Source organism: Varanus komodoensis, unplaced genomic scaffold (assembly GCF_004798865.1).
Source record: "Varanus komodoensis strain SLA01 unplaced genomic scaffold, ASM479886v1 scaffold96, whole genome shotgun sequence".
Taxonomy (NCBI): Eukaryota; Metazoa; Chordata; class Lepidosauria; order Squamata; family Varanidae; genus Varanus; species Varanus komodoensis.
This window is the reverse complement of record NW_025336664.1, coordinates 1,154,128-1,224,189: the sequence shown is the minus strand read 5'-3', so window position 1 is coordinate 1,224,189 and position 70,062 is coordinate 1,154,128. Positions and strand designations below refer to the sequence as shown.

Here is a 70,062-nt window from a genome sequence, read left to right as displayed (position 1 = left end):
AGAGGCTACACGGAACAAGGAGCACTTAACAGCATCGATTTCAATGTTGGTTTGTGACCTGTTCCTTGGAGGGAGGGAGCCATTCTTTGATGAGAGCAAAGTGACAGAAGGACGCAAGTACAAGGAGAAAACCATGACTTCTTCACATCCAATTGCATTATGAATTGGAAGTCTCTGAGATTCATGAAAGCAAAGATCCAAAGGAAATGTAAAAAGGTCCTGAGGGTGGGGGCTGGGTGGGATTAGTTCGAAATACTGCTGCCATCAAAGAAAGGACAACTAAGTGTACTAATTCTCAGAAATTGATATACATGTATATGGAAAATATTGACATGCTCTTATTTGTATAGATTAATGGCATGGTCACACCTCAAATGCTCTGGCCATTCCTCCTCAAGAACAGAGAATAGGTGCAGAGAGGGATTAAAATGTCATAACTACAAAAGTGAATAAAACAATGGTCTAGAAAAGAGACAGCTAAAAGAGATATGATAGAGACAGAATGTATTCCTCACAAATATTTGAGAAAATGTTGCCCAATTTGCTTGAAAGGCAGATGGAAAAGAATGACTTAGGTGGCATAACTGTATAGATCCCTACTCAGAAGTGAGGTCCAGGAATTTCAGAAGGACTTATTTCCTGGTAAGAGGGTATAGGATTGCAGTCATCATCTTTTATTATCAGCTCCAAGAAATGGTCTGTTGCAACCTTTCCCCAGCCCAGCTGGTTCCTTCCAGGTGTGTTGGACTGCATCTGCCATCATTCTCCACCAGCACAGCCAACGGGACTGATGGGAGCTGCAGGGCAGCCTATCGGAAGGACACCAGCTTAGGGAAGGTTGGTTTACCGCTTGCATACGCAGCCCGTGGGGCATTTGTTGTACATAAAACTTTGCATGGTTTGGAAAAAGTAATAGAAACATGTTTTCTGATTTGTACATGTGAACTTTTTAAAAACTGTAGAGGAAAGCTCATGAATGAAATACACACACACACACACTAATGACTACTAATTGGCATGTGTAAGCCCCACTGAGTTAGAGTCTCAAAACATTGTGGATTGACTTAAGATGCAGGTTTAATTGTAGTGCCTTGGGCTGGGGCAGCTGAACCACTATCTTTTCAGGAAATCCCTCTTCCCTTCCCTTTTACTTCTGTTAGCCTAAGCATTATGTCCGAATGAAATAACCTGTAAGGCTGATGTGGGGAATGTCAGGCTTGGGGGTCAAATCTTGGTCTAGGGATTCTGCACCCCTTTCCATCCTTTGGTGGCTTCCCAGCTTCTGTGTGGGGTTTCCCCATTCTAAAAGGCTAAAATAGCTTTCCCGAGGCTCAGTTGCTGGCAGGAAGAGCTTTAATCTGCAATCAGCTGGCATTTTGATATGTCTGGTCCCACCCATTTTGCCTTTGGTCTCACCCACAGGTGGAATGCAGCCCCTGAAACTTCTCTGAAATGAAATTCACCCTTTGGACTGAAAGAGACTTCCCACCTGTGATGTAAGGGGGGATGACAGGAAATAGGGACATGATGCCCCTCTCCACATTTGTCCAAGTGGTTAGAAGCACAATCAACATAGTTTGAGAACAATCCATGAATTGCCCCAAGAGGCCTCCTGTGTTTTTAAAGTTTTTGGTCTCTCCCAGAGTCAATCAGAAGTAATGAATTATTGCAATTTCATCCATCATAATGTCCTACCCAAAGGAAAAACCAAGAGGACTTGAAGAAGGTGTTTAGCAGAACAGTTATAGAAATGTGTTTTGATGCAGCAAGCAATGCACAATTGGTATGACAGCCCTTATTCCTTCTTTGTCCTGTGCTTGAATCCTAGATCCCCTCATTTCATCTTGGACCACTCTGAATCCATCAGCATGACAATTTTCTCTGTCTGAAACATAGTGTTTGCCTGGCAATCAGTGACAGCTGTTGCACCATGGGCCTGGAGAATGAGTTTCCCAACACCACAGCCTTCTGGTTCCCCTCACCCTCTCAGTTTGACAGCTTTTCCCCAGAGACTCCTGCCACCAATGCCTCCATCAACATCACAAGCCACCACTATGACTTGACTAGCAATGCGATCCTCACCTTCATCTACTTTGTGGTGTGCATCGTGGGCCTGTGTGGCAACACTCTGGTCATCTATGTCATTCTCCGCTACGCTAAGATGAAGACTATCACCAACATCTATATACTCAACTTGGCCATAGCTGACGAACTATTCATGTTGGGACTGCCTTTCCTGGCGATGCAGGTGGCTCTGGTTCACTGGCCCTTTGGGAAAGCCATCTGCCGCGTCGTCATGACAGTGGATGGGATCAACCAGTTCACCAGCATCTTCTGCCTCACAGTAATGAGTGTGGATAGGTACCTTGCTGTAGTGCACCCCATCAAATCTGCCAAGTGGAGACGGCCAAGAACAGCAAAGATGGTCAATGTAGCTGTCTGGGGCATCTCCCTTCTGGTCATCTTGCCCATCATGATATATGCAGGAGTGAGCCAGAACCACGGGAGCAGTAGTTGTACCATGATCTGGCCAGATGACTCTGGTGCTTGGTATGCTGCCTTCATCATCTACGCCTTCATCCTGGGCTTCTTAGTACCCCTTACCATCATCTGCCTTTGTTACCTGTTCATCATCATCAAGGTCAAATCCTCTGGCATCAGAGTGGGCTCCTCCAAAAGGAAAAAATCAGAGAAAAAGGTCACCAGGATGGTCTCCATTGTGGTTGCTGTTTTCATCTTTTGTTGGCTGCCCTTCTACATCTTCAACGTCTCATCGGTCTCAGTTTCAATTGTGCCAACACCGGTCCTCAAGGGCATGTTTGATTTTGTAGTGGTCCTCACCTATGCCAATAGCTGTGCCAACCCCATCCTTTACGCCTTCTTGTCTGATAACTTCAAGAAGAGCTTCCAGAATGTCCTCTGCCTGGTGAAAGTGAGTGGCATGGATGAAACGGACAGGAGTGACAGCAAGCAGGACAAGTCCAGGCTAAATGAGGCTACAGAAACCCAGAGGACATTGCTCAATGGTGACCTGCAGACAAGCATCTGAAAGAGCTCCGTGATTGTCCATTCATCTCCTTCCTGCTTCTTCAAGAAGGCAGCAGCCCCTACCAAGTCAGGTCAAGAGCCTTTGCCCCTTCTCTTGAGGGAATGGTGCATGCATGTGATGGATAGGTTCCAGGAACAGATTGGCTTCTCAGCCAAAGCAGGCTGGTTCTGAGGATATTTATCAAAAGGAGGTGCATACTGTGGGGGTGATAGACTAGAAATACACACTGGTGTATGTGCACTGATATATGCATGTTTGAATACATGGTGTGATCAAGCAGTGGGATGATCCCTGCATCAAATCCATTTGAGGTAATCTGAGCTTTGAAAGGGGGAAAAAAAAACCATCAGAATTTAGATTTTCTAGTGTGCACCAAGTCTGACTTTTAAATGCTCCATCTCTGATAGGTGAGTCAAACTGTTGTTTAAAAACAAACTTCGCTGACACTTAAATACCAGAAACAGATTTTTTTCCCAAGTGTCAAGTAGAAAAAACAAATTCAGATTTTGGAACATTTTAAAACCAAACTTTTGGACTCCCATTCCAGTACCAAATTGTGGATGCTTTGAAGGTTTAGCTCTGTGTTTTTTAAATAGGCAAAACATTAAATTCATACATTTTATATCAAAATGAAAATCAGAACAGTCATTTGTATTTGTGTGTGTCTGGTAGTGGAAGGAAGGGCAACAGAATAAAAATGTTATCTTGCCGTGGTTTACAGAGCAGCTGGTGAAATGGGACCTTCACAGTGTGCTTCTGAGGGAAGACAGAAGTGTTGCTGGACATAATCAGATGCCCTTGCTATGAATTTTCAGGGATAAAGTATCTTGCCCACCTCCAACTTTTGCCTCCCCTATAATGGGCTGCTCATGGAAAGACCTTCTGTTGGTAGGTTTCTGTTGACAGTGTATGAGAGCAGATCTCTAGCATTGGCTAGCAGTTCAAAACACGCAGTTAGGCAATACTTGCATTAGGACCAGCCAAACAGGCACAAAGCCAAGAGCAAGATTTGGGGTTCTCCAGAAATCTTAATCTGGCTGGATCTTGCTCACAACTCTTGACATGTTGACTAGTCTTAATAAGAGGCTACTGCAGGGTGGCTTTTGGGTGCCTTTTGAACAACCGATGTGGCTACCTACAACTTTTGTCAAATGAGTGAGTGTGCCTTTTTTCTTCTCTGTCATGCCCCATCCCTGATCGAGAGGCTGGATGACAAGAGCCATGATGCCATGTGCATTGCCCTCAAGATCTTAACTTCCATTGTGCAAGGAGAAAGAACAGAACTTTAATCCTACTTGAAAACAGGCAGGTCAAATCTAGCGAAAGCTCAGGGCAGAAAACAGAGAAGTGCAAAGGGATTCCAGCAAACCTTCTGGAGTGGGGCGGCATCATTTCCTTGAGTTTCCTGTCTCTCACATGATTCCTTATTTCCACAGTGTCCCATGGCTGTCATTCCTTCTTTTCTTTCTCCATCCAAATTCCTGCCAGAATTTCTACATTCTGCATAACTTTGCAAAGTGCTATATTCAGAACAAAGTATACAAATTAAGCAAACTCTTTTATCTTTGTTCAAGGTTTGGGGGCTGCAGCAGGAGCAATGTTAGGTATGAAAAAAATTCAGGGTTCATAAATATTTGCATATGCTGATTGATATATGCAAGTATGTCTGCATAATTAAAATTATTACTACCATTTCAATTGTATGGAAAGCAAGCTGATTACCCACTTGCTCACTGTCACGGGAAGACCATGCTATCTCCCCAGCTGTACTTACTTAAGACTTACCCTCCACACCCCACATTTTTTCTTGGTCTTTCACACCCAGATTTGGATGGGAAGATGGAATGCTTGGTACTGCAAGGGGCTGCACGGCATGCGAAAGAGCGAGCAAGTATGTGGGAATATACAGCAAACTGTCACAACCCATATTCTTACACAATTACTAAGGCGCCACCCCCATTAAACGTACTGGGACTTACTTCTGGGTAAATCTACACTCATTTTTATCCACTACCCACCCAGCACTAGCAAGCATAACAGTCAATAACCTCAGGAGTCAAGGATGTGGCTCTGCTCCACTTGTGTTCCAGGTGAGAACACAGACAGCCACTGTCAAAAGTGGCCATTTTATTTCAGATATTTTGTTTGAGCCATTTCTGGGATTCTATAACACTTTTTATAGTCTTTGGGTTCTAATTACTGGAAATTATAAAATCTACAATCTCTTCAAGTGCCAACATGCATAGCTGGATACCTTTATTAGAACCAATAAAAACTCCTAATAAAGGTATTAACTGATTCTGGATTTGGGACTACAATTCTTTATGGTTGTTTGTTTTTTAAATATACAAAGTTATCATTCCCCAGGGTTTCTCTCTAGATCCAGATAACTGGAATTGTCTTCAGGATAGACAAAGCAGGTTGCTGCTGTGATCATCTTTACTATGGAGTAAGGTTCCAATTCTGCATACACTTACCTGGAAGTAAATCCCACTGAGTAAACATGTTTAGGATTAGAGTGAGTTTGATACAACCTTGAACCAGGTTCTCCTTCCACACATCTCTCTGTAGCTCCAATTGTTTCCCTGCCCTAAATAATTTCCTGTTCTACCTTGGCTCCCTTTTCCTGTCCCGCGTGTCTCTGCAGCCATGTTCAGGCCTAGCAAGGTGCATAACAGAACTCAAACCCAATCAAGTTGTTTAGGCCTCTGAAGCAGAAAATCCTGCCATCACCTCTTGTCCCCTTTCCTGGCAGCAGAAATGCAATAATTAATTAAACAAACAAACAAACAAACAAATAAAAGAATTAGCTCATTTTCCTTGCTGTCCCAAATCAGCTATTTGCACCAGCTGCTTCATGCTGTGTGTGTGCATTTCAAGAACCCGCCTTCTAAGGACTCCAATATTTGTTAAGAGAGGTGACTAGATAGGGGAGCAAAGGGCATTTGCTTTGAGAACAAACCTCGGGCAAAAACATTCAAGTGAGGCAGCAGAAGGGGAAGAATAATTGGTAAACCACCCAGAGAGCTTTGGCTGTGCAGGGCCACAGAAATGAAATTAAGAAGAAGTGGATAAAAACCCAGATAATCCAGGGGATCAGATTTAACAGAGATCATCAGGGCTCTTGTACCTTAATTTCAGCAAGGGCTCTTTTTCTCCAGTTACATGAAAAGCTGAATCTTTCAAAATATCCTTCTGTACAGTAGACTTAGGTCTATAAAAGTTCATTATGCCTCACTAATTTTGTGAGTCTTTAAGGTGCCACAGGGCATTGGGGTTTTGAACAGAAAAGAGGAAGAAGCTCCTGTCCTCCACCTACATCTTTTCACCTTTCTCTAGCCTAATGAAAATTCCTGGTGCTAAGGACCACAATGCACCCCCCAGAATCTGATCACATGGATCATGCAAAAGCAGGTGCATTCCCAAAAGATGATCATAGAGCCAAGGGGCCCTAGCTATATCCCAGCAAGCCAGGGCAAGTTGTATGCTCTTACAGTACCATGCCCCAAGTTTAGACACCGCTCCCCATTGAATCCCTCTTTGCCTCAAAGCTTGGAGGAAGTGCCTCTGGCACCCCATTCAGATATGAGCAGCCAGTGCGCCTGCTCTTCCTCTTGCCTAGGTATCACTCCCTACAGAGACTCCAGGCACAAGTGAAATTGCTCATGAACAATCACCTGGGCAGGTCTCTGTACAGTCAGGCACACACTAAGAAATCCAGGTGAAAATGGTGCTGTCGGGCAGTTTTGGATTCTAGGCTTAATGAAAATAATGAGCAGACTATGGAAGGAGAGGGGGCCCCTCTAGTTTTAAAGGATGGTGCCTTCCTATCACTCTCGCCATTATTCTGGTAAGGGAGAGTGTTTTAAGGTCTCCCAGTAAGGGCAAGGCTGGTGAGTTGAAGCAGCAAGCTTGTATTAACGTGAATGGTGGTGGTTGGGATCAACTCTAAAGATGCAGGATCCTGCTCAAAAGATAAGGTTTAGGCAGGCCTTTTCTAACATTGCCCACGGGCTGCAGAATTTGGCTTGTTTAGACTTGTTGTTCTAGTCCTCTCTCGGTGACCTGGCTTGAACATCGAATGCACCCTTAATTTAAGTCATGGCATGTGCCAGGAGTAATTTCTGTAGTTGCCTGGGTGCAACTTGATGTGTTATCTGAACCCAGGTAGCATGGTCTGTTGTACTTGGGCTGTTGCATTGCAACACATGGCCTAGCAGAGAAATTGCAGCCTGTGTGAACATTATCATCACACAGCCTGTCCTTGGGGGGCTGGCTGACCTTGAAGACTATTTGCATGTATGTCAGTAAAGTCTTGGGGTGCTTAAGCACAGACAGCTTTGACCTTGGATATTTCAAAATGGCTCTGTTTAGTGAATGCATTATTATCGCCATTCCAGTCTTGCATTGTGATTAATTGTAGGCATGTAGAGCTATAAGTAAAAAAACCTGATGAATGCCATCTCAAGAGCTGACAATTCATTGCCATACTGTAGTATTTCATTTATTCCAGGTACCTGGATAATCAAAAATCCAAAGAGGTATGTGCTGACATAGGGAATACCAAGCAAATTCTTGGAACCATCACCTCTACCTAGATACTGTCATAACAAGTTCTTAGTTATTCAATATCCAGGCTGCAATGGTATGTTCACTTACCTGGAACTAGCCTGCTAAACCCAGGAGTATTTATTTCTGAGTAAAATTGTATAGGGACAGAGAATACTGGCAAATACCAAGTCAGAACCTCGCTCTGTCTAGCCCAATATTGCCCACACTGACTGGCCAGGGCTCTGCAGAGTTTGGGGCAGGATTATGTCATAACCATGCCTGGAGATGCCAAGGACTGAACCTGGAACTGTCTGCATGCAAATCATGTGGCCTACCACTAATTAGCAGCCCCTCCCAAGGAAGGAGGCTCACATTCCTGTACCCTGCAAAGGAATAATCTCCCTACTACTGCCTACCTGCCTTTGAAGCTCTTGTGTTCTCTGTGCATGTGTGACTGCAAGTTAATGCATGCAGGACAGACAAGAGAAAAGAGACTTTTAAAATCAAGTATGTATTTCAGCCATTTGTTTAGATTTTGCATTTGAATTATGAACAGCATGCAAAAATCTCTTTCGGTTCCCCCCACTATTATTTGTTTTAACAGTATGACTTGTGGCAAAAGACTGACTTTGAAAACATGTGAATTGTCTCTTAAAAGTAACAAGAGAAATAATAACCATCAGTTTCCCTTTTGTGACTGTGAAAAAGGAAAGCTTTAAAGCAGAACTTATCTTCCTGTGATAAAACAGGAAAAGAACCACAAACACCTTTGTTTAGAGCATTCATTCATTCATTTTACAGGTTCCTTTGCTTTGCTGCTTTTCTTTCCTACATCAGTGACAATCAGATATGGATAAATAGTGCAAAAATAGCTCAATGGTGATTTACGCCTCCCTAGTGAAAGCTCTCTCTGTTCTTATTATGGATAAAATGTTAATGAATTTTTAGGATTTCCAGTAAAGATATATGACTTGTGGTTCCATTAAAGCCCTCTGACAGCAATTAGATTTACCAGAAGGACAGGGCCCCATCCTTTGGCCCCTGACCAAATTGCCAACAAGCCCTCTCCTGCACCTCTTCCTCTTTCGGCACATATTCCTCGTCTCTAGGCCAGTCTTCCACCACTGCAGTGCCAGGCCCACTCTTGCCCTCTGCCCTCCGGATTAGCAGCAACAGCTGACTTCCAGCTAAGAACCTACAGTAGTCTTACCTGACCTGTGGGGAGCACAGTACGTCTCATGCCCAGCCAGCAGGTCCATTGTATTGACGGGGATGGTGGGATTCGTCATCCCGCACGTATGGAAGCTGCCAGGTTGGGGAGGCCTACTCTTGGTTCTTGGTTAGAAGCCTGCAGAGTTGGCTTGGCACCACAGGCTAAATGTTGCTGTGGTTATTTCTTACGGCTGCAATGCCAGCATGCCGAGTCTGTTTGTAAATGGAGAAAATAGGAATAAGAATTTACATCTATCCCCTGCAAAATCTCTGTGTAACATTTGGAGCCTCACAGGGTGGGGATATTTGATTACCCCTTTTGGACTCACAGGAGACGTGCATCTGTATGTCCGCGTTACAAAGGGAAGTAAATATTGACCAAGGCTGTGTGAGGACAGTTTAGGATATGCCACGGAGGACTGGATGGCAGAGCAGCATGTTACATTAAGATGAACATCATCTCATGGCTGCTAAGCACTGATAAAGGAGATGCTTTTGTTATTTGGTTAGGGTTTCATGTTGTGGTCACCATGTTGCATAATAAGGGGCTCAGTGGCTGGGAAGTGGGTGGCACAGGAGTTTATCTGCAGAGAAGGAGAGGTTTGACGAGTCTCTCACATGGTACTGAAGGTAGCCAGTGCTTACTCTGGCTTCTGTCTCACAGAATGAAGGACAGGTGGGGGGCTCCATGTTGGAGAGAGGTTCTGACAGGGCTTGCAAAGTGTACTCAGCAGCAGGAGCAAGAGATGGGTGATTTGTCCAGTGGGGCTGGATGAGTGAGCAACAGCAGCCTAGGTAGGGGGGACGGGGACTGAGTTCCCTGAAAGGCACAGAGAGTACCTGTGAGCAGCTGCAGAGAACCGGCAGGACAGCAAGGCCCATGCTGCACCTGCTTCAACTGCTGTTCCTTCGCCCTCCCTCATCTAGCAACAAGGAGCATCATGGCAAAGCATGTCTACCTCACATAGACATACTGAGTCGCAGCGATCAGCAAAAGACTGCTGATTTTTGCTGACGCATCCCAACCCCAAAAGGCAGTATCAGAGGGCTGCTTCTCATCACGTGTGTAAAGAAATAATGGGCAGGGAGGCCAGCTGCCTCAGTGCTTTGCCAGAAGAGCCAGCCAGGCCCTGTGAGAAAGAGGAGGAGCAACCACTGATTGCTCCATCTGGCAAAATAAAAATAGCAGGGAGGGAGCTTCTGGGCATGTGGAGAGCTTCTGTGGGTGGCTGCAGGCAAGTGGAGGACTTCTAAAAGAAGGTGGGGACTGCATGGAGGCAGTTGTTGGGGGCTTTGGCAGCCTGCAGGCTTTGGATGGGGGCAGCTGGGAGCTTCAGCTGGCAGGGTGGTGCCTTGTGCAGGCTGGCTGGAAACTTAAGCAAGTGGGCAGGGGGCTTCAGCAGAGCTTGAACCCATTGGCAGTCATCTGGTGAAGGCCCACTTCAATCTGAGATTAGCCATGAGAAGCACATATGGATAGTCAGCGTGTAGCCCAAGTGGGAAGAGAAAAGAGGTGTTGGCAAGAGAAGATGGATGGGAGCAAAGGAGCAATTAGGCTCAGATGTCAGGATGGGTCTGCCAGATAATGTTTTGCCTGAAGCACCTGCCAATATTTTCAGTGGGCGCTCACAGCTGTCCACTTTTGGTCTTCTATGCCACTTCTAAAGGTATCAGAGCTCCCTTAAAACATGCAGTTCTGTGTGGTCTGTTCACTTGGCCAGTCTCAATCTGTTTCCTAAATTAGTCCTTCCAGGCTGCTGTTCTTTGCTTGTGAGATAGTTATATCAGTGATGTGGGTCACTCATCACTATTAGCATATGTCTTTCCTAGATGATTTTTGTGGTTCTTTCTAGACTCTGTGGCTCTATGCTATTCTCTTTCAAGCTTACTTTCAACTCTTTTTTAACTATCAAACTCTTAAAGTTGAAATAAAGGTAATTACTTAGTTTATTTCCCCAAGCAAATGTTCTGTGCCAGTTTAGCATCACAATTTGATTCCCATTTTAGTGCAATCAATCATTAGCACTAAAGGGAACCAACATTATTAAAATGCTCCTAAATTTTATCTTTTTGCCCATGATTTTCAGAAATTAGTTTTAACAATGCAGCAGCTACGGACAGCCTTCTCCTCCAGGAATTTGTCCAATCCCCTTTTAAATCCATCCAAATTGGTGGCCATTGCAACATCTTGTGGTATTGAATTCAATAATCCAACTATGTACTGTGTAAAGAAGAACTTCCTTTTATTTATGCTGAATCTTCCACCAGTCAACTTGATCTGGCTTCCTAGGATACTAGGATGATCCTGGGTTCTAGTATTATGACAGAGGGAGAAAAATGTCTCTCTATCCACTTTCTCCAGGCCTGGCATAATTCTGGACATTTACTACATCTCCCCAGATTTTTCATAGGGGAGTTGCTCTACCACTTGATCATTTTAGTTGCTCTTTTCTATATCACACCCTGTAGTATAATCTCGTTTTACATGGGATGGGCAGGGGAGCGGTTCCATCCTTGTGTGAAGGAGCTGGCTTATACCAGACCAGGCGATTTGCCCATGTAGCCCAATCTTCTCTTTTCTGAGTGGCAGCAGCAATTCTCCCAGGTCTCCGGAGGTCTTGGCCATCAAATGCTACCTGATCCCATCCCCCTTTTTCTCACTGGAGATGCCAAGGATCAAAGGACCACACCTCACCTGCATGCGCTCATTTACTTCATGCAGGGTGTCCAGGTGGGCCATGAGAAGATAAAAAGGGCAGAAGCCTTGGGAGACACTCTTTTTAATCATAGCCAGCGCTCTTTCTTGCTGACCAACATGTCTGGACTTCACAGTTTTTGTAGTCTGACTTCATTTGCTAGTTTTGTGACAGTGCACCAGCCTTTTCTTTGCAGTACTTTGTATCCTACATAGCACAAGCTGGTAATCTGTGGAACACTGGTGGGTACATGGCTCTGTGTTTGGCCAGGGAGTAGGGCAAGATGACTCCCAGCTTTAAAATGCTCCCAAAACAGCCTCAACACACACACACACCCAGCCGGTCCACTCATTTTGTAGACTGAGGTGCAGGAATTCTCATCTCAAGAAATGTTGCTAGTTTCTTTCTTTCTTTCTTTTGCACGCTTCGCCACATGTCACACGTAAGGGGGTGTGTAAATATATGGCCTGATAGAGGCAGTGAAATGGAGTGTGTATCCATGGCAACACCAGGTTACTACTCAAAGATGCATACACATCTCACAGGGGTGGGAACAAGCTTTTTTCCCCTTTGTAATCTGCATCTGGCTGCAGGCATGTTGCAGGGTACAGGACAAGAAAGATAACATTTGATCTCTTGTGCTCAAAAGAGGCATCCTTCTCTACTGGGATGGTTTCCAAATGCTGCAAGTTTCTGCCGTCTCATGTTCTTCTCCCCTTCCCTTCTCCTCCACTGCTACCCACCTGACACCTACAACATCCCAGATTCCCATTTCCAGCCCCTGATGTCACCCATGTTTGTTTTGCCACTATTTCTAGACAGTGCCACACACACTGTTGGCAGCATGTAACAGGCCTCTTAACAGAGTTTTTGGCAAAGGTCTAAGCAAAGTCTCCTACAGCTTGGCAAGGAGCTTTGTCCTCTCATTTGCGCAGCACCAAACATAGCCTGGGCTTTCGGAATGAAGAGGGAGAGCCAGACACTCATGTATGCATGGAAATCAGGAAGGTGTAGAACGTTACGAAGCGCTGCCCGTGCAGGAAAGAAAGAGGCCACGTTTGGTTCTTACTGGTCTGTAGATGCTGCTTTCTAAGTCTTGGAAACATCCAGAAAGCAGTAAAAATTGCTTGGTAAAACTTTAACTAAAGCAACTAGTATGAAAGAGGGCCTCCCTAGGGAGAAATGAACAGTTGTCAAATGCTCCTGATGGGAGGTTCTGCTTTTGTGGAATGATCCAGGGGCACAGAACTGCCACTTTACCTCCATCCTGGTACACTGTTCTCTTCCCCACAGCTGCCCTTGCAACTCAAAGGAACAATATTATTGCCCCAGGAAATGCAAAACAGAGAATACCCTACATTTCCCCTTCTCATGCTCAGCATATCGATAAGCCTCTCTTATGTAATGCTCTGGGCTGGAACAAACATTTTGACAAATTCGAAATTTCAAAAGATTTGGCAGATTTCATACTTGAGTACTTTCTGTACTCAAGCAGACAACAGCAGCATCAACTTTCCCTGTCACGGATGGCAGCAACACTAGTGGGGGAGTCTTCCCAATTCATTAACTCCTCCTCCTCCTCCCTCCTCCTCTTCCTCCTCCAGGAGCATGTCACTTATTGTATGCATATATTGCCTATTGCATACAATATATTGTAGGGTATGCTGCCCTTAATCATGTGACTACTTAATGTCATCATGACATAGAAACAAAGTCATTCGGATTGGAAGCAAGCCTAGGAATTAGTACTGCAAATTGGAGTGCTTCATCCATTATAAAGTGTGGTGAAAGAAGGCACTGCTTAATGTAATATTATTTTCATGGAGGGAAGATGAAATTACATAATCCTAAGTAACAAGTAGGCAAGCATGGTTGATGGTTATGCCAGTGCAACCACTTACACTCTGAAACAGGATGGCAGGTATTTCATGAGGACACCAATCACATCTGACATGATAGTTTCTGACTGCAGCCCAGGAATTCCTGCTGGAGGACCAGGTCTAGCCAAGTATTTATTCAGTCTTTGGCATTCATTCAGTCACTGCTAAAAATGCCTTGTTTCAGTGAAGAGGTGGAGGGGAACGCAAGTATTTATTTGAGAGAGGGAGAGATGGTGTGTGTAGCTTACCCTATACTGAAATACTTATATGAATAAAAATGCATTTAAAATAAACACAACACAAAACTGGTCTTCATGCAATGTATTAACATATCCAGGTCAAGATTTTCACAGTACTTCCTTCTACAGGTTAGTACAGATGGGTTGATTTGAATGCCAGAAAGAAGTTGGCTCCACGAGAAACAGGTTATAGTGCACATCTTGATATCTTGTAACTGCACCCTTTGAGTAGAAGGGGTCTAAGCACGAGCCCTGTTGTAAGCCTCCGGCATAGTAACAAACTGGTTTTAGGGCTGGATGAGCAACAGACCCCCATCCAGAGGACACTGTAGCTTTGCAGCACCTTGACCTTTGTCTATCTTTGTTTCCTCCTACTCTTAGCAGACTATAATGTGAGTTGCTCATAAAAGAAATCAATTGAATTATAGTCTTACGTTTTTATCTGAACTGTGTCCAGTCATATTAATGCTTTATGTTGTCTTTTCAATCTCCTTCATGGTTGTCCACTTTCTGTATAGAGCTTGAATTTGCTGTCCTATACGTACCATGCATAGTAATAGCTTGCATAGCATGTGGTACTTAAAAAACCACACACATGTGCACATGCACACATACAAAATATCCCACTAGTTGAGGATTGTTCCATTTCTGCTGCCCTTTCTCTCTCTAGAAGGAGAAGAATGACAATCAAATTTAATCTACTGCAATAATTGTGCAATGTCCTGAAAGGAGAACTGAATAAATATATAGCACTCACCTAGAATGGGCTTTCTGTTGCTATGACATTTTGCTATGTCACGGAACACTATTATTTTGGAGGCTAACAACTTTGCCCTCACTTCAAATTTTGTGTGTAAGCATCAAACCCCACTGATGAGGTCCAAAATATCTTAAGCACCCTTTGATCTCCAATCCTACCAAGCTTCCATGGGGATTGTGTTCATATATCAAGTTCTTGGCTTGGAGCTTATATGTAATTCCTTCTAGACATAGCACTGATGCTATCATAGAATGGCATAATCTTCTAAATGACTGTGATACACTCATGTATCAATGTTTATGTAATGAAATGTTATGACAGCACGTCTTGAGAAAGTGCATTGGCATAGTTTGAGATCTTAACACTAACAAGGCTGAATGAAGGGAGCTAGAGGTTAGGTCATGCCAGTAACTCTAATCTAATGCATGTGTAGTTAGCTTATCAGAAATTTGGGTTTTGATTTAAACAATGGGATGCTAAGGGCCAATTTTTTGATGTGTGAATAAGCAAGCAAGACACATTGTGTTTGAAAGGAACAAATGAACTATATAGTCCAAATTCCTAGTTCCATAATCTCAGTTTGAAGCATCTCAACAGAATCTGTTCAGACATTTTTCTTCTGCACATCTTTGCTAACAGCTCATTCTGTAAGCTGAACTGCTTATAGTTGTCAGGTTTCCCTAACCCTTACGCTCCATCTGTCTTCTCGTCATGTAAATGCACTGCATTGTTTGAACATACATGGGGGCAAAATGAAGATACACCGGACAGGTGGTTGACTTGGCCTCAGAGATTTGCTGGGAAAGCTTAAGCACATTATTGTTATCTTGTCCTGTCTTTTCACGTCGAAAAGCTGCTTTGAGCTTCCCCAGACTGAGACAAGGACTAAATTCATGATGTCTGAAAGTGCACTTTCACAACTGAAATCAATGAGATGTTATATTTAGGATAAAGGCACCAGCCTCTGCTGTGTTCTAAACACTGGTTTTCTTGGTACAGAAGTTGTACCTAAATATTCTACATGACATGTAAAGATATGTGTGTTCCTTCTATGTAATGTATGCGTGTGTGCTAGCTGTATTATATGCTGTAACCCAGCATTCCCCACTCTGGTGCCCTTGGATGTCCCACCATCTCCTCATGTTGGCTGAGCATGCTAAGGCTTGTCGTTCAACACTTCTGAAGGGCACCAGGTTGGGGAGTGGAGCTTGTAACCACTCAAACTGTGACCCAAGAGTTACAAATTACTTTCCTGTACAGGCTTGATTTTCATATGTTCTCTTTGAATATGTACTTTTATAAGGTGTCCTAAGTGTAATTTTTATAAGGTCTCCTTCCTGCAATGGGATAGATGCTCCTTGTTGTAAAGTTATCTGTATACAGTGGAAGTGCAAAGCGGGTTGGGAAAAAGCTTGTGAATGGTCTACATCCATTTTGTCCAATAAAGTGGTGTGAATCAGAGTCATGTTTCTCCATTATTGCAAAGGGATATTGATATATCACCTGAATTTTATACTCAGAAAGTGAGTTATCACTAGGTACTGAAACAGTGTATTCCTAATGATTTTATTACATCTAGCAACATCAACAGGACATCACTCAGGGCCAGGTGAACCACTGAGGTAAGCTGAGGTATTGTGGATGTCCACCTGACTCAAAGTGAATTGGTATGGGAAAATATTTCAGAAGAGTACAATAAGGGTGCAATCCTATGTATGTTTAGACAGAGAAATGTCCCTCAGCTCCTAGCATTGGCCAGACCAGCTTGGGGTGGCTCAGGCATGCTGAGCGTTGTAGGTATTTCCTCTAACTAAACATGCATAGGCTTGCATCCTAAGTTTGCCATACCCTAAAGGAGTGTGGTCCTTTAGAGATAAACCAGTAATTGTGAAATGCAGGCTCATAGGCAACTACCCCTTTTATCATCTGCATCCTGCATCAGATGAAGTTTCCACTTCCTGATGAAGGCTGCTTTTCTTGTGAGCTATGCAACAAAAATATCAATAGTCTTTTCAAGTGTACAGTGGAGGAATGATTTCATAAAATTTTGGAGGCAAGGGTCATGGACAAAACATCTTGTGGAAAGTCATCCAAAACTCGCCATTTTGGGACTGTTCACAGGTTAATGTTTTGCAGAAAAGTGAAAGCTTGATGATTTTGTCTTGAAATCTGCTTTAAAAAACATGTGGAGACTGGACTCCACAAGGTCCAAGGCCATTGTGAAAATAGTTATGTAAAGAAATGATCCTGTGGTTCACTGAAGTAACCACAGCTTGAAGGCGAAACAGACATGGTAACCAGCAACTCTCAAACCTGTTACATTTTGTCTTTCCCAGTAACTCCAGAGATGACTAGATTTGGTATATATGTAGAGGAACCAACAGATTGCCTGTTTTATATTCTGCTTTACCCATTACAACCCAACAGAAAATGAAAAGTCCAAGAAGTGAAGGAAAGTGATAACAACTTTTCCATTTCATATGATAAGTTTGAGAGGCTACCTTTTCTATATTAAATCTAGTTGGGTGTTTCCAGGCAAAGCTGTGGTTTTGTTTTACTTTTAATTATGCAATCACCCTGCCTTATTTACAGAACTGTATAGGGCACCTAGCCATTGTCCTCCACTTGGATCCCTCCTGTGTTTTCCCACAATTTCTTCCTTCTGTTTCCTTTGCTCAGAAAAATGCATTAGAAATTTAACCGATGCCCAAGAATATCCACTGAGCAGGAAAAGATAAAATAACTTTTATTAGGCGTGCTAGGAACTCTTTATCTGGAAACCCTTTTTGCTTATGTGGAAAAAAAACGGAAATCAACCTTTTTATATAAAATTGTCATTCTGGGTGGAAAATAAGACCAGTACAAGTACATCCCAAAATTATATCAATGCAGAACATCACTGGCATCCTACAGGTTAAAAGAAGCAGTTTTGACATTTGGATTGAGAGTTATGAAAAGTGACATGACGCGTTCATGCATGTTCTTTATTGCAACTTCTATTCCTAAAATTGTTGTACGTACTCTCCAAACCACTTTTTGAATGCAGGAGAAATTAAAAAGCAGGTGGGGGTTCTGTGGGAATATCTGTGAGAGCACAATTTTCAGAAACGATTAAATGTCGCTTTAGCCCTTTGAACTGTGGCTACAGTCTACAACTTCGGTAGAATCCCTACTTCATCCAAAGGCCTACTTTAGTGCGGGGCTGGGGCTTTTTGGGGCGCCCCCCTCATGGCAGAATGCCCCCCTCAGAGAGGCTTGCCTGGAGCCTGTGTTGCAGTCTTTTTGGCATAAGCTGAAGACCTTCTTTATTTTTCCAAGCTTTTTAGTTCTTCAGTTTAAAGAAAAAAGTTCTATTTTTAGATCTTTTCCTCCTGCTGCTTTTTCTCATTTTATTTTGTTTTGAAGTTTCAAAATTACTGTATTATGTTTATCATGCATTTTAAGTTTTTATTTTTTGTTAACCACACAGAAAGCTTTGATGATTCAGTGGTACAGAACTGCAATAAAATTAACGAAACCTCCATGAACATTCTAGATGTTGTGCATGAACAAGCAACATGAATATTGCAATTTAGATTTGCTTGTATATGAGAAAGATTCACTAGAAATCTAATCTACAGGAAAATAACATTATTAGTATGGGTGCACTATGAGGAGAGATGTGTCGCTAGGGAATAAAGATATAGAGAGCTATTACATTGCTGCAAAGAAACAGGATTATGTTAAATTATTAAAGTTATGGTAATAGAGTCAGGATTTTTGCAGCAATGATTATGAGATGTACTGAAGTGAACAAAACTGTTTCAGGGGAAGGTGCTCATCGCAAGCATTTGCATGTGGCTTAGTGTGGGGTGCATACCAGCAAAAAAGTCACTTTCCCCATTAACAGAGCAATCCTATACGTGTTTATTCAGATACAGAATTGAGATTAAAATTTCGGAAAAACAATTGTCACTTTTGGTAATTTCCCAGGGGAAGGGAAAAATCAAGTGATTATGTATCTTTTGGTGTACATACAAAATGTGTTGTGATTTTATATATAAATATATGGAGAGCAGGAGAGAGCGCGCGTGCATTTCTGTGCTGCCTGTTAGCTGAAATTTTTCACTGAGAGGTTCATAATAAAATTTTAAATTCTTAAAATTTAATAACATGGTAAAATATAAGATTAAAAAACTAAGCTAGAAACAGAATAAAGCTAAGGTAGGAACCAACCCAAAAGTTTGCAGCAGTGCAAAGAACTAAAATGTACTAATACTTTTTCCCCCACAAAGGAAGGGCCAAAACCTTTGGGAAAATAAATAGGGCTTCACCCTGCTGGCATGTGGCGGGGCTTTTGCCTCAGCAGCTGGGGCTTCCTTCGGTTCGTCATTTCCCTGTTGACCTCCCACTTCTGTTGCCCCAACTGACCAAGAAGCAGCATTGTTGCGTGGCACTGTGGAGAAAATAAGCAGTCCCCAGCCAGGTTGCCATTTTCTACAGCAGCCGCCATTCTGCCCCACCCACCACCAGTGCCCAGGTGTTCTGTGAGAACAAAGATGGCATCGGAGCTGCTGGTGGGGATGTTTCGCTGCTACTGCCCGCACAACCAAGCGGATAGAAATACTATGAGGGAAACTGCCATTGTCACTCTTGCTGGGAGTCTCCGCCTCCTGACAACGGTGGGGGATTTTGCCACTCCTTAACAACAAAGAAAATGCAGTCCTGTGTTGATGCGGAAAGGGTCTGCAGAATTTGAACAATCATTTGAATTCACCTCTTCTCAGAGCTAAGTCCTCCTGTGTTTGGTGGGGCTCATTTCTACACAGCCACCCCATAACCTTTGCATTGCATAGCTGCAGTCATTCCCACAGTGGGAATAAGTCCTAATTTTCTTTTGTGGGAACATGATTAGGATGATACAGTTTGGCTGCAATTCTATGCAAAGTTACCTTGAAGTAAGCCCCAGTGAGCACAGTCAGCTTACCTGCAAGTGAATATAACTTGGAGAGAGCTGCCAGTGTGACCTCATACATGACATCCTGAGACACATTCTCTGGATGAGTACAGAGATTAATGGAGCTGTTCTGCAGTAAATGGATTGCAAAGTACACCCCGAGCAGCAATTTTAAAGCACCTGCACTAACTGAATCAGAACAAACCAAAACCACTTTTCCCTCTGATGATAAAAGAATCTCTTTGTACTGGAATCCTAACATCTCCCTCTTGTCACATTTACTTTTCTGTGTCATAAAAAAGCTACTAGTTTCTGTCCAGCATCATATAATTAGGAATAGGTGCTTATTAAATGGCGGAAGTTCATCTTTTCAATTTGATACAGGATCAACCACTGTATTCACACAAGATTCAAGGTATTACTTCAATAAAGTCTGATGTATGTGAATGAAACCTAATAAGACAGGCACTTTGTTTGAATCAATGGATTTTAAGCCTTTATAATTCAGGAACTACTGTGAAAACAACACTGACACAGTCTGCCTTTGTGAAAAAAAGCAAAATGGTTTTCAGTCTATTTGTATATAACATTTTTGGGGGTGAGAGTCTTTAAGCATAATGGATGTTTGACGTTTGGAAACTATGGGGATAGAGAAAAGCTTGTTGCTGGCACAATGTGATTTTTAAATATCTAACAGCTGGGGATTGGTGCAAAGCAGTAGCCTCAACAATAGTCCTGTGGGAAGCCTTCTTCTGAAGATGGGGAAGCATTGACCTTTCGTTCATGCTCAGAAATGTCAAGTTTACACAAAAAAGGAAGATGCTTTCACATCTGCCAGTTCTGATCCAGTTTGTTTGAACATATAACTTGTGTTTATATTTTATTATGTTTTTTGCATGCCAGTCAATACAAGGTTCCTTGAATATTTTCATTTGCATGTTCTTAGTTCCCCATTTGATCTGCCAAGTCCCTCCGCTTCAACATTGCCCTTAGAATTTCAACCTCCTGTAAAAATCCCCGTTTGTTCAGGACCTTGAAATCATATTGAAAATCTTTGATGCCCTGAATCATATCATTAAAATATACTAAACAGCTGCAGAGGAAACAAAACTGTTAAACTGGCCACCAATTTTGGGGCAGGGGAGAGGAAATATTTTCCTCTCTGTTGGCCAGGTTTGAACGGGACAGTGGAAAGAGTGTGATCATATCTCCATCTAGTGGCTTACCAAGAACTGTGAGTAAATGAACCTGCCAAGACAACTTCACACCATATGCAATGTTACACAGTTCATTCTCACAAGATATACGTAAGTGATGGTCGCCTGCTATGAAGGAGGATCAGATATATTCACCGACGGTGGGAAAATACATCAACTGTTATTAAATTCTGATGCTTGGATGGAAACTCCACCTTTAAAGGCAGTATACCAAAGAACAGGGGTGGGGCAACAGTGAAGTATTGCCTTCATGCCCTGCTTTTGCCCTTTCTATAAGCTCTACAGTGTAGGCAACTGGTTGGCTAATAAGAGTGATTGTTATGGTATGTACACCCCCTCTCCTAGTTTTTCTTATCTGTAACACTTAAAAAACTTGCATAAGATTTACTAGTGATTAACAACGTATTAAGTGTACATTATTATAGTATATAATAGTATAGTGCTTTAAAATTTCATACATTCTGTATGAAAATAAAAATACAGTGATTTAAACAAATCTTGCAAAGCTAATCAGAAGCCACAGTGGTGGGGTAGGGACATGGATCTGTATACCACAAGAAGTTAGTCTCTACATGATGGATTGCTTAAATCATTTTTAAGCATCACTTTAAATTATCCAGAAAAACAGCAGCCATTTAAATCATTGAGTTGGATCAAGTTCTCAATTTGGAAATTAATCTTTCCTGAATAAATGTATGTTCTAACAAGCTGCTCTAACATGTAGAACATATTGATCTGTGGATAATTGGAGCTTTTATGTTGGCCATGCAAATCACATGACTTGTGCCCAGTAACATTAAAAGGCATGTAAATATTCAAGGATTTGTTAGTAAGTCCAGGTGAACAATACAGAATGTACTCCTAAGTAACGTTTAAATAGCATTTACATTAAAGAGTTACGCATCTTCTATGGAAAATCCTATCCGTTTGTGTGCACATGTGTGTCTGGGTGTGTGTTATCAACCTCACCACCTATGAAAGAGTGAAAACTTTTTATTAGCCCAGGTTTTTGACATCACCTGTAGCAGAGCAATTGCTTTTATTATATTAACCCTTACTTCTAAGTTCCCTGTGTTATACTACCTCAGACAGGTCTCCACCACTTACACTTTATGTAGTGAATGGCTTGCTTTGTTAATTCCATTAATCTCTGCTACCACCAATTTGTTCTACATATTTCCTTTTATCACACAGCAAGTGAGTTCAGGCTACGGGATGAACAACCAGATTTAAAATGAATACTTGAAGAATTATTTACCAAAAACATATTTACAGTATCAGATTTTAATATTATTTTCCATTTATGTCCTTTCCTCCTCAAAATGCACTGTTTCTCCACAATCCACAACACGCTAGTAGTAAGTGGAGCTAGATTCTAGTGGTTGCATTCACATGTAATGCTAAAGCATTGCATGCAGTTACCACCCAGGATGGGTTCTTACCTGGTTGAGGCTTCCAGATCATATGCTTTCCATGCCGGTGCGGTTTGCACCATCCTCCCTCATTCCTCTCAATGGCAGCAGGTATCTCTGAGCCCCATGGTGAAATTCAATCCCAGAGTGCACTGCTACTGCCTGCTTTGCCTGCTTCTCCCTCATTGGGCCACACACTCCCCTGGGCACATCTTCAGTCATCTGCTCCTGTTTCTCCCACCCTGCTCAGCTGAAGCAACTGCTTACTCACCAGAGTAGCACTCCCCCGTCCAGCCATGCTCTGTGTCAATCTGTAAAGGTAGCCACCCATGCCCCCCTCTCTTCCCTGCCCTCCCTTTTTGCAGAGCTTCTGAGGCTTCCTTGCGTGGTTCTTCGGCTCGTTTGCAAGCTCTGCTGGCCTAAAGCTGAGCCCACGTACTACCCTTCACACTCCCACAGCTTCCCACTCCACATTAGCATGTGTCCAGCTGCTGAATGCAGGTGCCCCGGTTTTCCTGCAGCCCCTCACTGCACGAATATCTGCCTACACATCTATGCACATAGATGGCTTGCATCAATGCGCTCTGGGAGCAGAGAACTGCCTGCATGGCTGCAGAGCAAGAAGCATCTGCTCCATGGCCCCATCCACCACCCCAAATCTCTCTGTGGGGCAGGCAGGAAGCCCTGAGGAGCACTCAGATGTTGCCACTGCAGGAAAGTAGACTGGCACCCATGCTGGGATAGAGGCTGTGCTGGTGGAACTTCTGTGGGCATCTCTCCCGGATCCACTACAGCGCAGTGTGGATCTCTTGCACCTCACACCTGGTACAGGTGGCTGTTCGTGGGTTCAGAAGGCAGGGCAGGGAAGCTGATAGCAGGGCTCCTTAACATTCCTGAGGAACGCAAGGAACCAGATGGGAGTGGAGGAGAGGGAGAGAGCCAGAAGTGGGGGGGGGGGGGGTGCTCTTTGTGTAGCTCATCTGCTCCTCTCATTCATTTATTTAAAGTTTTTATATGTCATCCAATACTAAAGTCTCTGGATGGCTTACAAAAAACAAAACAAAAAAACAAAACAGCCACATACAATGAACAACACACTACACACTGCATCCAACCATTAATGATAAAATCAAAGATAAAACCAATTAACTGTTAAAATATTGGGAAAATAAAAAGGTATTTGCCTGGCAGCAAAAAGAATAAAGCAACAGCGCCAGGCAAACCTTCCCGGGGAGTGTGTTCCAAAGTCGGGGAGCCACCACTGAAAAGGCCATTCTCCGGGTAGCTACCCTCCTAATTTCCTTCAAAGAGGGCTCTGGGAGAAGAACCTCTGCCTCGGATCTCACGGGGCGGACGGGCACATAGGGAAGAATGTAAGGGAACTCTGCAGAGAGGAGAGAGATGCTTCAACCAGAAAAGCAGCAGCAAGGCAGCTCACAAGTGAGGTTTGTGTGAGCTATAGTGACTGGGGAGGCGTTCCAAACATGACTGCCTTCAACATCACTGCTGAGGGCAGAGCGGCACATGTCTCTGCTGCAGAAACTTTCCAAAGACATAGGTGGGCACCTGGAGGACAGTGGAGAAGCCAGAGGAAGGAGAGAGCCGGGAGAGCCAACTGGAGCATGTCTGAGCTGACACATCAGTTGCTAGGCAGATTTGGATCTGAAAGAATACAGGGAGAAGCATCTGCTCCAGCAGTGGCCACTGTTTCCACCAGACTCTGTGGTATCAGCAGGGAAACCATGTGTTTTGGCCCGACCTTGGGCTACAGGTTTGAGTGACCCCAAGAACCCAGTAAGCTAGGTCCAAGGCTTACTTACAAGGAGGCTTTATTGAAAAGGCAGGCAAATCTCCCCAAAAGGCTAGCATCTCAAAGGGGTTAGCGAGCGAGGCACTTACAACACAAGCATGAACTTGCTGGCTAAGAGATTCCAGCCAGCTGGAATGAACAGTCTTCAAAGCCCCTGGAGGGTGCTCTGCATCCAAACAACCCTAGCCTTTATAGATTACTCATGAGGGAGAGGCTGGTTATTGCACAGGAGTAGGGACTAGCCAGTATGCAACTACTTGTTTACCTCATCAGAAAGTCCAAATGTATATGCCACTTCCCCTCATTGTGTTCTATGGGACATGCAGTTTCCCACCCTTGTTAGCCAGCCATAAGTCATAAGACCCGAGGCTTTCCATCAATGTCATAACGTACTGTAGCATAAGCCGATTAACTAAGTGCAGAACAAAGCATGAGCTTGTTAAGCTAATCATAACACCAAGCAGAAGCTCCTTAGCTGTCCGGATAAGGTGGGATCCCTCGACAAACAAAACTATGTGTTTAGTCCTTTGGCCATCTCTCCCAGGGTCCTGTATTGTAGGCTCTGCGGGCCACATCAACCCAAGGTCTCATTCTGACTTTTTAAAAAATATTGCTCACTACCTAATCTTTTTAGGATATAATCCTATGCGTGCTTAGATAGAAAAGCAACTGTTGCCATTCCTCTGGGAACTGAAGGATTTTTTTTTCAGCCTTAATAAGTGTAGAATTGTGCTCTTAACTAGAAATGCCACGGATTGACCTTTGCATCTTCTCAATAGCAGAGCACCTAACTATAGTCCCTCCACAACTATAGCAAATCTGATTTCTGCTCAAAGAGAAAGTTAACGCAGCCGACGGGGACACAGAGAAAGGCATAAGCACTACATAGATGATACCGTGCATATCATGAAATCAGAGAATTTAGGCAGCCGCTATAAAACGCGTGCCATGCAAAATCGTCGTCGTCGTGATCTCAACTTTTTTACTATAGTGAAAGAACGAGTCTTTTAACAAGTTTGCCAGCACTTCGGGCGCAAGGACCTGTCCTTTTGCCTGAAAAAGCAACGAGACTTGTAATGATTTCCAGGGTGCTGGCAGTGTAGGTCTATTGCAGAATCTTAAGGACTAGCACTAGTTTATGGCATTAGCTTTCTCTAATGCAAGGGACTGATCGGAGCTTGAGATACGAATACGTCCTTTCTCGCACCGGGACGTGACGAAGCAGCCTCTCTGCCCTGCACCAAGATGGACGCGCGACGCCCCTCCCTGGCCAGGAATGCGCTGCCCCTCTCAAAGATGGCGAATGTGACACGTCAGTGGAGGGCGGAGGCGAAGGCGAGACGGCCGGTTCCGGCTGACGGGCCGGCGGCGGGGCTAACGGCGGCGGAGGTGGCAGCGATGGCGGCGAAGGGCGTCGAGGCGGCGGCGCTGGACGCCCTCAAGCGGGGCGGCCCGGGGGCGGCCGAGGCACTCTTCGAGGCTCACACGGCGGCCGAGTTGCGAGCTGTGGAGCGGCAGCTGCGGGCCGGCATCGAGGGCAAGCGCGAGGAGCTGCGGCAGATGGTCGGCGAGCGCTACCGGGACCTCATCGAGGCGGCCGACACCATCGCCGAGATGCGCCTCAGCGCCGAGCTGCTCCTCGAGGCCGTGCGCGGGCTACAGCAGCGCCGCGCGCGGGGGCGAGCCGGGGGCGCCGCCGCTGACGGCCAGCGCGTCCCGGGGAGGCCGACGCGCGAGGTGGGCCTTCGCGAGGGGCGTGGGGGCGCCTGCTGCCCGCGTGGGGTGCACGTGCGCGCGCGCGCAGCCGTCGCGCCTCGCCTGTTGCCCCCGTGCCTGCCCCTGCTTTGCTGCAGGAACGCCGTTTCGTGGCAGCGGGGCGGGAGGTGAAGAAGGGTCCAGGCGGTGGTCTCTGGGAATTGGCGGTAGTCTGAAATGAGTGTGTTGGTCTTTTAAGGCGCGGCAACATCGTTCGTTAGATTTTGCAGCAACTGATAGCAGGACTGGAAGGGCTTCCTGAGGTGCAAGCGCCCCTGGTGTGTTTACTCAGGAGTACTTCTGAATGAGCTGCTTTGGAAATTGGGGCAAGGGAGGAGGATCAAACATCCAGTGGGTCTTCATGTCGGTTCTGTGTCTCTCTGTCCTCTTTCTCTCAGTCCTGCCAACACATATTTTTTTCCTCCTCTAGTGACATAGTTTGCTTCTCCAGTAACATCTTGAGCTTCACAGATAAAATGAAATGTCACAGTCTTCCAGGTACCTAGGGATCCTAACACTTCCAAGTAGGAGGTTTTGAGCAGCTACATAATTTTTGTAATAAGAACAAAAGTGGTAGGAAAATATGGGAGGGTAACACCATTGTGTGGTACCCCTTCTCTCTTAAAATTCCATAAATGAGAGAGTTTGATGGCAGGATAAATGGCTTGTTTTGATGGATTAGCTAATCCAAAAGAGCATGTTCCCATCAGAATGTACTGATGCAGAAAAATGCATGTATTTTCAGAAGTATGTTAAAGGATCAGCAAATGATTTTGGATCACGCAGTGCTGTTACATGGTTAGCCTGGCCAGTGTTGTGATGGGAGGCCTCCTAGGCAGAAGAGAAGACTAATAAAGAATGAGAGCTAGATTGTGTTAAATGAAAGAATACGGTGCACACACAGTATCATTTCCCTATCTAATAGCCTTTCCTAGCATTTGTTATTTTTCATCCTAGTGAAATACAGCATCTGTATAATTTTTCTCTCTTGCCTTAGATTTATAAAAAGGTGAGACTTGGATGACCTTCCTTCCTACAATAATCTATGGATTATAGTCATGGATAAAACTGCAGAAGTATATTGATAAAAGTATCAATACTTTTAGAATACTTTTAACGGGTTTTGTGCTGACAGGTCTTTTACTGGGTACACTTGTTTCTCCCTGTCTAGACGATAGGCCAGCCACAAGAGAAGTTCTACTGCTTGGCAGCACAGATCCAACTGTTACTGCAGGTTCCTGAAAAAATCTGGAGTGCCGTGGAATCAGCTCAGTACCTATATGCCACACAGTTGTACCTGCTTTGCTGCCACCTCCATGGCCTCCTGCAGTTAGAGTCTTCTGGGTCCTGCTACAGCCCAATTTTGGCCCGTTTTCCTATTCTTGCACGACAAGTAGCAGCAGCTAGCCATTTCCGGTAAGCAGCCTACTGATTTTTCCCTTCCTGCCTTGCTTAGGATGCAATCCTATGCAAACCTAGTCAAAAAAATGTCTTAAAACTCCTAGCATGCCCCAGGCAGCATGGGTGGCTGGGGGATGATGGGGATCTTGACACCTTTTTCTGCCTGTATAAGGTTTGTACCCTTAATGTCTTATTGCTGGGATTTCTCATTTCTAATAATTGCCCTACCTGTTCCAAGAATGCAAATTTGAAAATGGTATCAGATATATGCCTCTTAATAACTGGTAGGGAGCTAAAGAAACGTTGAGACTGTAAATACAGCACTGATGACAGAACAAGTCATTTGATAATTTTCCACAAAATGCTGAGCATCTCAGCTCTCAAGTTGCTCCCCTTCATGGTTGTGAAGCATGTAAGCAATAAATTGGTGCAGCTCTAAAAATGTTGAATGCAATGGTGATCTCTATATATCTTTATAGTGCGCGCGCGCGCTCTCTCTCTCTCTCTCTCTGTGTGTGTGTGTGTGTGTGTGTGTTTAAAAGAACACAGTTTTTGGTCCTTTTACATAGACTCAGTATTTTCTTAGTTTGCTCATATAAATTAAACTTCCTAAACTAGCTTTCAAACCAGGTTCAATACAAGCTTGCTATTTTGTGTACAAGGAAGTAGAGAGAGTTCAAGAGGTTAAACAAATAGCATTGAAACTGCTTTTTGAGCTGGCAATAAAAATAATCTCTGTTGCATTTGCTGCTGCTTACATCCATCTTAAGAAAATGATCAGAGCAGTCCTTTTGCCTTTAATACTACGGCCTAAATTCAATGTACAAGTTATGTGCATAGCCTGTTCAATATAGGCCCAGGCCAGCCTCCCCTGCCTGCCCTCCCAGCACCCTGCTTTGTTTATGATCAAACATGATAAAGAGGTCAAGACATCCTGAAAGTGGTCATCTTAAAGGTTTTGTTCTGTCAAACTTGGGATTTTTCTTTTGAGCCAATAAAGCTACCTTTGCTTTCAAAGTAAAATGTTGAATAGGTTTAGGACTTCCTTTTCTATGGACCATTTTCTCTCTCTGACTTTTGTTCTAGATTTTAAAGCCCTTGATGAATATCATGCATCTCCTGACAACATGTCCTCATATGTCTGCCAATTAGGTCAACCATCCTGCAGGAGAGCAAATCACTTCTGAAATGCCAGACTGTTTTGGATCAAGCAGTAGCAGAGGCCTTATGTTCTGCCACACTTCTTGAAGACAGTTCTCCACGCCAGGCTCTTGCAGATTTCCTGCTGGCCAGAAAATCTGCAATTCAACAGCTGCTGAACCAGCCCCATCATGGTTGGTACAAGTGCAATGCAAATACTGCCCGTGCTTTCTCTTGTTCTAAAACCTCGCTTGGCCCATCAGCCACAGAAACTAAGCTAATTTCTTTTTATCCCATTTCGCAGGTTCTTTGTTTGTATTCACAAATTAAAAGTAATATTATCAGCTATGCCAGAACTTCCTGTTAAAACAGCAGCAGTGGCTAGATGCATAGATCCATATGTACATACATCTTATTTTTGAAGTCACACAGCAGCTCAATTTAAGTATCTATAAAAGTTGACCCTACTTCACAACCATATTAGTGTGTATGTATTCCCAGTTCTAAAGTAAGGTGCTGCCAATTATGGCTGGAATTATTAACTGAATGGGCTATTCTGAGATATGCACTGGGGCATCATAAAAGATGATACTTCTCTCAGTGGAGATTTTTACTGATGGGCTAGATCATCTAGCATAATCCAGCCTCCTCTCCACTTGAATGTTATGATTATGGAACTATATCAGGTGATTCTCTCTGTCTCTTGCAGCAGGGCTAACCAGGAAGCAGGTTCTGTGTAGATAAAAGTGTTCCTCTATCCATGAATATACTATTTCAGCTTAGTTTACTAAAAGGGACATGTGCATAGCTGCTTTTATACATTAACTTTTTTTAAACAGATGCTGGCATTAAAGCGCAAGTGTGCTCTTTGGTGGAACTCCTAGCCACAACCCTGTTTCAAGCTCATGCCCTCTTCTACACCCTACCAGAGGGAACACTCCCAGACCCTTCTCTTCCCTGTGGCTTGCTCTTCTCCACATTGGAGACCATCACAAACCAGCACCCAGCAGGTGATTAATAAGGCCAGAACTGGCTTTGCAAACAATTGTTTCCTGTCTCTTCAAGACCTAGTTTACTTCTTGGTGGCCTGACCTCTTTTCTACACAATTTACTTAGGTAAAGGCCTCACAGTTTTGAAGGAAGAAATCAAGTTGAGCAGCTCATTCAAATACTTGCCACCTTCTGTCACAGAATTCCAGCCAACACTCAGAACTTTGGCACATCCCATTAGCCAGGAATACCTCAGAGAAACACTTCAGAAATGGATCACCATGTGAGTCTGTAAGGAACTTAGCTTACTGGGGAGATTTGCCATTGTGATTCACTTGTGCAAAAGTACATTGCATGGTCTCTCGTAGACTGTAACTCTGGCTATGTGAAAATGGTTGTGTTTAACATCAGTCATCTCCTGGATTCTGCATATTGAATAAATGATGGAGCAGATGCAGCTTGCAGAAATGTACATGCACATTTTTAACACCCAAACGACTTTGGAGGCAAGCCCTATGTTGCTCATGCTATAGATATTGGTATTTCCAGCTTGTTTGGAGTTGTAATATATTGTAAGTCAGAATAAAAGATAGCTGGCATCTCTAACGTGACCTGGTTTTGTCCGGGTACAAGATGGACATTCAAATAGTTTTGATTTTCCTTTTTAACTATCAGTGTAAAAAGTCCACATTCTCCTCATGCTCCAACCACTGCAAAGGTAGAGGCTCAGGGTGCAATATATTTGAACATCATTCTTTCCAGTACGTCTGCTTAAAACACTGGTGAATGATAAGTTCCAATTTTTAATTCTTCAGGCCTCCTTCCACCAACTGCAACTGCTCCTGCAGAATTTCACAAGAGGTCACCTGTGCACACAAGCTTCCCACTCATCTGTGGAATCAGCATGCTCTGGGCAGAGAGTGCTTTCTTTTATCTTTACTTCCTGTTATGACACTGGTTCCTGGTTTGTAGGTCTGCTTCTTGCTGTAACCCACACAGTAAAGGCTGTAATTCATGTAATCACCTAAGTATTGTTTATTGCAGTCTTTAACTGCGAATGGCATCATGCAACCACCTACTAACCTCCCAAGTTTTCTTTCAGGTGCAGTGAAGACATGAAATCTGGGATCACAAACTTGCTGATATATGTGAAGAGCCTTAAAGGTTTGGCTGGGATTCGTGATGCGGTCTGGGAGCTACTTACCAGCGAGTCCATGAGTCAGAACTGGGAGACAGTATGTCATCGGCTGCTTGACAAGCCCATCTCTTTCTGGGAAGATCTGTTACAGCAGCTCTTCTTGGATAGATTACAGGTAACTTACTACCAAAGCTTAACTAAGTAACTGAAAGGCTTATAGGTTCAGCCAAAATGAATTGAATGCCCTGGTGTGGGACAATACCTACTGAGTACAATTATGTCAGACCTGTTCGTAATGCATTAAGAAATTTCCTCTCAGGTCCTACTTACCAATAATCACTGTATAACAGTAACTTTGATTATAAGAGGACTCTCACCTGTCTCTTGACATTAATAAGAAAATGAGGCTATCCACAAAAGCAGCTTGTTTTGTTGATTTCTCCATTGTTTTCCCATAATTTCCTAACCTACTCTAGACACATGTCTTGCATCCTACAGACATGCCCTTATCCCCTGGATGTACCAGGGACAGGAACTATTTTGGCTGCAAATCTGGTAGCAACAGATAATCCTTTGCTAACCATTTTTCTACCTTGTATTAGTCATTTTTCAGTTCCTCTCAATTAAATTTTGAATGGAGTCATTGGAAATACTTAGGAGTGTAGGAATGGGGCAGCTCTTAAGGAGATTCCTCATAACTTGAAAGTAACAAGATAGGTCCACCAACACATATATTTCTTTCCACCCCTTAAAATCATGCCCATGTTTCTGGTTGGTACTACAGTAAGTTATGAAACTTTTTTCTGTGTAACAAGATTTCTTTTTCTCTTTGCCAGACTCTAACAAAAGAAGGATTTGATGACATCTCCAGCAGCTCCAGGGAACTACTTCTTCTGACTGTACAGGAACTTGAAGCTAAATTTGATACCTCTGCCCCAAACAAGCAAATCCTATTTGAACATAACATTGCCTCTTTCTTATGGTCAGAGAATCCTAATGATTTACCACCTGATGCTGCCTGGATAAATGTGGCAAGCCGCAGTCAATTCAGTAAGAGTGGACTGTCCATGAAGGCTCAGGCTCACAGCCCTAGTGTCCAGAACTTCTGCAGTGCTCTGGATTCAAAGCTAAAGGCCAAGCTGGATGACCTTCTTTCCTACTTGCCTTCAGACTCTTCTTCATCTAACAATACTCTGCATGTGCAGTCCAGGAACAGATCTGCATTTGACAGATTTGCTGATGCAGGCACTGTAGAGGAGCTTTTGCGCAGCCACTGCATTCGTTGTGTGGATTATGTGCTAGGTTGTGTTAGGGAAAAGTTGCATCATGCTCAAGACACACTCCAAGGATGTACCAATGCTTTGCACAACCCCAAAATCAACACTGTCCTCTTCATGGCACGACTGTGCCGGTCCATGGGGGAGTTGTGCCCACATTTGAAGCAGTGCATTCTGGGAAAATCAGGTTGCCCTGAAAATGTGGCAAGAGAGCCCTGGCCTTTGAAAAAGGTGGGGAAAGGAAAGACTCAAGAAGTGAACCCCATAAAGGCTAAATGGCAAGAATTAAAAGAACAACTGCTGCGAGATAGCCTGTCTGCCTATCAGATTTGGAGTACAGCTGTTGCTAAAGTGAGCGTCTCATTTTGTGGGGATGAAGCAGTGGGAGAGTTCCCTTTTCCTATTTTTGCTTTGGTCATTTTCCACATCTAGCTTGGCGTCCATCTACTATAAATACAATGGTTTCTTATGTTTGTGGGGATTCAGTTACTATATTCTTGAAAATTCTAACAAATCATGTGGGAGATGCTTGTCTTTAGAAGGTATTGAATGGTAGTATAATGCAAAAGTCATAATGACTTTGCTTTTCCCCCTCTCCGTGCCAGTTTCTGAGATGGCACAGAGCTTGTATGACTGTAATGCACTGATGTTATATGTGCATGTAGCAGGGTTGACTTTGACATTGTCCTGCTACTGTTTTATTTAATCTTAGGTCCTAGTCAAGAGTTTCACAGAATCATTATTGAAGGATGAGGCTGGGTCCATTCTGGCAACAGCTACCAACTGGGAGGAGATTGAAATTGAAGAAGAGACTGAGACCGGAAGCAGCGTAAAGTCCAAGATACGACTACCTGTCCAGGTGGGGTGGAGGGGGGGGGACCACTATAACATGCATACCAATTATTTATTTAATTTTGTTCTATACCATCTATATTTCCATAGGAAATCTCTAGACAGTTTACAATAATAAAAACATAATGAAAGTTTGCTGTTGTGAACTGGATCAGGCTGTACACTATTGGGCCAAAGTCCAAGGTACCAAAACCTAATGGGCTCCCAAATGGCCAGGTAGGGGGTAGCATGTGATGAGGACCTCAGATCAGCAGAAACATACTACATTTTATTCTTGTAGTCATGGTGGTGCTGTGATTTAAGTTCGAAACGGAACGTGCACAGAATGTTTCTTTTGTCTGTTCATTGCTGCTACATATCGGGACTATAAATGGAGCTGCATAGCATGCAGTGGTTGTTGGGGCCAAGAAAAACATCAGTTGCATGCATCATATAGCTGCCTAAAGGATCCTCCACAAGACCATTATAGTTAGGGTCTAACATAAACTTGCTTGACAGAATGCAGAATTCCGTAAAACTGACCATGCCTGATAGCCGTGGGGCATGTTCAGGGCTGGTTTCTCCATTGCTAGGGCCCTTTGCCTGCCTTTAAAGTCATGGAGTCGAAACATAGAGGCCCCAGTGTTTAATCATTATCTTCATCCCTGTTCAAAGAGCCTACCTTTAGTCCATGTTACAATAAGCTCTGAAGTGAGAGTTACACAAATTAAGAAAGCACAGTTAGTGCTAACACATACTGTGGGAAGTTATTTACAAATGTGTATGTTTTAACTAGAGAAGATGAAAAGTTTGTGCATAACCATTCAGCACAGAGAATGATTTATAGCATCCCTATATGCAGTTAATGGGCTGTTATATTATCAAAAGAATCTTAGGCTTGCAGTGGATCACTCGAAGAAAATATCAAGTCAAAATGTAGCAGCTGTGAAAAAGGCACATTCTTTGTTGGGGATCATTAGGAAAGGAATTGAAAAGAAAATTGCCAGTATCAGCATGCCTTTAAACTGGGGTGAGAAACATTAGAGGCCCAGGGGCTGCATCCCCACCATACACCACTATATTTTGGCAACATCATTAAAAGAAGTAGTGGTTTGCTGCAGAATTTTGAAAGCAAATCATGATAGTATTCTATAAAAGCCAAATTTAGTATTACATAGATGTTTTAAAGCTAAATTTGGCCTCTTTAGGCCATTTGCAGTTGGCTGCCAAAATTTATCAGCAAACTACTAATTTCTTTGTTGGTGCTACTACAATCAAAGCAACCAATGAAGCAACAGAGGGCACACTCCAGGCTAGGGTGGCTGCATTCAGCCTTTCGGCTATATGTTACCCACCCCTGCCGGAGACAAACTTGTGGTATGACCACACACAGGATACTGTGTACAGTTCTGATCATTGCACCACAATAAGGGTACCATGGACCTGGAAAAGGTACAAAGAAGGGCAACCAATGTGAAGAAAAGAAATGTGAAGAAAAGAGCAACTCTCTTAGGAGGAGAGGGTGCAGCATTTGAGGCTTTTTAGCTTAGAAAAAAGAGGAGGGTGATGTGATGGAGATGTATGAAATTACACATTGTGTGGAGAAAATTGAGAGGTTTTTACTGTGCACAATACTAGAACCTGGGATCATTCAATAAAGCTAAATAGCAGGAAATTCAGGACAGATAGAGGGCAATACATAGTGCATAGTTAAGCTACAGAATTGTTTTGCAAGATGTAGCAATGGACAACAACTTGGTTCACTTTTAAAGAAAGGATTAGACACATTCATGAAGAGTATGACTATCGATAGCAATATATTCATTCCAGCATTAGAGAGAGTATTCCTCTCATGACCAATTGCTGGAGACCATGAACAAGAGAGTGCTACTGCATTCATGTCATTCTTGTGGGCTTCACCAGGCATCTGGTTAGCTAGCCACTGTGGGAACAGAATGTGAACTAGACCTTTGGTCTGATTTAATGGCTCTTCTTACAATTTAAGCATGGCATTGACAACAACTTGTTTGTACTTAACTATAGTATAAACAACCTATTGCAAATTGGGACACCTCTGGAGCTAATGCCTCTTGCTTGCTAACCCCTTCTGCTTTGCACCTACTTTGATAAACAAACTGGGAATAACTGTTGCTTGTTTGTTCTGACATGCAAACCTGGAACACTTGAGTTGAAGAATAACCCAGAGTTAGCTTAAAAATTCTGGGAGGTGTCTTCCTCAACAACCCAGAGTTCTGGGTTCCCATTTCACAATGAATAACCCAGGAATTGGTTGTTTTGTAATGTGGAAGAGGCAAGCACTTAAGAGGCAGTGTATTTGCTCATTGTACTGCAGTTCTACTTATGACACGTCTAACCCATATCCATGCTTTCAAGTAACCATAACGTTTTCCTGTTGCACCATGGTATTTTTCACAGCCATCCTGGTGTGTCCAGTCCCTGCTTTTCAGCTTGTGCCAAGAAGTCAATCGAGTTGGAGGACATACTCTTCCCAAAAGCACCTTGCAAGAACTACTGAAGACCTGTAGGAGTGAAGTACTAGCTGGCTATGAAAAATTGTCAGAAGAGAAACAGGAGAAGGTACGTGGTTGGCATCTATGGAATACTGCACATGGTTGTGCCAGATAATTTCTGCAGCACAAAGATGTATCAGAAAAACTGATGGGCTCCTGCTTTACTCTGTTGCCTGTCAGATAAGTTCTAATGAGTTGTGAGGTTTTGGCTATGAGAAATAACATTTGGATCTTTGACCAGCGCATGCTACATGATTCCACTGCTGCACGTATCTGCATCTCCCAGCAATTATAAACTTGCCTATTTTATTGCGCTGCAGAAAAAATATATTGACAGGATTTGCATGATGCACTAAAGCATTGGGGAAGGGACTTAGCTTGTCATCTGTACCCCCCCCCCCTCCCGTGCACACACACGCTTTCTGGCTTATAAAGAACCCCAAGTAGTCACACCTTGTAGTGTGGTTTTAAGACACATCATTTACCTTAGTCATCCAAACCTGGACGATGTGCTAAGCCATGATCAAACCAAAAGGCTAGAGAGCCCCTTGGCCAAAGCAGCAAAAAAGCAGCTATAGCTAATGACAGACAGCAAAGTGTCCAAGCAACATTTTGCATGGCTGCCATCAGTTTCTCTTCACATTCTCCCCAATGCTGGGGTAGGGGAAAGATAGTAAATAATCCCCCTCTCCCCAGCATCAGAGGAGTGCAGGGGAAAGCCAACAGGATACTCATGCCATCTACTTAAACCTCAGTTGGGGCCTGAGGAAGTAGCATGTGATGGGAGCAAGCCATTTGGCCATAACACAAGAGACATGGGAGACAGGGCAGGAGACCAGCTGCAGAGCATATTCAAATAAACATATAAACATATATAAAATTTCCATGGCACTTTAGATGCAAAGGTAATATTAATACTGAACCACATGATTAAAGTAGTTTTTAACTACACTTTCCCCTTCAATAAAATATGTAAAGAGGATTGGGAAACGAAGCTTTTCTTATGAGTCAAACTGTTTAGACTTCTTTCTTCCTTTACCTTTTCACAGAAAGAAGGAAAACTACCAATTACTCAGAACAGGGCTTTGCAACTTCTATATGACCTTAGATATCTGAATATTGTTCTGACAACTAAGAATGAAGATACGAAAAGCAGCAGAAACAAGCAAGACTCCAGGTACAATAAAAGCACAGTTCTTTTGTTACCCTTGCAAATCTCTAAATGTTGTACTATACAATATGTATATGAAGATGCAGGCAGAGCTAGACAGATCCTAAGCATCTGGTTGTCTAAACATCTGTTGCTCAGCCCTGTGTGCATCTGGTTCTTATTCATTTAACATGTCTTTGTCAGCCCTGACTAAAGTCACAGAAATGCAGTTCAAGGATAAGTGTTGCTTTACATCCAAAAGAAGCCTCACTCCCACGTTTACCTTCCACAAGATACCTGCACATGTGTAACTTGAACATAAAGTTCTATATCTAACAACTATTTAACTGTTATAACTATAACTAATTTAACTATTATTCTATAGCTAACAACTATTTAATAATAAAGCCACTTCAGAAGAAATGTTTTGACATTGCATTTGTCCAGACACAAATGTCAAACAGCAACTGTGCTAATTAGCTTTGTCTACACATACATCCAAGCGATTGTCAATGACATACCAGTACTCCCAGAAACATGGAAGATACAGGAAAAGGTTCCTCAAGGCAACTTGGCACAAACAGGGCTAGCTTGTTTCAGTATCTGAAGCAATTTAATCTTTGACTGGCATGGTATCTGTTCAGTACTAACTGGAAGCTTCTATTTATTTTAGTATAGTATAATTTATTATAGTATGTGCCTTTAAATATTTAAATTCTTTTCTCATTGTATTAACGGATTATCTTTGCTCAGTGTTAATCTTTCAATAGTTGGAAATTGTTTAAAACTCTGTTTTTTATATTTTCATTTGAGTTGGTTTGAAATCTTTTTCATCACTGCCTGTGGAAATGTAAGCTTTTGACTATGGGACAGCCGGAAAATTTTCCCAATTAACTGGAGATTGCATCTATGTTTCAGCTTTGCAAACAAGATAGTTTTTCCATCTTATTTCAGGATTGAGAGACAGACAGACTTTCTGGAGAGCTATATAGATCCCTTTGATTTGGATGTCTTCACTCCACATTTAAATAGCAACCTTAATCGCCTGGTGCAACAAACCTCTGTAAGTTCAAAATCAGCTTCCCACTGCAATAGGATATAAAGGTTGCAAAGTAATTTTGGCTACTGTAAATCTACAAAACCAATTTATACTGGCTGCAATAACAGAGCAGTAACAGAAGTTTTGTGGGATAGGATGTTTCATAATAACGGTGACTGCGCAAACATAGTATATCAGCTACTTGTACCTAAGCAGTTCATTAACCAATGCAAATAAAAATGAATAAAGAGAAAAATGAAGAGCAGGTATCAGGTACTGTTATAACTATGGGTGTGCTCACATATTGGACTACTCTTTGATTAAATGGTGCAAAGTGCTTCAATTACCTACAACATTTATGCTAATTTTGCTCTTCTGAATAACTGGTAACCAAGAATGCCAAATGGATGAATGGATTTGTTCTTGCAAGTTTCTGTGAACACTTGAAACCTCAACTGTTGTACTACACAAGCTCACCTGAAATCATAGAGTCAAAGGGCGAAGCACTGGGTTTGAACAAGTACAGACAGATTATACAGCATCTTTTCTGTGCTGCCCTTTAATCTAATAACACAATTTGTAGTTAACACTTTGCTGTTCAGCCTTCCGCCATTAAAACAAAGCCATTCCCTTTTTTTCTGCACTCTAGGTCCTGTTTGGCTTATTAACAGGGTCAGAGACTCAGTATACCAGCCGAAGCAGTGCTTTAACTTCTCAAGAACTGCATAACATCCTACCTCTAGCATCTAGTCAGATCAGGTAAGTGACTCAACCTGTTGGCAATAAAGTGTTCATTACAGCCAATCATCTGAGGGAGGAATTTATCACTATGCTTTCTTTCAAGGTTTGGCCTATTGCCACTCAGTATGTCAAGCTCTCACAAGACTAAATCAGCCCTGAGAAACACTGAACATAATGGTCAGGTTGGTCCCTTTTATTCTAGACTGTTTCTCCTATATGCTTGCCTCACTTTTACAAAAGCAACTAACTGAAAGGATCTTAAACTCCTAGTAAGCAGTTTAAAATTAGATATTCATAATGAGACGTGTTACAAGTATAACATTTTCTCATTTTGGAATTTACTTGTTTTACAAGGTGACAGCTGGACTCATCAGGTATTTTAGACTTATAAAGCTGCGTGTTAGAAGAATTACTAGTAACATCAGAGTATCAGTAGATTTTTACCTTGAATGCTCCACACTTAACCTCAGTTTATCTTAGAATAACTATTAAAAGAATGCCTGTCTAACTTTGTCTTGTACCCTTCATTCTAGTATGATGCTGACCAGTAACCCCTGAAGAAGCCTTATTGGGGTATTAAAGCTTGTGTGAATTGAGTGGCTTCACCCTCTGTCACAGGCTTCTGTTTTAGGCTTGCACTTATAGAAAGCTTTTGCTCTGATACAAATGTTGCCTATAGCTCATAGATCTTGGTAGCTTTTGGCAAACTACCAAGTGATCTGAGAAATCACATACATATAGGCAGCTGCAGTTGCTCTGGTTATACTTTTCGTTCTGTGTTGCTGTGGAACCTAAATTCTCTGCAAAATGCTGAAGGGGGTAAGATTGTCCAAAAGGCTGTTGTTTGATGCAAATTTAATTCGTTTGCCTTTTTTAGTACTACTAACCTGTCTGTTTTTAATAAAGGCTTCTTGAGACCCTTTAAAATAGAAAGATTTTTCCACCTATAGTGTAGCTTATTTTAAGTAGAACAAAGAAAGTGTTCTTTTCCATTGGCTGTCAGTAACTCCATTTTAGTTAGAAAAGCATAGACTAGAAGCACTCCTTAGTGTGTATCTGTCAAAGTTAATTGTGCTATATTAGATAAATGGAATCCATTTCTCATTTTTAAGAAGTGCTGCTTCACAGTAGTAGGAACAGAGAAGTAGGCCCTTCAAAATACAGGAAAGCTTTTGAATGTCTCTGCCGTCAAATAGATTGAGCCGCATATTTAATATATCGTTCTGACTTTGAGATACCTTAAAGTAGTTGTTTGGATACGCAAGTGCCCTGAAAGCTCACTTGGTGATCAGATCTCTTGTATGCATCAAAGGACTTCAGCAAGGGTGATTTTTTTTTCCTGCCAGCACAGAATGATACCTTTTCCAGCTCTTATCAGTGCTGTGTAAATAATTAAGGCAAGGAGATACATCTCTCACTTTGGGCAGGTGGTAACAACTGACAATTGCATTTTGGGGGCTATGGCTGGCTTCATGTGCCTGCTAATCAGACTGAGTGGGATCCAGATTAAAGAGAGCAGAGAAGTTACTAATTTGTGTGTTAATTTACCAGACTCCCACAGCTGCCCTTATGAGAACAGAAGAGACGTTTCGCCCTGGTTCCCTTTTCAGGCAGCTTGCAGCAGAAGAGGAAGACACAGCAGCCCCATCTTTGTTTAAACTTGGCTGGCTGTCCAGCATGACCAAATGATTCAATAAAATGTGAATACTGTATGTAAACAAAAAGCCTCCTGGATAATTGTTTCACAACTCAGTCTAGCTTAAGGAAATGGACATCTTGGGTACTTATCTCCACATCACCCAGAGATACTGGACCTGCATTTCAGGCAACTTGAAGCTAGTTATTAATAAAAACTTAAACTTTAAATAGTCAAATGTATTCAGATAAGCAGAAAGCCAATCCAGTTCAGTACACAATCAAGGGAACAGCTCCTGTTTCAGTACAGTAAGAAAACAAGCCATTTGCACTTGTGTTCTGAGTTCAATAAAGCATGGCCTACTCTATAGAATGATACCAGCATTTTCATAGCCATAATGACATATGGATATTCAACTTTCCAAAGATTTACCATAAAAACATATTCACTATTTATTGAAATTAAAAAAGACTTATAAAACTGAACACAAATGTTTGAAAGGATTTTACATAAAGCATCAGTAACTAATGAACAGATTAAGATGTCAGACTGGACTCATTATGCACTCCTATAATACAGAGGTGGATTCTTAGACCCAGTATGACATGTCAAAGATCTCCACCCAACCCAAAAGAATCCTATAAAAATTGCTCCAAAGCCCCTTTTGCATTGCAATAGTGCAGCAAACCACAAGTAAACAATTGCCTGTTAACCTGTTATTCCAAATAGAGACTGAAAAATCAACAGGCATTTTGTGCAATTTTAACAAACTTTTAAGTTGAAATATCTCATCACACAGTGCTGTCCCCCTTCACAGAAGGCAGGGAACTGCTGGGCTCATCATGTTGCAGGACGGCCCCTGCTCTGTAAGCTATGGAAGTGTGCCTCCTTCAAGATCTGGTTGATGTGGAAGTAAGGACCTTGGCATAGTGCAGACTGCTCATGGAAAGACTGAGGAGGTGTCACAGGACTCGATCCTGGCATCTGGTGTAGGCTGGTTTCTGGCCCACTAGCTCTGTCAGGACTGCTTATGCTGCTGCTGCTGCAACTGCAACTGCTAGTACTGCCGCTCTCACTGCTGGAAGACTGGAACAAAAGAGCAATAGAAATGCACGTCATTTTGGTTTTAACCCAATATTATCTGCATCTTGCAGAGAAACATTTTTCTGAGTTGCTCTCTTGACCCTAAATTGAACATTTGCCTGCTATATTTTTCAGAGTGCACCCCTCCCCCCCAAAAAAAGGTTTCTTGCTCACATACAAAATCACAGCAGATAGCTGCAGTGTTTAATTCCCAATATAGTGGTATTCCCAGTGCACTGCAGGAGACTACTCTTCATCAAGGGCAATTAAATTCTTTCAAAAAAATTAATACTGAGAAGCAGAGTATCACGTGGAAGCTTTTAAAAATTTAATTGCCCTTGATGAAGAAAAGTCTCTCAAAGTGACAGAAACTCCCATGCTGGGAATCAAACATTGCAAATGTTGTTTGGATTTACAGCTGTCTTTTGAGCCATTTTTTTTTAACACTGTCACATACTGCAAACGTCACTCCATTACCTCTGCAATTCTAGCAATATGAAAGCACTATTTTACTGAGTTGGAATATTTTCTCACACTTTTTCTCTACCACTGAGCTATGGGTCCTCCCAGCAGTCATTTGAAGCTCTGTCCATCTGCTTGAATTTTTGTTCCAACGCATTCTGCACTACCAGTTGAAATGCAGAAAAATTACAGCATAGCCTCAAGGCTCCCAAGTACTGTACATGTTTATATCACTATACACAAAAGCCAAGCTGTATGACACAATGTATATAAACCATATCCTCCTTGGTAAGAGTCTTTCACCAAGATGCATAAAGTGGACTGGATCAAAACACAGTTCTGATTGTCTTCTTAGCATATGCCATATATCATTTCACAGTAATAAACTGCCTTCTTTAGTTTTTCATGTTAAAGAGTATCCTGTAACCAGGCATTCTGGAATATTAAGTATTTTATGTTTTAATTCACAACAATATTCTAGACTAAAGTTGCCAATCTTATTATTTGTTAAAATATCTGAACCACAGAGATAAAGTTGATGGAAATCAGGAGCTTCAAAGTTCACCCATAGCAAGAGTGAGCGACTTGTGGACCTCCAAATATTGCTGAATTATAACTCCCATCACTCATCACCACTGGAAATTGATAGGCCTATGGGTAGCTGCAGTTTAACATCTGGAATGCCAGAAATGGTCTATTCTTGATCTAGAGAATTATGTGCTCCTGTACAGTGCATCACAGATTATGTACATCTCTCTAAAGGCATCTCAAATGTTTCTAGATTACACAAAGCTGCTAACAGGCTAAGAAATGATATCTCCATGGCCAATCTACTTGACAACATAAGACATATTTCAAGTACTAGCAGCAGCAGTATACATATGAATATTGATATCCAACACTGACCAGGTGGGATTCTAGAGAAGCAGGCAAGTGGACTCAGAAGCAAAGTTTCAGAAATTCCTAAATCACAGGGCAATCTTGTATGTGTTTTCTCAGAAGTCAGTCCCACTGAATTTAGTGTGGTACACTCCAAAGTAAGTGGGTATGGGACAATAGCCTTAGTGCATGCTAGTCCAGTGTTGGATCCCAAGAAGCTTTGAAAGCATCAACTAGGAAATTTTTAAAGCTGAACTGAACTAATCCGCACATGAAGGTAACTGAACATAAAGGAGGTGTTACCAGCTGCACTGGCAAATATGATTAACAGTGTAGTCTTATGCACATTTAGACAAGGAAAATGGTTACAACCGTCAGCATGTCCCTGGAAACCTGGCTGGACATGCTTGGACTTGTGTGCCTTTTTCCTGTGCAACCTGCATGGGATCATACCTTAACACAATCTGGAAATCTGTATTAACTACCCAAGGTACTTTTCCATGCACACACAAAACTGCTCTGCCTTCGTGAGCATTCCTGCTACTCTACACCAATGCCACACCTTGGAGGTCCTCAGTGGACTCTGATGAAGCATATGTGACACCAAGGAAAACAAAGGCAAGAAACACTGCCTTAATAATTGTTATTTCTGTTCCTGGTACTGCACTTGAGTAAGAATCATTGAAGAAAGATCCATGAGATTCTTCAAATCACCCCTGAGCTATAACACAGGACAAATGTAAATTAACGAACATACAATTCACATTCAAATACCTTATGTAAATACTCAGCTTCAAAGACAGGAACATCTCCATTCTAATAATTAAAATGAATAATTTCATTTAAAAAGACACTTTAAGATAAGGGGGATTGATATTAACAGAATGAAATTATACTATTTAACTTTCTTTCACATTTGTATCTTACACGTTTTATTTAACTACTCCCATGTATTGATTGGGCAGATATTCCCAAAGCACAATATTTTAAACAGTGGATTCTTACCTCTGTATCCCAAGAGTCCTGAAAAACAGCATTTCTGCTACTGCGTTTTGTTTGGGAGATGGGCCCATCCTCCTCTGCACCATTTCGTCTCCTTTTCCTGAGGCAAACAATGGAAGAGCAGTATAGAGTTAGCTTGGTTTTTGTATGAATGAATGAAATATTGCAGTTTTAATTCACAAGGCAAGTATCCTATGCTGCAGTGGAACTCACTACTAGCTTTCCTAGAAGCCAGTGATTACCCAAGCACTGGAAAACACAGAGCTTTAGCAAAGCTTGAAAATGTCTCATTCCAGAAGTGCTAGTTCCTTTTGCACTCCAGTGAGGCCCACTGCCACACTGAAACTAGCAGAGTTTCAGCAGCAGTATCTGATACTGTCAACAGACTGCAAATATTACTATTAAATTCTTTAGCTTATACTTTTATATGCAATGTTTATACTTTTCTTCAGCAGGCCATCATTCATAAACAGTTATACCTGAAACTCAGAACAGATTGGTATCAAAAGATGTAGTTCAACCTACATGATAGAACTTAATTTATACTCTTCATCTTCTATTTCCCTATGAAATGGTAGAAGGAAATTCCTCTAAGGATTAATCACCTCTTAAAATTAGTTTCTGATCCTCTCCCAGGCTGACTGAGGATCACAGTGGAATACTCAAGAGTTCTCTAAGCAACAAGCATTTCTAAAAATAAGGCTGAGTATTCTGAGTGACATCCACTTGCATTAAAGAAAAAACAGTGCTTTAGGCTGATGGTTTTTCAACAGAATATCAGTACTTCATTTATGCAAGTTATGTCAGCAAAATAAAAGGAAAGTTGTAAAAATGTTAGTTTGAGCACAAAGCAAGCAGAACACTTACCAGGAATAATCAAATGTTGTTGTTATTATTATTATTATTATTATTATAACATTTCTATGCCGCCCCTTGCCGAAACCTCGGGGCGGCTTACAACATGATAAAATACATTGAAATACAATAGTACATAATAAATTACCATTAAATATAACAATACAAAAAATAAATTGATTTACAAATACAAAATTAAAATTATCAGTATAAAGTATGTTGTTACAGAATGAGCATAGGCTCTGTACAGACACCTTCATTTTGCCCAACAGGCTCAACTTGACCAAGTTCATATATTATTTGGCAAGATTCCACAGAACAGTTACAGTCTATGGAAAAATGATTATTTAAAGCCCTTTGAAATAGATTTGAACAAACAGTTTAAAAGCCCCCCAAGAGCCTGGGCAGAAATATATGAAAAATAAATTCTGCATGCATGTTTCATTTTGGGTATTATTTCTCCATGTATTAGTGGTATTACCATCTCATGAAATGAAGAGGTAGCATTGCATGGAACCAACTTGCTAAGTGAAGGAAAGCTTATCAACTTTTATTTTTCCCTTTAGATATTATCTCATCACCTGTACAGTGACTAGACTGAAGGGTTTGTTTTGTTTTGGTTTGATTTTAGTCACACTGGGTTTCCTTAAATATTCTCCAGTGCTGGTCTGAGAAAGACCTCAATCAACTTTAGAATCAAATCATTACTGGCATCTACAGGGATAGTGAGGCACAGAAACTACATGGTGGCAGAAAAAGAATGGAAGAACCTTTGAAGAACAAAAGAAAGAACACCACATAACAAATGCATTAACAGGTGATACATAAACAGGACAGGTGTGTAAACAGATACTGGTACCAGTATTCAAGTTGGTTCCCCACAATGGCTAAATGTGATTAGGACTGTGCTACATAGGTGTGAGTTAGGTTCCCATTACAAATCCCAATTCTACCATGAATTTGCTGGGATGACTTGAACAATCAACTTCAGCCCCCTCATTTGTTAAATGGTGATCCTACTTGGCCATATTTGTAGGATTGCAAAGGGTCACTGAGAGTAGAAAGGAAGTAGGTATTGTTAAGGGAAGGTCCAGGTTCAAATCTCCATTCAGAGTGTAGAGGGCAACCCTGGAGTAGTCACTATCTCTCAGCTTCATCTATCTCACAGGATTGTGAAAAGAATGGGGAAGATCCACATACAGCAGAGCTACTTTAAAAAAAAAACATGGCATAACCATGTAAAAAGCAACAGACGTTCTGAATATTCTAAGGCACGATATAAATACTTAAGTTTCAAAAGTGAGGTTGGGAACGGCAGAAATAGGGAGCATGGAAATAGGGGATGTGCATATAATCTGCCCTGAAAAACTCCTGTCTATGACCTGCGGTGATGCTGCTTTGAGATAGAGGGCTCTTTATACGGGCCCTGAACCGAAGTCCTTTGTAAAGCACCAGGCCTAGTAACGCTGCAGACACTATTGTAAGTTTTTACCAAAATAAAATGCAACGTCGCAGATATTACCACCACCACTCACAATAATAGCAAAAATGAACAATCGGATTTCGTGTGGCCGCTGGCGCACCAAAACTCCCACGGCCCTCCGCCCAATCTCAGCCCCAAGCCCAGTCGGCAAAGCCCTCTGCCAGCCTCCCGCCAGACCGCCGCCGCCCCGAGCCCCGTTCCGTTCCAAGCATCCCCCGCCGCCACCGTCCAGCCACCGCAGTCCCTTTTGCTTCCGTGCCCACCTCTGTCTCGCTCCCCTCTCGCTTGGCAGAGCCCCCCGGCAACTCATGACCTGGCCAGGCCGCTCCGGTTCTGTCAGGCCAGAAGCAGCAAGGCCAGCAGGCCCTGCTATTATACTCCTAAACAATCCGCCCCGTCCAGCCTCCTCCTTCCTCCACCACCGCTTCCGGTGTGTACGCCTCTTGCGCAAGCGCATTGGCGACACAGTGACCCCCCCCGGAGACTCTAGTGACTCGCACTTGCATTGGTTGCCGATAGCGAGGCGGTCCCTCCAGTACGCATGCGTGTAATGTGACTGCATAGTGTGAGACACAGGCGCTTTCGTCAAACGCGATCACTTGTTTTGCGCATGTGCGAAGGTCAAATGTTTCAGTTCCCTCAATTTCCTACGTCATTGCAATAAACTCTTAATCAGATTAAGAATCTAGCATGTGTATAAATACTGCCACATTCCATGCGATTTACTTCTAAGTAAACATGGGCTGGTCTGTACGGCTGCAATTCTGTATGCACTTATGTGGGAGTAAGCCACATTGAACGCATGGGTAAGCATTTTAGGACTGCACAAATCCTGTATTTGATTGAGATTAAAACCCATAGAATTCAGTCGGTCGTCCGCGTCAACACGCACTGGCTTGGACTACGTGTCTGGCTCTAAATCAATTGCTTTTTCAAGCAATGGCCTGAACGTCCCTTTGAATTCAATAAGACTTATTTCTGAGTAGACACCTCCAGGTTTGCACTGTAATGTTCGCCCCCCCCCCCAGCACCTTCTCCCTATATATAAACTCACCGTGTTTCCATTTTTTGCAATTGTGAACATGTCTGCATTCGCTGGAACCCTGTATTTTGGAATAGAGCAGGCGGTATCGTTACTGCACCCCGATCGATTGCTTTGTAGTGTACCTCTGAGTTGATTTTTAGAGTCGAGACGCACAGACGCTGTTAACGAAATGGTTTTACTTCAAAGATCTGCCCTGTTATAGCTTTGCCATCGCTGCATCTTGACAGCGTGCATACACACATCTCCCCGCGCGCGTGCATAGTCCTGAGAGTGCTCTGGAGGTCCGTGTCTTTTGATATTGTCGGTAACGACTGAATAGAGATTGGATTCGTAATATAAAGAGTTGAATAAAGCTTTATTAAGGATCGTTGTAAAGCTACTATCTTTTAGCTTCCGCTTCCATCTGAAAAAAATAGGAGATCCAGATACGACGAGGATGCCTATAATAACCCCGCTTCTATTTGGCATATGTGGTATTAACAGCGAACTCTAACACACGGCTAGTATGTGTCACTCAGTTTCTGGCCTTCTGCTCCTTGCCCGAAATGCGGCGATAAGTACATACTGGACACTGCAGAGTTGTCGTTACGCTCCCATCCACACTGGGCATACTTTCAGTCTCATCCCATTTGCAACAGTAATATCGAACAGTTAATTTCATAAGCAGAAAGTATTTGTGGGAATTATTTTTATTACCACAAAACACTTGTATTACGACTATGTAACAGTTATCCATGAACTGCTATCTTTGCTGCTGCTTTTCTGGCCGAGATGAGTTGAAGTGGTCCCGCAGCTGTCACGTCATAGCACTCAGTCTAGATTTATTTTCTCATCTAACACGCTAACAAGAGACAGCTCTGACTTCCAAAGAAAGCCAGAAAGACAGAGCAATCAAACCCTGCTAGGGATTCTGCGCATCTTGATGACGTCCCATTTATTTTTCTTTAAGAATAGAAAATTTTAGTCCAATCCGTTGCGGAGTAGAAAAGTTTGCTATCAAGTTCAGGCCACAAATAGGCATCTGATTTTATATAAACACTCCCCGCCCCCAGATTTTTAAAGAATCGTTTCATTACCGCGATACTCCGCGTATAGTTAGGGGGTCATGTGATCCGAAGCCCGCCTTATGGCTTGCACTTTCAACAAGAGCTTTCTTTAACTCCTCTTTCAGTTCCATTTATTTTTAACAAAGGGTGGGAGCAACAAGCTGGGACGAGCGATGCCGCAACGAGTAGAATTGATACGGATCATCACCGATTTTTGATATTGCAGCGCTAGAACTTAATCGGTCAAGGTAGGGCAAAACGGAATGGATGGGGTTTTTACGAGCTGCGCTGTATTGATTTTCTCGGGAAGGCAGGAGTCTTTTCAGGGAATATATAACATTGCTAAGCATTTTTCTTTGCCCGATTCTTTTTTCCTTTGGCAAATGATCAAAACTTCCCGTTTGTTTCAGTTTTGGCTAACAAGTAGCTTTTCTTTATAAGCGAAAGTAGTAGTTCCTTCCCACTAGAACTAACCACTAATTTCAACCTAGTATGTTGCTGCCTTTATCCAAAGGCAGGATCTGCACATGTAACAGAAAATTATGTTTCCCTGTCACATGTTATCTGCATGTCAGGAAAGGCTGGTAAATTTCTCACAGTCATGCAAAAGCAGGGAACTTCAGTCTATTAAAAATGGGCAGTCCTATTTTAGCTCTAAAGTACTAATGGTTGAAATCCATATTCTCTGGCTTTTAAGTGTTATAGATCAAACTGTAAATAACCTAAGAATTGTTTTCATTGGTGTGTGTTTTTCACGTTTAATTGTATTGAAACAATGTGTGTTTATGTGCATATAAATGAGAGGATTAACACCAACAAGAAAAAGATGGGACAGTGGTTCTCTGTCACTTATCTTTATTGTGAAATGTGTACAGCTTTCAGTTAGTGTTGAGCCTACATTCATTTCCATCCTTCATGAAGACTAGCTCTGTTTGTACAAAAGGTTTATCCATTGATGGTGTCCTGGTTTGTTTTCAGATTAAAAAGATGGCTGGCAGTTCTCCAGGAATAGAAACCTGTCCCTACTGTAAAAAGTCATTTAAGCGGCTCAAGTCCCATCTTCCTCACTGTAAGATGGCAGTAAATACACACTCAAAGGAAGTGCAGTCTCCTGTAAAGGTCTGTGGTTCTGCTACATCTAAATTGCTGAATGCTGGAGAGAAAGGGGGACAGATCCAAAGCACAGAAACTGCCTCCAAACAAAATAAGAGCAAACTTGAACTGGCAAGCAAAAGGGTAAGAAAAAAACCAAATTTCTTAGAGGTGCTGGAAATAACTGGAACTGCAACAAACAGCAATCCATATTTAGGTAAAGATGTACAAAAGCAAACTAAGTGCCACACTGAAAAAACACACAAAACAGAAGGTGGCAGACAAAGAGCCTTAGAAATGGTTCAAGCACAGCCTGATAAGGTGTTTTCAGAAATGAATGTTGCAAAGAATTCACCCACAATGCAGAAAAGTAGAAGTAAAGCCACGTCTGAAGAAGAGAAACTAGCATCTGGAAAATCCACTTCAGAATCTCCTAGTCAGGCAATGAAACCCTCCACCAAACAAAGGCAAAGTAAGGAGGCATCTGCACGGCAGAATGTGTCTAGCATGCTGGATTCTTCCACTGACCATCTTCAGTCTGTTCCTGAGGGAGTTACTGACAAAAAGGAACTAGTGATTGAGAACCATCATGTAAAAGCATTGAGGAACAGGTATGAATCCTTTGCTCAAAATATCCCCTTAAGTGAAACTACCACTGGCAACCACAAGACAAAACACTTGCCAGTGAAATCTGCACTGGGAGAGGAAGAAATGGCCTTGGACAGTGGGCAGCAACTGGTTATTGTTAAGGCAGATGCAAAGAGCATGTTAGATATTGAGCTTGCACAGAATGTTTGGTGTGGAAAGATCAGAAATGGTGAGACTGCTATTCAGGCACACACATCTAATGACAGCTGCAGAAAGGTCTCCAGTGTCCCTGTTCAGCTGGCTGAAGGGGCAAACAGCAAAATGGATGAACACCCTTCATTTTTCAAAGGAGAGATCTCCCCCAGAGAACCTCCTGTTCATACCAGGTCCAGCTCAAATACTTGCCCCTCATGGAGAGAGGCTCTCAGAGAAAGTGAAGACAATGGAACACTTAGCAACTGCTTAACTAGTCTGGAAAAGGATTTACATTCTGGAACTGCCATGATGTTAGAAGGTAAAAATTCAGGGGTGTCCTTGAGGCAACTTACACCCCTGGTGTCAGATACGACTTTTCCCCATTGGTTTACACCCCTGGACAGCAGCAAACAATCACGTGCTTTGGGACTGGAGTGGTTTGCAGAACTGTATCCCAATTACTACTATCTGGGCTTATTTTCAAAGAAGCAACCTCAGTGGAATACACGAATCTCGGAAGGCCCAGTTCCCTGTCTACCTTGTGATAGCCATCAAGGTAAGATGGAAAGCTTTTAATTCCTGATCTAGGAGACAGAGCATTGCAAGCTGCTACCCAGTGGGGTGGTTGGCTGAAGCACTGATTAAGTCTTGCATGGTTGTTTTATGCAGTATGGAGAATAAGTGTGTGTGCATAATGTACACTTTTGTTTCCTAGAGTATTTGTGCTGAGGTATTTCTACCAAGGCAGGGCTTACTTCACAAAAGCTACATATTAAAACGCTCAGATGCTAAGGCCATGGAACATAGCTGCTTCTATTCCTCAAGAGTTCCTTTCATAATCCCCAATTCTACCAATTCGCCAACTTCCCACGATCCCATACAAGCCACCAACTCCCTCCCTGCTTTCCAACTCCCTTTCTGCCTCTGATTCCATATCAAAGATGTGTATGAGGGTGCTCCTAGGTGAGCCATGCCCCATTTGTGGAATTTTTCAGGGGGTTGGTATTTCAGGTGACCTTGTCATCCAGTAATGCTCCTGCATTTTCCCACTGCTGCTTCTGTCTCCTTGCTGCAGAAGGAAAGAATGAGCAGAGTGATAACACAATTGTTTTGCACACGTGGACAGGAAAAGTCTGACTAAGGCACAGTGGGAACAGTTTTCTACTGGAAAGATGGATGTGCTGTTGGGGATGCTGCTCCTTTTTCCTTAATCTAAAATGTGTTCACATCTGTTCTCAACTAATTAATTGCTTCAGGGAACAAGATATCCTCACTCATGACTCTTCAAATAGCCATTTAATTAAGAGAGTCAACTATGCCCTTGTTTTCTTTTCTTTGCGGCTGCTTGGTGATCCCCCTGGAAACAGCAGTGCTTACGCATATACCAGAGTGAAGGTACCATCCTCACAGACACAATTAGATTGAGGAATAACCCTACCCATTAATAAGGAGGAACATGAGAACTGACAGCTCCCAGCAGTCAAACTGTACATTATTTAGGTAGCAATCCTATGCAAGTTCAAACAGAAAGGAGTCCTAGTCCAGCTCACGATGCCAGAAGATGTAGGACTTTTCTGTCCAATGCATAGGACTGAATCCTTTAAAATGTAACTTGCAGCTATATGTGTTTTTTCTGCAATGAATTACAGGCATGGGGGGAGGCTTGGGATTGATGCTGGGGCCACCTTGCAGGCAAGGGAGCCTTATCTTACTCCTCTCAAGCCTGTGTCAAAATGAAGATTTCCATCACCCATCTCCAGGCTAGTATATCATGACTTCTCCCAGAGAGCCCCAGGACCCCTAGTTTGTTGACATTCCTAGCTCCACCCATAGACCACTTATTCTTGGGATTCCCCTGGAAAATCAAATGGTTATTGACCCAGTTATCATTAGTGTGGACAAGCTGTCTTGGAAGCTGTCACCCCCCTTGTCTCCCAGTCTCTTTGCATGCGTATTCTCAGACTGCTTTGGGGATGCAGTCATGCTGCCTGAAAGATACGCTATCAAAGGTGCTAAAAAGTAATTTGAGATGTCTAAAGAAGACCACACAGATGGTGGTGTGGAGCAAGGGATTCCTTGGACAATGGCACTTTAGTTGTGAGGGTGTCTCTTGTTTGACTAATGCAAGGGACCTGCAACAAAGACAATGCATTTGAGGGAACCCCTGTCTTCTGTTCCATTGTGTGCTTCTGCTTCTGAATTTGTGGCTGCCCAGGAGTTCTGACTTGCAACTCTCACAAGCTCTAGTAAGTGAAGCTAATAATGAGGGATGATGGGAGCTGTAGGCCAAAAAATTCAGACAGCTGCAGGTCACCTAGTCCTGGTATATAATAATTAAAAGATGGATCCATAGACAGGATGACAGTTCTTGTGTCTGGAAATATAGCACCTGTGGTGGTTTCGGCTACAGAACACTAAAATGGCTACACCTCTGGAAATCATTAGGACAGATATATTGATTGCACACACATATTAGTCTAAGCTTCTTGAACTTAGTATCAGAGAATCTTGCATTTGTCCAAATGAACTGGTAAAGTTGGTTCTTTTTAGTGTAAGTTCACACCACCCATCATGTTCCAGAAAAATCACAAACAGTTGTTCTTTCCCTCCCACCTTACCTGCCAGTCTGCTCTGGAGTTGCACTGCAAAGAGTAGCAGCATTTCTATTTGTGATAAGTAGCCTGCCTCCTGTATGAAGCAGCATCCCTGGGTACTTACTAATGAGTAGATCATTGACTGGGAAGGCACTGCCCTTCTCCAGCAATCAAATCTGCTGAACTGAAATTGTACAATTAGCTGCATCTGCTGTTTATTCATGACTCGATCAATTATGGGGAGGAAGTTCCGATGTTTTGAAGCAGAGTTCCTCTCCTTCAGCAGCTCTGTTACAGCCTTCCATGAGGAGCACATCTGATGTTCCCCACCGTGTCTGTTCAGCCACAATGCACATTGCAGAACACCACAAAGAAGTGAGATGAGAGGAAGAAATTGTCCCACAGATTGCTCAGTGGCTCCCTCAACACAAACTGCATCAGCTTTTCTTGGGACTTACTCTCGGAGGAAAAAAACATGTGTTGGCACAGCACTGCAAACTTACTGCTTTGGAATCAAACATCTGACTATTCTGTTTCCTAGCTCCCCTGGCAGAAAGGCGCTTGATAGATGTAAAACTCCAAGACATGCCTGCTTGGCTAGCCACTTGTAACTTGTCTCCACAGGGGGTGCTTGGAGCAACATACAGAGGTGAGACGAAATCATTTGTGTATCTTTCAATCCTGCCTTAAGGTCTATGTGGGGGTGTGGGGAGTTAGCAGCCATAGACTGGCATGGGGGTTGAGGCTGGCTGTGCATCACTCCTTATGATGCATGAAAAAGGAAAGGTGTGAGCTGGACAATTAAAGCTTTTGAGGTGAATAATCAGGCTGCTCCCTTTTGTTCTCCTTTTTTCCTTGAACAGCCTGGAATAGATATTACAACAAGTACATCAATGTGAAGAAAGGTGGTGTGGCTGGAATCTCAATGCTGCTGCTGCTGGGCTACTGTGTCCTGAGCTACACCTGGAGCTACAAACACATAAGTAAGTCCTCTTCTCTGGCATGTATTACTTTTCTTCCAGGGAGTATCTTTTTGGAGCAATAGGCAAGGGCCCTTTTCCTTGAATTTGCTGTCAGAAGAAGGTGTGTCTGGTGTCTGGTGCATGGGATTTTTTTCCCCCTGATGCTCAAGAAGGCAACTCTCCAAATGCATAACCTTAAAATGTTCTCAGAAGTTGCAGGTTCACTTTCACTCCAAAGCAAAAGAACTCATGACAATTTGTGCCCTTTGAAGACACAAAAAGCTGTTCCCTCCCTAGTCATTGTATCAGAGAGTCACTTTGGGAAAGGGGTGGAGGTGTGTGGGTGAGGAGTGTTCTCCACGCCTTGGCTGGCAAGAGGTAGGCCCCAGTGCACTGCACAAGGTCCCTCGACTTCAGTGACTGATTTCTAACTTACATCAATCAGTTCTTTTCGGTGTATCGAGAATATGCTATGAAGAAGTACAGAGTTAGCTTTTGTAGAATTTAGTAAGGAAATACGCAGCTACTCTTCTGGTACTCTCACACTGTATGGATTTTCAAGTATGAAAGCTTACTTGAAAGTCAGTCCAGGTATTATCCTTGGGGCTTACACCGAGGGACATCAGCATAAGATTGCCACTTCAGGTGCTGATAGTCATTTGAGAGGGAGAGTAAGCCTAATTAAGGTATATATGCCACTGCTCCAGCAATACACACCATTATTATAGTGTTAACTTTGTTTTGCACCCTGGCACCTGCCTTCTTTATGGAAGAACACAGTCGCTGGCGAAAATACCACTGAAGATGACAAAGGAGTATGTACCTGGAAGGAACACGCGTGCAGATTGATCATGCATCTCGCCACAGATCTGTTCTAATAGGAACTGGACATGTTGAGAACTGCTGTTGGAGCCACTGAAATACTTCTTTTTGTCACCTGGAGTCACAAATGTATAACTATTTCTGTTTATTTTATGGCACCCCTTGAAAGAAAGTTGTGGGTCATGATACAGATAGATGAACTATTGCCACATGTAGAAACATGTGGCTTTCTGACAGAAGCCGACAGATGTGGCACTGATTTGGTGCCACGTGAGTTTTAATAACTGTTTTCTGCTATTAAAGACAACCAGATTCATTCTTGTCATTTTAAATATATGCAATCAGTTCAGGTTGTTATTTTAGTTTTTTGTTGTAAGCCGCCCCGAGGCTTCGGCGAATGGGGCGGCATAAAAATGTTTTAATAAATAAAATAAATAATATGTAGCTGTATTAACCTTGTGGAAATGCTTCACATGTGCAGAATTAAAATTCACCAATTTCTCTTTCAAGGGTGGATTGCCTTCCATTATTTCTTAAGAGCCTGTTCACACAAAGTAAATAGATAGAATGGATTCAACTAGTGCACAGGGAAGAGATTTCCCAAAGCAGTCAATAACAATACAGTAATGGCCTTTAAAGTTAGTAAAGCTGAGCAGGCATAATGCTAATAATGTGCTGTTCTACCTCTGGGGGAAGTTGTCTATCCCATTAACTGGTTCAAATGCCCTTTGGGTAGGACCTGGTATGGACAACAGGGGAACTGATTTAAATCAGAGCTGGCTTTCTCCTCCTCAGGTAACGGTGGGATTTTTTCCCCCTGTTAGAATTCAATAGCTGTGAAAGGAAACCACACACTTATAGCTAATTGCATGGCCTTTACCACATGCAATTTACTCCTAGCACTCAGTGAGTAGCAGGAGCTGTATTATTACCACATCTTATACATTCCTGTGAAACTAACTCATACCCCTGCAACAAAACTCCAAAGATTTCCCTACCTATTTTGACATGCTTTTGTTTTATTTTATGGTAATACTACCAGTTATGCTTTGTTAGAAACAAAAGGTTAATAGCCTCATAAGGGTATAATACTATTGCATGGGTGGAAAGAAAAAAACCCCTTTACAACTCCCAGTGTTCCTGAGCTAGCCATATGGCTGAAATAGAGGTAATGTGGCATTTCAGTAATAGTATCAGAGTGCTCCAATGAACTCAATATTAAAATTAAGCTTGAATTCATATTCTGTTTTCGCCAAGGGGTTACCCAAGACTGCTGAGAATAAGGGAAATAATTTGTTTACTGGGGATAAATAATATCAAAACTGAAAAGCATGATACACATGGCAAGACAAAATCTTTTTCAGAGGATTGCAACCAATTAAATTTTTTAAAGCTTGGATGTCTATTCAGCTTTTGCTGGAAAGCCAGGCAGATGCTCCTCCCTCAGCTCCTCTTAATGGTCTTGTGCCAAGTCTGTGGTTCATTGCTATCCCTCTTTTCTCCTGAGATTAGTAACTGAAGCTGGATGTTGCCATCCAAATGATTGGCTCTGGCTTAAGGCTCTCCAGCTGCTTGTCTTTTTCCAGTTAAACATTCATATCCTACTTTTCAATTTCTAGAAATTCCTAAATGTGAAATAAACAATAGTAAAACAGCAATTAAAGAATATTATAACTTGTAATCAGAGGATTAAATTAAGACTGAACTAGATGAAGTCCTGTACTGGCAGGGTGGGTGGCTCTAATCTTTCCAAGAGTTGCAATTTTCAAACCTCCAAGCTATCCAAAGCCCTGTCCATGCTGGCTAGGCTAAGCCAGGAGCAGCAGCATTCAAGGTATTTCCCTGCTCTCCTTAGCTGTGGATTTTCTGTGTCATGGCCAAGTGCCTTTCATTGAAGCCATGTGGGCGATGACTAGAGAATTTCTTACTATATGCATCTATAGAACTGCAAATACTAGGCCTTGGTCTAGCCTAGCTAGAACTGAGATCGTCAGGAGAGTAGGATCAGCCAGTTTAAATTCACTCACTGCTTGCTTTGAACTGCCAAGTTCCCATGTCTTACTTCACTTCAGCTTTGCTAAGAATTTCCCGTAACAATAAGCTTAAGTTCTCTATGTCCCATTGCGGTGCCCAAGAATTCAAGAAATATGCCTGCACTTAATGCAATGGCCTGCAGATGGCATCAAGTGCCAGTATGGAGGACGTGAAAGGACATGTGGCTATCGTAGGTATAATCTATGGTTCTCTTGTTCATCGTGGCTCCAGCAGAATTTATTGGCAGAACATTCCTGGCTGGGAAAGGGAAGGGCCTCCAAGGATCTCCTCCATGTTTCCCAATAATGGCCTGTGGCTGCTTGTTGTACCTGAGACATCTGGGGATTCCCAGATGTTTCTGCTAAGCCTACCTTTTTGAAAACAGAAAGGTCAGAATAAAGTTCCCCTTTCAGGAGAAAACCGTAAACCTTCATAGAAACAGGAAGAACATGAGTCAGAAGGGGTCTCCTGGGCCATCTAGTCTGACCCTCAGCTCCAGCTGCTCCAACTTGTGGTTGTCCCTTCTTGAACACCCTCACTGATGGGGCCTCAACCACCTCCCTTAGAAGCCCATTCCATATCCTAGGGGGTCTTAATCATCCCCTCACATAAAGTCACTAAAAGATCCCCTTGGAGTTTCCTCCAGGCTGAAAAGTCCCTGTTCCCTCAGTCTCTCCATGTCATCCCTCCCAACCCGGCTACCAGTCTTGTGACCCTGCGCTTCACCATGGACAGACCCTTCTTTGAATCAGGACTTTTTCACATCTCTGGCTTCCACTATTCTGAGCTTTTCCTTGTTTTCAGTATACCTCCAACATGGGAAGACTCGCTTCCCCAGTCCCTTGCCCCTTTTCTGTCAGGAAGAATCCAGTTTCCCACTAGCTAGTGAATTGGCAAAGGGCAGCATCCTTTGCAGGGTCCACCTGCTTTGGATTATTTATAAAGTTTATATCCTTTGAAAAAATTACATTTGGAAGCTGTCAGAAATTCAGAGCAGTCTTATTTCTATATTGTATCATCTTGGCTTGTTCGAGACAGGCATAGCCTGCCTCCTTCCTCAATGGCTTCTTTCTCCCCTAGGGGCATCTATGGATCTTAGATCCTCAGGCTGAAAGTAAAATGCTGGCACTGAGGGACAATGTTTGGGGCCAAAGTCGCTGGGCAGCCTTGTCCCCACTGGCACAGCACACCTTGAAAAATATGCAAAGCACCTCTTTGCACAGAGCATACAGAAACGCAATGGCATCCTCTGCCCCGCAGGCTCTTGCCATATGCATCACTTTCTGCACAACCTGGCCTGATCATTCTTACTTGGCTCCACTTGCTCAGTTCGGTGGGATTCCAGCCTGGTGCTTTCTCCTGTTCAATATGGGCTGCTCTGATATGTGTCAAAAGCCCTATGTAGGTAGAGGTGGAGGGAAAGAAGTCCAGCAGGATGTGACTGTCTCCTTTGATATCTGGCTTGCCTTATAAATATCAGAAAATATATTAAGACTAAAGAAAAGATTTAGCTGCACAAGGATTCTTATATTCTTCCTTCTCCTCTACAACTTTGCTTCCAATTTGCTTTTCACTCAGCTTTTTAGAATTCTGCCCAAGTTGTGGGCTACTGCTAGGGAGAAGCAGGGGTGGTGGCAGTGATGTTACCGCATGTGGTTCTTCAAGAGAACTAGCCTGGGCCTGTTTTCTTTCTTTCCAGCCCACAGTGGTGACTGGTCTTGTACAACTACAGTTCCCTTCTTACCTGCCATTCTGTTGCCCAGTCCCAAAACTTGGAGATTCTTTGTGAGTACTTCACAATCTGGAGGGCTTTTTCTGTCCCATCTAATTTGGGGTCATCTGTCATCTTTGCCTCCTTTGTTAGGCAATACACACCACAGACACCAGGTTCTTTATAGTGTCCCTAATATAAAACTTTGGATGATGAAGGGTGTTAAATTAGGAGACTGTTTTTAACTGAAGAAGAGAGGTGTTTCTATTGTTATTTTCCTGCTGAATGTTTGAGAGCATATCCTGCACTGTTGGTGGCTGTTCTGTGCCATCCAGTCACCTCCAAGTTATGGGAACCCTGTGCATGAAAGCCTCCAAAATGCCCTATTAATGACATCCCTGCTTAGCTGTCCTAAATGCAAGCTGTGGCCTCCTTTATGGAGTCAGACCATCTCTTACTTAGTCTTCCTTTTCTTCTCCTGCCTTCAACTTTCCCTGGCGTCCTGCAATTAGTGCGAAAGATTATCTCTGCAACAAGGTCTATATAGATCATTTAAAAAGTAATAATGAAAGGTAGGCATATATTGAGAATCACGATTCCCACTCCATTTCAAAGAACTCCCCTGCCCCTTTTATTGTCCAGACTGAATTGAAATACCAATGGCTTCTGAGGAAGTTTCTAGTTACAAAAAGCAACTCCTTATGAATGTGTTTAGCTAGTTTAGTTTAACTAAAAGATGAGCCTCTGCATGCTTAGGAATTTCAATCATAAGAAGTCCCCATTAAATTTATCTAGGTGGTACTCTTAATCCTCTTCCAGCTTTTTTCTTGCTACATGATGGAAGCTTTATAAAGCTTAATCCATTTCTTGAAAGAGCCACCTTGATTAAATGTACTGCATATACTAATTTTGTCAAAGAGCAAACTACACAAAGTAGTAATATTCCTAACAGGTTCTCCTCCTCTTGAAATAGGTTATTAAAACTCTTCCAGATTTTGGTAAAAGCAAATGTTAACCCTTTAAAACAGGTGTTTTAAAATACCTCGTGCCAAGTAACTGGTTTTTGTTGTTTTGCGTGGCATTGATGCCATTGGCATAGGATACATCGAGGAAAGGGTTAATGTCATAAAGTGGGGCTTCATAGCCCTACAGAATCCTCCCCAACTTGGTGTCGCCAGATGTTTTGGAAGTTGACTCTCATTAGCCACAGCTGGTATGACCAATGCACAGGAATGCTGGGAAACATAGCACAAAGAAATGGAGGGCACCAGGTTGAAGATGACTGCCTTAACAAAGAGGGCATTTTCTTTGGCAGAGCATCCTCTTCAAAAACATTAGCCCGGGGATTGATCTGTGAGATGACTCCAAAGTGCAGTTTTCCACAAAGGCAGCAAGCGATGTTCCTCTTCCACTTTTCACTCGGATTCAATAGTCATTTAAAAAATAGGTCACTGACTAAATGGACAATAAAAGCTAGTGATTGTGCCTGAATGTCAGGCTCCCAGTTTAAAAATGCTATTGACAAGGGCTGGTGTCAGGGTAATTCTCACACTGGTTAAGGGTATATGGGAATTTAATTTCTGCTTGCAAATATATAAGCCTGCCCTGTCTGCAAACTCAAGTGTGAGACCATATCCACTGAAAATGTTTGCAAATTACTGAACAAGTGCTCATGTTTCATTTGTGTGACTTTTTCTGTTTAATTTGTGCAGCTTTCCAAATTTGTGCAAGAGCATGGCTTTAGTTTATGGCAGAAATATGCACAAATTTGAGGGGTTTTTGCAACTTTTGTGTTTGTTTATTTTGATCATTTTTCTCATTAGAACATAAAAGGGCAGCAAACAAGCTGGGTATGAAACGAGCGGTGAGCCTGTGTTCAGAGAAACTGAACAAGTTCACATCCCACTCATTTGCTTCTCGCTACCATAGAAACCGTTCTGGACAGTTGTACTTCTCACCATTTCCTACTCCCTGATTCTGTGTTATTCGGTTCCTATTCATTGCATTCAGCTCTTATGCCTAGAATGAAGATTGGGTGGTACCTCAGGCTGTAAGGATATGTCTGCTTCCAGTTTGGAGGCTCCGATCCTTGCAAAAGACACAAGAGACAGGAGCCTTTCTGCTGGATCCATCAACAAGTAGTGGGATTCAGACATGCTCACTCTTTTAAAGGAAAATCCTTAGTCAACCACAGCAACTTTGCAAAACCCAGTACAGTTTCTTTATTACAACGGAGACAGAATTCCAAGCTATCCTGGCATCTGTCTAATGTAGCAACACAGTGCTGCCTCCCGGTGACTTTGGAGCAGAACCTCACAATCGATGCCCATTTTCTATGCTTAAATTGCAGAGGGACTTAAATCTGCCTCTTTCTGACTGTCAGCTGTAGCAGGCATGGAAAAGTGCAGAGGGAATCCATTAGATTCAGTCTTGCTCATGCTTAGGAGTACATCCATTGAAATAACTGGAACTTAAGTTAGCCTCCCCATTTACTTCAGAGGGTTTGTTGCAAGTACTGTATGTCCAAGTTCGAATTCAACTCAATACCTGCAAGACAGCTTACTGCCTGGTAAGGGTGGTAGGCATCTAAAGTGACCACACTTTTGACTCCTAGAATATTTAGCTACTCCCTGCTATTTCAGGGTATCTCAACTCTATAGTACCAGAAAGGCAGAGGATACAGAGAGCTGCACTGCTCTAACTCTACTGAACTGGGTAGTATAGGATCTGATGTGATTTACAAAATATAGTGCCAGCTCCAGGTTTTTGAGTGCCATGGAGCAAAACACACTCAATGCCACCCTCCCTCACTGAGTTCATCTTCTCACCATCATTGCCCCCCAGCTGCCATTACTCCTCACTGTCTTTCATCAGCATCATGAGTTTGGCAGGCAGGCAGGCAGAGAGTAGACAGTATTCATCATTTGCTGCCCAGACCAAAACAAGAATCAGGTGGACAGGCAGGCTGTAATGGCGAAGCAGAATCACCAGTGCAGGGGCCTCAGCAGGGGTCCACTGAGAGAGGGTCCACCCCGCAGGTTCCCAGTGATGCCTACCCTTGGTGCTGGTCCTTCATGCAGACACAGATCCTGCATTTAACATTCTACTCTTCCCTCTGGGCACCAGCAAGATACCTTGCTTTCATAGATGTAAAGGGTTGGTTTCTGTTTCTAAAGGTGCGGGCTGGGGCTGCTGATGGGTGAGAAAATGATTATGTATTTGTGGAACATCTATCAGAGAACTGTCCATCACTTTCCTCTGCATCTAGACATACACACACTGAGAGACCTGCAACTGTTCTGTCCCCTTGCAGCCCAGTAAACAATTGTAAAATTCAAGTTATCCAAAATTACACAGCTGAGCTAAATTAGGGTGTATTTATTCACAAGGAAGAGCAAACAGCTTGTTCAAAGTCAGCCCATTCTAACACCCACTTATTTCAACAGGAGAGGTGTTAAAATGTGTTCAGTGCTCCCTTTTAAATCATTGGGACTTCAACAAATTCTTAAATTTGGCTGGATTGTGCCTGGAGTTTTCTGGGGTTCGAGAGCACAGTCACCCAATGTGTGGCAAGAGATCTCTTGGTTCGCTTGCAAAGTAGAACTCCTCTCTGCACTCCTGAAAAGTGGGCCAGGCATCTGCATTTTTTCTGAACAGCATTTACTTTACATTCATGACTGAGCATTCAGCATGGGATGTCATCTATCCCCCTGCTGGGGTCTGAAGCAGCATTCCCATTTTTTTATCATCATCATTATTTAGAGCGGTGCTCCAATGACTTGCCTGCTCAGCAAGCTTTCTGCTCTGTCAACCTACAGTAAGTTGGTGCTGCCAGTGCAGAGACTGGAGATGACAGGTGTCTAGGAAGATCAAGATTACTGCTCTTGTGCTTTATGGTGATGAGTCTCCTTGCCAACAATCCCCTCTTACTTCCTAGTGTCATCCATGGCCCACATTTCCAAGTATCAGGAGGCTATTGATGTCCTTGGGACAACATAGTTGCCTGGAAAAGTTCTTCGTATCGCTCTTTAGACTTCTCATCCAAAACCAAATGCCCCAGTCCCAGTATGGTCATTGTTCACTGAAGATGTTCAGTTGTGCTAATTAGCCTTTCCACTGCAAAACTAGAGATGAGTGTTTGTGTCTTCTCTCCTGTGCAAAACTAGAGATGGATGCTTCATGGAAGGGCCGAAACACTTGGGATGTGGCAAGTAGAGAAACAGAGCAGTAAAGGAGCTGTGATAGGAGTCCTAGCTTTTGCTTTGCTGCTTTGGCAGCCATGACGTATTTTATTGAAGGGGTTCTACTGACACGCTTTGTGCTTCCAGGCTAATTCTGGACTGATGGCACAGGCAGTTTCTGGTACATTTCAGCTGCTTCCAGACAGAACCACAGTTCCAACAGCACGTCATGTTCCCAAGGGGTATTAGATGTGACCTCCTGCCTGAGGCCACTCTTATGCTGGGAGTTGAGCTTCTCAGAAAAATGTAGAGAAGGGACTTGTGTTTGCAAGGTGAGTGTTACAGTCACTGTCCACATACTGTTAATCACAAAAACAAACCACAAAGCTCTGCTTTCCTCCCAAAGCATTTTGTGTTAAGTTCAAAATCTTCTTTAGGAATTTTTGCCCTGAAAAAAATTATGCAGCTTCTCATCTAAGTTCTTGAACAAGAGAAGGTGGAAGCCCATATTCTGAACCAAGTAAGATGGTCTGCAAAAGTGGAGGGAACTGGTTTTATTTCAATATTTAACTCTTGAATGCACTTTTATTTTGGCATACGTTTTGATGTGCATGGAGGGGGTGAGGCTATGTCACTTGAGAACACCCCTGGAGGGCCTTCATATTGCCAGGACCCCTAGAGTTATGGCAGACCTCTGCTCTCTGCATCTGCCTGGGGATGGTATTTTGCTACTGAAGACACCTGTGTAGGAATTCAGCTAAGGTAGAGAGCAGGTTTGGCCCACTTTGCAACAGTATAACCCCCCCCCGCCCCCAGTTTCCTTTAAAAAGGGACTATCGTCCAAGAAAGCATTTTTTCCAGGGACTGCTTGGGAGGGAGGGACATAGGTGGTACATGGGCCAACATCATGGCAAAGGCAACGCCTGGTATTGATCCAAGTAACATTTCCTACACAGCCTTTCCTACATGGTTTTACAGTGAAATGCTATTGTGAGATGAATCGTGGAAACTGCCTTCCTTTGTTGTTGGCATTCTTTGTTGGCGCTCCTACAGAAAGATTTCTGCACATTTATGACCATGTGACATTCTTTGTCCTGGCTTTCACATGAGTAATAGAGGAATATGCAGATAAACCCCCCACTCCTTGAAAGAACAGGTGAAAAAACCCTTTGTCCTCTGCTGCCTACTTATATTCCCCAGTTTGTGTGTGTGATGGTCGGGAGCTTAGCTTCCCCCACCATCCCTTGACATCACAGTGACAAGTAGAGCACAATTAACTGAGTCTGAAAACCAGAGAGCACATCTATTGCCTTCCAGTAGGTTGGCTCCATTGATGCAAAGCAGTATTCATTTATCCCAAATAGGAACACCATCTGTTGTCCACTGGGAATAAGTGCCCCATGGCATGGGCATCAAACCCAGCACATACATATTTTCACAGGACCTCAAAACTCCAGGCCCAGCCCCGCCTGCACTCCATTGCTTTCTTCCTTCTCTGGCTTATTTAAAGCATAAAGACTTCCCCCTTTATCTGGCCATGCTGCTATAAACCATTGCATTGGCTGTTTAGGATACAGAAGGCTGAACCTGCCATTCGGCTGAGCGTAAGGGCCTCCCCCAACCAGCTGCCGCTCTTGTTGTTTCTTTCACAGAACAATGGGTCAGTGTCCCAGACTAGCATTTCTATTGTATTGAGTACTGGGTCTCAGATCCTGCATTGTCCGTGGATGCACTTGTTTGTACATCAGGGCTTGGATTCTCCAGCGAGTTGGAGGGGTGCAGGCAAGACTCAGTATCTCCTGACACTGCTACGAGCGCATTGTTCCAGGCCACCCAGACTTCTGCACACCTCACATTTGAGCTACCTTGTTTGCTAGTTGTTTTGCATGAGAATACATCTCAGATTTTATGCTGGGCTTGTTTTCAAACGTTTCAGACTTCAGCAGGCATAGACTTCGGCCACACTGCAAGGGGAACCAGAGCCAAACTAGCTTCCTGCTGGATTGTTCTGAAAACCAACTCACATGATCTTTGGCATAACAATAGGTCCCATGTGAAGTGCCGAGATGGACACCAAGCTCAGATAAGTATTCCCTCAGGACAGAAAATTATGAAACTGCACGTTTCTGTATTTTCTGTGGTGTCTAGTGCTTCCAGCATTGCTGAACAAACTCTGTTTGGAACAAGGCTGCCTATACGATAATTGCAAGCTAGTAGGAAGGCAAAGGTCAGGGCTGGAGTAGAATGACTGGACATGGTCAAGGTACAGATTTTGCAGCCTGGCCTCATTTCAGGGAGGCAGCTTGGACTGTAAGGAACCTGAAGTCCATATCCTACTGGGGAGGACAAACCCGCCACCTGTGCAGTGCAACAGAGAAACCACCTCTGGGCAAGCCTTTCTGAAGACCAAGTTACTGACCTGAATTTGACTATGGCCTTGCTAAGTTACACATGAGCTGTGACCTGCAGACATAATGCTGACCGTGACCCAGTAGCCATTCAAAGCAGCTCAGTAAATTTGCTGTTCACAATAAACATGAGGGTGCTGGCAGTAGGAGAGAAGCTAACTCTTGGCGGGACTTTATACAGGATTAGCAGCCTGCGTCTACCTTGGTGGGTTGTATGTGCTGACTGGGGCTATACTCCCGACCCGATTCACTGCAGGAGGTTGTTGCCGTGGGCTGCTGCAGTGTGGCTTGTCACCAGGGGTTGCCTGGAATGGCTGGAGTGGAAACCACTGCCACCTTCCCTCAGGTCAACAATGTCTTCCACTTGTGCTCCTAAAATTTGAGAACAACAAGAGAGCAGGGAACCACGTTTTCCCCAACCTTTGTTTTGGTCCACTGCCACAAAATCTGAATGATTCCCTCTCTGCTTCACTGTCCTGAAATTTGCAGATCTACCTCACTGTTCTCCCTCAAAATATGTTTGTCTTAACAATGCTTGCTACTGCTCTGTAACACGTACATCTGACAGCAAATGGAAAGCAGCCACACACATGTAGTGGGGATGGGGGATCCAAAAGCTTATGGCAGCTGCAGGAGAAGGAACTGGGTAGGATGGGTGTAACTGCTTTAGTATTTCAGCCTTTAAAAAAAGAGAGGTGTTTGCTAGCAAGACAAGGGTCCCATGAAAATATGAAATTGACAAGAGGTGGGGGGATAGCAGAACTGGGGCAAAATAGTTGACGGGTCATCTTATACTCTGGTGCAGTCTCCAAAAACCACCACCACCACCTTGTACCTGCACTACTATGGTTATACAGACTCAGAGAATTTTCCTTTCCAAATCTGGTGGCAGGGGAAGCAATTTCTCTTGCAAGTCACTAAGACCAATTTCAGACAAGGAGCCGATAGAAGGAATGAGGAATTCTGACACAAAAGCACCCGAGATGTGTGTTGGTAGCAGGCGAGAGGATTATGGGGAACACAACTCACAGCAAGCTAGTGTCCCAGGAGTGAAAGTGGTATTATTCAGTGAAAGGACAACCAATTGTTGCTTAGTGTGATGTGTGAACTCTCTCTCTCTGCATGTGGGACTGACTGTTGGCAATATGTGAGGTTCAAAGAGTTCCTGAATTTGCGGGATGACAAAAGAGCCTGTCCCATTCTTGCAGATGTCCTGAACGATAATACTTACCATCCCTAACCATTGTCCAGGGTGGCTGCAGCTGGTGAGAGAGCTGTAGTTCAAAACATTTAGAGGCCCTCCTGAAAGCAAAGTCCATACGTGTTGCACTGAGCCAGGACACAGAAGTTATACAATGAAACACAGTATTCATTAGCCCAGTAATTTCCTTTTGGCCACAGAAATGGTTGTTCTGACCAGACCAGCAGGTAACTGTGAACAGAACAAAAGGTGAGGAGAGGTAAAGGAAAGAGAATCTGCATTTAACTTGCTCTTCCCCCAAAATGTAAGCCAGTGCCTGGATCCTCTGGGGTAATTCAAGCAAGGGAGTGGTTGGTATGTTGGCCTAACAGACTGACAGTATCCACCCACTGCGCTTTAGGGGGGGCGTAAGGTCGAAATGACATTTGTGCTCCTCAAGACTTTACCTGATTTCCTAATGAGTGTAGCCACTGCATTACTGGTTTGCCTTCAGTCTCTGCCCCTTGGCAGCCCCCTGCCACCCCCAATCCCTGTAAAACAAAATATCCCAGAAGATTTAAGGTGCCTTTTTACTATAGTTTAATTTCTTTGCATTTTAAAACATACTGCCATCTTTAAAAGGTCTTCCATCCAATGCACTGAACAAACACCTGTACACACGCAACAAAGTCACAATCCAAGGGAGGGAGAGCCACTACTCCCCAAAGGGTGGGCAGATCTAATATACAGTCTGAACAAAAGGTTAAAATTATATTTTTTTAAAAAGGCAAAAGTTAGTGTTTAATGCCCAGCAAAATGTGAAGCAAGGCAAAAATATAAGAGGGCCAGGAGGCGATGGGAATGTAAGGCACACCACCCATCTATACTGCAAAGGGAGGTCCCGAAAGCAATTTCAAAAGGGAGGAACTGAGCAATGTAGTCTCCTCCATTGTCCCTGGAACAGGGTGTGCCAAGCTCTTTGTGCTTCTGTCAGCTTTGCTGATATTCTAGTCTCAACTGAGAAAGGATGAAGCTGCATCAGATTTGTTTACTTCTGGAACTTTCAGTTTACATCTGTAGACATGCAAAGAAGCCACATTCCTCCCAACAGGTTGCCCTAGCAACCCCAACATCTCTCAGGACATCCCATCCTCTTAACACCCAAAGGAAGAGCCTGGAGACAGAGTGGGCCGAGAACAATCTTGCCTTCTCTTCAATGCTGGGGCAACTAGGCTGACTTCTACTCTTGCAATTCACCTCACTGGATAATTCTAAACAATTTTACATAAGCAAAGTGTCTCCAAGAATACTCCACTTAAGAGAGATATCCACATGATCACCACCAAGGGCAACACATTTGGGGGGGGGGTGTTTGGGGGTGTGGGCGGTATAAGCAGTCTGTTTCAAGAAGGGCTAGCACCTTGAACTGTTCTCATATTTTGCCTCCCAGTAGACCAGAAAGAGGATCGCAGTGTGACGCAGATGGTGATAGTGGTGCTCTCCACTCCTCCCATCCCCATTTGTGTTATTCAAATAGTTCTGTCAGCAATACTTTTTTTAAAAAATTAGGAAATTTCAAGCCCAGATTCCAAAGTTTGTAGATTTTCCCAGAGGCCTGCCCACAGGGAGATAGCTGTCAGCATCCAAACATGCAGATATGGAGAATCTGGTTATTTCAAAGGTTCCTGGGTTTTTCCTCTCTACAAAAATGCAAAGTCTTTCAGTGTTTCTCCAGGTCCAGAATGGCAATCTCCTCTGCAGTAGGGAAAAAGCCCTTAAGAGTACTAGCAAAAATGAAAAGGGAAAAATATATTACTAGAGAAACTAGTGCTTTTGAGCTTTGTTCTAGTATTCAGCTCTATATTGCTTTAAACAGGCAGTACATAAATTAACCAGAATCTCTTCTTTAAACAAACAAAACCCATTACTCTGGAGTTCTCCTGGGAACGAATGTTTTTCCAAATATCCTCAAGCAATTTTCTTTATTTCTATCTGATCCTGGAGTTGCCTAGATTATCTTAAATATAAACGAGCCATTTAAAAGTGATTTTCCAGTTTGATGTTCATCACCCTCCCCAGATTACTCTCCAACTGGGGTTCAAGAGCATGGTGGTATCCTATTTCTCCAGCAGCCTGTTTATGAGAATGATAGTGGTGAAACTGAAGACTGAGAAAGTTGCCAAAATCGTACAACTTTTCTGCAACCCCATTTATTCCAGAATCAGTTGCAAGTTATCTGTTCTTCAGTCAAAAGAGGCAGATAGCTCCAGTCACCTTCCTTATACTCTTATCTCATCATCTTCCTCATCCATGAAGGAGAATTCTTTGTCCAGCTGTTTTGTGGATTCCTCTGGCAAGTTCTGCCCTTTACTGGCTAAGCTACGCTGTTCCTCTCCAACAGATGCACAGCTGGAGATAGAACTGCTGTCCATAGTGAGGCGGCTCGTGATGCTGCGGGCTGAGCCCGGACTATACGTTGCTGCTCGGTTGTCGTCGTACTGAACCAAGGAATCCTGTGGGAGTTTGCTTTCCTGGCTCAGCCAGGGCGCTGCTGAGGCCTCCACAGGGCCAGGCTCCCTTTGTGGGTCCTCTCCACCCTGATAACCAGAATCCTCTTGCTCCCAGGGGTCCTTATCCATGATGCTCAAGATGTCCCCCAACATGGAAGGCCCCAGATCAATATGGAAAGACATGATGGACTCCGCATGCTTCATGCCGTAACTGCTCTTGGGGATGACCAGGGGCAAGTCAGTTATGTCGCCAAAGTTCCGCTCCTCCAAGCCAGGACTGTGGGGGCCGGAGTAGAGGGCCGCCGCAGCGCCATTCATGTGCTTCTCTTCCGGGGTCTTCTCCTCAGGGGCTTTCTTGACAGGGCTCGAGGAGAGGCTCTTGGGCAGCTGCTTCCCACCACTCCTGTCTGCTTCCTTCTCAGTGAGCTGAGGCAACGAGACAGCGTTCTTCACAAAAATGGCCGAGTCCCTCAGAGAGCCCAGCATATCGCGGCGCTCGCCACGCGTCACGGACTGAGACCGCTTGCTGCTGCGGAACCTGCGTGACAGCAGGCCCGGTTTGGATGAGGAGCTCGCCTCCTCGGCAACTTCCTGCTCACCCTCCCCAGCCTTGCTGTTGAGGAAGGACGTGTCTCCAAAAGCATCCCCCGTTCGGCCTACATGCATGGTGTGACGGAAGTCGCCAAGCGGGGCACTGATCATCTCGGCTGTCAGATCTGCCCGAGAGCGGCGTTTGGAGTTAGCGGAATTTGTCACCAGTTGCTTCAAGATAGGCATGTTTGCAACAGGCACAAGCTCCCAGGCACCGAAGTCAAAAGAGGCAGCAAGCTTCTTTTCAGTCACACGGCAACTGTTCTCTCGCAGCCTCGCAGGCCTCAAACCTCTTGCTGGCGTTTGAGTACTCCAAGCCTGAAGGACAGACAGAAAAAGGGAGACAGTCAGATTTCATCAGGAGAATAACAGAAGCGCCATCTGCTCTGTTGCTTTGGATAAATCTGTTTGGTGTAATGAGGGTACAACTCCTAGTCTTGCTCCCTCAGCCTTGAACCTAGACTGGGACCTTATTATGAGCAAAAGGCTCAGCAGTTGAATGTTCATGTTAGCTCCTCTGTTCTCTCCCCCTTTGCAGCTGGAGAGTAGTGTTAGCACAGTTCACGTGCTCCCTGTCATGCGTTAAGGCACAGGGTAATGGCTCCCACTGCCTTCCCACAAGAGAGAGAGGGAGGAGGAGAGAGACCAATAGATTATTCTCTACCTTGCCTTGTGGTTTTATGGCATGGAAAAGACCGGGAGACACTGAGATGGGCACTTTGCCTTAGTGGGGATCACAATTCTGATAGCGTGTACTTCGGAAAGGGGTGATTTCGTGCTAAAAAGCTCTAGTGGAAAGCGAATCCAGGAGGCGTGTGCTTTAAGAAGCTGGATTCAAAACAGGGACATTATAATAGTGTGCTCCCCTCCCCTTGCAGAAACCTTTTTCCATTTACTGCTTGGAGGCAGTTTTGCATGCTCAGTAGAGTAGCCATCACAGAGAAAGAAAAGAATGAGACAGAAAGTAGTGTCAGTCTGCTCCTAGAAAAAGTAGCTGAGGCACATGTTTGCAATAAAACTGAAGAATATGTAAGATCTTATTTCCCAACCCCCTCTGTCAGAACCACAGCTATATAAAGGAGAGCACAGTTTTTACTCATCTCCCTCCCTCCCTCTTTCTGCCGCAGTTAAAGCCCTGCTCATTCTACTCCAGTGCTCCCAGTTCACATTTAGCTTTCCCTGCAGACTTGACATATGAAATAGGGCATGGAGATCGGTAACCAAGGAAGGGTTCAAAAATCAACACCAAGCCTACCCAAACCATGAGATTAGGCTTATGTCCCTAGAAGGCAAGACTTTGCCAGTGCAAATGCTAAGGATGCCTTTGGAACGTAGAAACATAGAAACCGAGCGAGTCAGACTAGATGGCAAGTCAGGCCATCTAGTCTGACCCCCGGCTCTAACCAGCTCTGCTCACGACATGCTCACAGATCCTCTGGCTGAGTTAGTTCTTCAGGGACTTCCAGCAAGTCATGTTATCATTTCCCTTCTGCCCCACTGTTGTCACCCCCATTTTGATCCTGCCATGAGCAAGAAAGCTTTGCAGATATCTGCATTATTTCAAGTGGGGAAAAAGCTGGCCTTGGTCTTAGCCACACTACCACCACTGCTGCAATAGACCAGTAGACTGTTACGAGCACCTACTGGCCAGGGCCAGGGCCTCCACTTGTCATGAACTCAAGTCTCTTCATGCACCATGCCCAAAGCACTGTTATAAATGTTCTCTTAGTAGGGGAAAGGAATATATGAACAGTTCCTGTTTACTGTACAAACCTTAAAAGAAAGCAAAACCATATTGGTTCCTTAGCTGTGCACAGAAGTGCACTTTACTAATGCTTTCCTGTTTGCTTTTTTAAAAAAGTATTTCTTGAAATTGTACACACAGTCTTAATGTGTTTAATTTTTGAAAAAAGAAAGGGTTCTTTCAGGAATGAAATCAGAGATTGAA

At 43.2% G+C, this 70,062-nt stretch overlaps 5 protein-coding genes across 15 annotated transcripts in view; 3 read left to right on the top strand and 2 right to left on the bottom strand.

The window, feature by feature from the left end:
• The window catches only part of SSTR2 (somatostatin receptor 2), a 23,376-nt gene extending 17,014 nt beyond the window's left edge, over positions 1–6,362 (top strand). For both annotated transcript variants that reach the window (XM_044418990.1, XM_044418989.1), the window contains exon 2: positions 1,829–6,362. In XM_044418990.1, coding sequence (XP_044274925.1) covers positions 1,931–3,049 — 1,119 coding nt within the window. In that variant the 5' untranslated portion in view covers positions 1,829–1,930 and the 3' untranslated portion in view covers positions 3,050–6,362. The remainder of the gene's footprint in view (positions 1–1,828) is intronic.
• An 18,668-nt stretch (positions 6,363–25,030) lies between these two features.
• Positions 25,031–39,479, top strand: COG1 (component of oligomeric golgi complex 1). 4 transcript variants are annotated; one of them, XM_044418969.1, is made up of 15 exons: positions 25,031–25,499; positions 26,689–26,933; positions 28,071–28,252; positions 28,898–29,068; positions 29,175–29,331; positions 30,151–30,361; positions 31,023–31,814; positions 32,176–32,322; positions 34,731–34,892; positions 35,875–36,002; positions 36,930–37,038; positions 37,664–37,773; positions 37,859–37,937; positions 38,289–38,328; positions 39,307–39,479. In XM_044418969.1, the coding sequence occupies exons 1-14, from the start codon at positions 25,059–25,061 to the stop codon at positions 38,304–38,306; spliced, it is 2,952 nt and encodes a 983-aa protein (XP_044274904.1). In that variant the 5' UTR covers positions 25,031–25,058; the 3' UTR covers positions 38,307–38,328; positions 39,307–39,479. The 4 variants fall into 4 exon arrangements, 3 of the variants coding, with proteins under 3 accessions (XP_044274904.1, XP_044274903.1, XP_044274905.1); XR_006413629.1 differs by having other exon boundaries at positions 37,859–38,328; XM_044418968.1 differs by lacking the exon at positions 38,289–38,328.
• Positions 39,480–39,609: 130 nt separating this feature from the next.
• Positions 39,610–46,386, bottom strand: FAM104A (family with sequence similarity 104 member A). 3 transcript variants are annotated; one of them, XM_044418978.1, is made up of 4 exons: positions 46,210–46,386; positions 42,821–42,917; positions 42,590–42,631; positions 39,610–40,477 (listed from the first exon to the last, which is right to left on the bottom strand). In XM_044418978.1, the coding sequence occupies exons 1-4, from the start codon at positions 46,245–46,247 to the stop codon at positions 40,232–40,234; spliced, it is 423 nt and encodes a 140-aa protein (XP_044274913.1). In that variant the 5' UTR covers positions 46,248–46,386; the 3' UTR covers positions 39,610–40,231. The 3 variants fall into 3 exon arrangements, with proteins under 3 accessions (XP_044274913.1, XP_044274912.1, XP_044274914.1); XM_044418977.1 differs by lacking the exon at positions 46,210–46,386 and adding an exon at positions 45,419–45,579; XM_044418979.1 differs by lacking the exons at positions 42,590–42,631; positions 46,210–46,386 and adding an exon at positions 45,419–45,574.
• CUNH17orf80 (chromosome unknown C17orf80 homolog) lies at positions 45,902–54,008 on the top strand. 5 transcript variants are annotated; one of them, XM_044418974.1, is made up of 6 exons: positions 45,918–45,961; positions 47,393–47,494; positions 48,225–49,677; positions 52,257–52,364; positions 52,579–52,698; positions 53,451–54,008. In XM_044418974.1, exons 3-6 carry the CDS (start codon positions 48,234–48,236, stop codon positions 53,477–53,479), a joined length of 1,701 nt encoding a protein of 566 aa, XP_044274909.1. In that variant the 5' UTR covers positions 45,918–45,961; positions 47,393–47,494; positions 48,225–48,233; the 3' UTR covers positions 53,480–54,008. The 5 variants fall into 5 exon arrangements, with proteins under 5 accessions (XP_044274910.1, XP_044274909.1, XP_044274908.1 ...); XM_044418973.1 differs by having other exon boundaries at positions 45,936–45,961; positions 47,372–47,494; XM_044418975.1 differs by lacking the exon at positions 47,393–47,494 and having other exon boundaries at positions 45,902–45,961.
• Positions 54,009–65,588: 11,580 nt separating this feature from the next.
• Positions 65,589–68,428, bottom strand: CDC42EP4 (CDC42 effector protein 4). The gene has a single exon (XM_044418988.1). The coding sequence runs from the start codon at positions 68,298–68,300 to the stop codon at positions 67,293–67,295; it is 1,008 nt and encodes a 335-aa protein (XP_044274923.1). The 5' UTR covers positions 68,301–68,428; the 3' UTR covers positions 65,589–67,292.
• Positions 68,429–70,062: the final 1,634 nt, after the last annotated feature.

Bases quoted from the DNA above. Each gene is read 5' to 3' on its own strand.
- COG1 (XM_044418968.1), top strand. From the start codon at position 25,059: ATGGCGAATGTGACACGTCAGTGGAGGGCGGAGGCGAAGGCGAGACGG. The intron at 30,362-31,022 runs GTAACTTACTAC...TCTCTTTGCCAG, and splicing joins TCTTCTTGGATAGATTACAG to ACTCTAACAAAAGAAGGATT. The intron at 37,039-37,663 runs GTAAGTTCAAAA...TCTGCACTCTAG, and splicing joins GCCTGGTGCAACAAACCTCT to GTCCTGTTTGGCTTATTAAC.
- FAM104A (XM_044418977.1), bottom strand. From the start codon at position 45,465: ATGAGTTGCCGGGGGGCTCTGCCAAGCGAGAGGGGAGCGAGACAGAG. The intron at 42,632-42,820 runs GTAAGAATCCAC...TTTAATTATTAG, and splicing joins AGGACTCTTGGGATACAGAG to AATGGAGATGTTCCTGTCTT. The intron at 40,478-42,589 runs GTATTTGAATGT...CTTTTGTTCCAG, and splicing joins AAGCTGAGTATTTACATAAG to TCTTCCAGCAGTGAGAGCGG.
- CUNH17orf80 (XM_044418975.1), top strand. From the start codon at position 48,234: ATGGCTGGCAGTTCTCCAGGAATAGAAACCTGTCCCTACTGTAAAAAG. The intron at 49,678-52,256 runs GTAAGATGGAAA...TCTGTTTCCTAG, and splicing joins ACCTTGTGATAGCCATCAAG to CTCCCCTGGCAGAAAGGCGC. The intron at 52,699-53,450 runs GTAAGTCCTCTT...TCTTTATGGAAG, and splicing joins CTGGAGCTACAAACACATAA to AACACAGTCGCTGGCGAAAA.
- CDC42EP4 (XM_044418988.1), bottom strand. From the start codon at position 68,300: ATGCCTATCTTGAAGCAACTGGTGACAAATTCCGCTAACTCCAAACGC.